Here is a 71,686-nt window from a genome sequence, read left to right as displayed (position 1 = left end):
GTTGGTGAAGGTTGCTGAGCGTAGAGGCGCTTCAAAGTACACCGTGGCTGCGACATGAAATATCACATCCACCTGGATATAATACGCATGATGAATAAAAAACTAATTAGACATTAGAGTAGATACCCTTAAATAATGGACACGTATTTTTTATTTTATCTCAGAAACTAATAACAAGGATAAAAATGGAAATTATGAAAAAGATCTAACTAAGTCTTTGTGCCTCCTGAATATTTTGAGCAGTGAAAAATTTCACAACTACCGGATTTCATGAAATTCAATTCCAATGGGTCGATTTACCTAAGTCAATTATTGCTCATGGTAATCTGGCCCGCACATTTAGTCCAGTTTTCCCAACTGTTATTATACCGTTTATTCCGGGCCACGGCCCAGGGGCGAGTTTTCCCATAACCCAGAAAAAACACGTAAAGAACTTTCTTGGCGTTTACAATAAAATATTTTAGTGTAGTGTGTGTAGATATGAAATAGTAATTTTTGGACTTGTAGGCATACCTCTTTGATTAACTTCTCCCAGTCGTTTTTGCTAAATGCCAAGTCCTTTTCAGATAGCTCGCCAATAATAGGAACTATTTTATCAATGAAATCAGGCTGTTCTTCCCAAAGACTGTCATATAGCTGAAAAATGTTAAATTCTTTAGTAGAACTACAGTGAAGTATGAGTCAAGTCATGATCTGCCTCTGCTCTTCCTATCTATGTTGGGGTCAACTTCCAGTCTAGGTAGAGACAGCTGAGTATAAGTGTTTAACATGAAGCGACTGCCTATCAGACATCCTCAACCCAGTTACCCAAGAGGTTTACATACAATGCTTCTATGTCATAGTCTTTACGTTGACATACTTACAGGGTCTTTAAAAATTTCAGCAAACCGCTCTTCGACTGATTTGCCCTTTTTTGCCCTCATCAGAACGTATGCTCTCTTCAATTTACAGGTTCTGAAATGCAAAAACCTCTTCTTAGTTTACGCTGACTTTGCCATGCTAACTTTTTTTAATACCAGACAAAAAGAAAGGTGACTGCACGGCCTAGTCTCCACGGCCTGACAAATATCCCTCACCTAAAGAGTTTCTCTACGAGCTGCTTGCCGAGGAAGCCGGAGTCGCCTGTCACGAACACGGTGGTGCCGCAGTAAAACTGCTGCACGGCCGAGTCTCCATGGCCTGACAAATGTCCCTCACCTGAAGAGTTTCTCTACGAGCTGCTTGCCGAGGAAGCCGGAGCCGCCTGTCACGAACACGGTGGCGCCGTGGTAGAACTGCTGCACGGCCGAGTCTCCACGAGCGATGATCTCTTTCGTTCCTTTCTGACATTCTACAGCTTTGAAGATGACTTCCTGTGCTGCATCCATTTTGTCCATGTGAGGTAGATTTTCTCAATTCAAAGATCTTTTGGATATGGCTGGAAATAATCTTATTTGTGAGATGACGTCAGATGGAAGAAGACATATTATGCCGACCTCAGATAAAATCGGGATAAGGGCTGAAGGATGATGAAATTCCGAAAAGAACTGGTTAAGTAACGTAGTCTAAAATCACCAACCCACATTGAGCAAGCGTGGTGGATCCTTCTCCGTGTGAGACAAGGACAGGGCCCGGCAATGGGACCTCAAAAAACAAAATGGCTGATGATGATGAAGTACCTTACCTTTTTAGCTTTTAAAGTATCCTTAACTTTCTTCATCACATACTTAACATTTTCGACCCTTTGAATTTGTAATTCAGTATGGTAAAAAAATCTTTATTTTTCAAAAACGTTAAACTTACTTCAGTATATTTCACGTGTGTATTTTTTGGCTTTATTTTTTGATGATATGTAGCTTTATTCTGATTCTAGTAAAAACTAAAAGCGCAATAAACAGTTATTTTTTTTACAGTATTTTTTATACCGTAGCATTTCAATTCTTCTGCAATCTATTTAATATTTATTGAACTTCACCTTTGAATGCTATTAATGCACTTTTTATATCTACTAAAGAATAATTGGCATAAATTAGTGTTAGCTTGGTTTTTCTATACCTATAAAAATCTATGTACCTACCTATCCTATAAAGCTGAAGAGTTTGTTTTTTTAATCCCAGGAATGAATGGTCCGATTTGAAAATAACTAAAACTAATAATAATTTAAAATTAATAATTTTAACTAAACTAATAATTTTTCAGAGCAAAGAACAATGTCAGGTTTCGGCCCACCCAATCAACTTTTAAAACTAAATTCTCGCGGACACAAAGTTCTTTAATACAACAATTTAAATATAAAATACTAACTTCTTATAACATATTTAATTGTTATCTAGAACTTTTCCAAAAAAAATATCATTTGAATAAGTAATTATTTTGTTTATCGAGTTCAGGTTTTTCGTTTTAATAATTTGAAATAATTTGGTTTAGAGAAGTTCAATGCAAAAGTGGCAAACATAGAAAAGCTTCTGACATTAAACTACACAAAAAACTGTAAGAATTTTCACTGTACATGAAATATTTTTATTGAGCCTAAGTTACTATGGACGTCTGACATTGTTCTTAGCCCCCACCGGACACTGACAACGAGACCGGGTGAGACAGTCTTACTTACAACTACTAGACCAACGGAAAAATAAATACATTATGAATGTTAATTTCAATAGGAAACTAGGAAAAAGTATTGGGAAACCATATTAATATACACATGATTCATTAATCATTATTTATTTATCAATGGTATAACTAAAAACACTTTGAATTTTAAATCATTCATACAAATACACATAAATGTCAATCCTTACATTTACGAGTATTATATAGTGCGTCTAGAGTGGCCGTATTCCCGCAGTTTCACTCACGTCTCTTGACTGCCTTGTTGGTCTAGCTGTCGCAAGCGTGACTGCTGCACGAGGTTCGATTCTAGGGACAACCGAAATAGCTTCGTGGGCTTATGAAAATTTCACAAAACCAGCCCGGAGTCTGGAAGTTGGTGTTGCATCCCCATGCCTGGGAGGGCACGTGGCGCCGGCGTCCCCAAATGCTACTCAGTAGCAGTCGTTACAATTCCACGTCAGAGGCCGTCAGTGATTAAACCTTCAGCTCACTCGATAAGAAGAAGAAGACCCGCGTCCCGTGGGAACTTCTTCACGTACGGAATAAAACTCGGGTTAAAAAAGTTAAACAGGCGTTCGTTGCGTGTTTAAGAAAAGTTTGTATGGAGAATTTCCCTTAAACACGTGACGAACGCCTGTTTAACTGTTTTAAATTTAAAAAAAAAAAATGATTTTTTTTTTTTTTTTTTAAATCATTGGCAATATAACGTTAATTTCATAACACTACTTATTTTCAAACTGTTTGAAGAGAAACGGAAGTTTATTTTGTCGGTGTAAAATATTTATTTTAAGGGAAATCATCAAATCACTCCTCTTGCTGTATGTTAGCAGCATGAGGAAGTGTCGACTACAACTCATCATGTGCCTTCATAGGCCTTTTATGTAAAGGGGCCGCGGTAACTCTTTCGAACAATCCCGCAGCCCCGCCAGGCCTTGGCCTTAGTGGGCCTTGCTGGGGTTTGCTGACTCGTATAATATGAGCTTGAGAGAGTTTATGTACATTTTACTGTAGCCGCACCACATTCATATGGTATCTATGAGGGTTCAACGCCATCTATCAGTGTTCTTCAACACTGTTAAGACTCCATATCAACTTTATTCACATTTTTTAGCAAACTACGTGTAAACAATGCATTGACCCTACCCTGCACAAATTCTTTAAACGACAAAAGAGGGCGCTGTTCGGCTTATGGCCAATGTCAATAATTTATCCATCTATTGTTCTATTAACTAGGGATAGAACTTTGTACATTGTATTTAAACATCTTTGGCAGTCGTTACGGGTAGTCAGAAGGAGCATCTGACAACCAGTCTTACCAAGGGGTATCGGGTTGTTCAATGAAGAATTCAGGTAGGCAGTCACTCCATGTGGCACATGGTACTCAGCTGCAGCCCGTTAGACCGGAAGCCGACTCCAACATAGCTTTGAAAAGGCTAGGCAGATTAGTAGAACTCTTTAAACCTTGAAGTGTCAAGTCTAAAAATAGAATCATCATCCTCCGAGCCTTTTTCCCAACTATGTTGGGGTCGGCTTCCAGTCTAATCAGAAGCAGCTGAGTACCAGTGCTTTACAAGGTGCGACTGCCCTATCTGACCTCCTCAACCCAGTTGCCCGGGCAACTCAATACCCCTTGGTTAGATTGGTGTCAGACTTACTGGCTTCTGACTATCCGTAACGACTGAAAAGGATGTTCAATGTCAGTCGGGACCTACAGTTTAACATGCCATCCGAAACACAGTCATTGGTGTCTCAGTATACTTAAACGTTAAAGTCTCGAGTATAAAAATAGAAAATTACCTCTTACATAAAGTCTAGACCATAGTGAATCAGCAACTAATATACAAGTTCAAATGGTACGTCAGTATGTACGTCACAAGTCGGAATGATAAGTAATACATTATGCAATTGTATGATAATTCTATTAACAATAAACTTTTACACACGCATCACGCGGAACAGATATAATACGGACTTGGCTCTGTGGATTTTTAGAAACTTTCACAAAACAGCCCGGAGCCTGGAAGTTGGTGATTGATACACCCTTGCATCGGAGAGCATATTAATGTCGTTCCGGCGCCTGATCTCTCTCCGGTCGTGTCGGATTGCCGTCCCATCGGAATATGAGAGTGAAGGAATAGTGAGTGCACCTGTGTCCAAGCAAATGTGCGTGCACTATAATATGTCCCGCGCAGCTGGCTGATCTCTTGTATGAGAACAGCCCCGCCGTAGTCGAAATCGGCCTTGGACCCCATTATTATTATTATTAGGCGGACTTAGAAAAATATCGATTTCCCACTAAATAATTAACTTCTAAAAACTGGCCAAGTGCAAGTCGAACTCGCGCACGAAGGGTTCCGTACCATTATTTATAAATCGGACAAAAAAAACACGTTTGTTGTATGGGAGCCACCCAAAATATGTATTTAATTCTATGTAATTTTCAGTATTTGTTGTTATAGCGGCAACAGAAATACATCATCTGTGAAAATTTCAGCTCTCTCTAATGGTGTCTACACACCAAAGCCGCTGATGCCGGCGGCACAGCCCGGCGGCCCAAGCCGCCGGCCGTATTTTGTTCAATCATGCCGCATGATTGTACAAAATACGGCCGGCGGGTTGGGCCGCCGGGCTGTGCCGCCGGCATCTGCGGCTTTGGTGTGTAGACACCTTAACTATCACGGTTCATGAGATACAGCCTGGGACGGACAGAGGTCAAACAATAGGGTTCCATTTTACCCTTTGGGTACGGAACCCTAAAAACGTTAAAATGATTTTATACTTAAACCGACTTAACCAAGAAAACATAAAGATAACATAAAGAACACTCAAAGCATGTAGGCTGAAAATCATCATTTTTTGAAGGCCAATTCTAGAAAAGACTACCCCAAAACGCCCATCCTTCACCACTTCCTATGTGTTTTTGCTAGGTAGAAAAAAAGCAAAAAAAAAAAAACTAATTTTAGGTGCATCGGCCTAGAAGTCGGTGTCTAATGGATGTTACTAAGTTAATTTTGCCACCGACTTCTAGGCCGATGCACCTAAAATTAGTTTTTTTTTGCTTTTTAGTGTTTTGGGAAGTCGGTTTAATTTTTTATAAGTGGGAAATTCTCATCAATACAAAGAATATAAGTCCAAATACGAGGTATTTTACATATTCAGTTGTCGAGTTCCCTCGACTTTCTCTGGTCTCCATCATCAGGTCAGCTCCAAACCTTCACTGTTGCAAAGGTCTTGTCAATACAAATAATTTAAATCCAAACACGAGGTATTTTACATATTCAGCTGTCGAGTTCCCTCGGCCCTCTCTGGTCTCCATCATCAGGTCAGCTCCAAATCTTCACTGTTGAATAGTGCTTTTAGGCGTACACCTGAGTGTCAAGTTTTTACCCTAAGTATGCCTACAGCTTTCGAAGGTTGCCCTCGATTTCTCAGGGTTTCCATCATCAGATCCTGACCTGATGACTATGGGACCAACTGGCAGCTATTCCGCGTCGAACAAAAAAAGAATCACGTAAATCGGTCTATAAACCTCGGAGTAATCGATGTACATACATAGAAAAATAAACATACCGGCCGAATTGAGAACCTCCTCCTTTTTGGGAAGTCGGTTAAAAAATGGATGTAGCACAAATATCATAAAAGAACAATGGATTAAAAATATATAATACTAGCCGTTTTCCCGCGGTTTCACCCGCGTCCCGTGGTAACTACTGCCCGTACCGGGATAAAATATAGCCTATGTTACTCGTGGATAATGTAGCTTTCGAATGGTGAAAGAATGTTTAAAAACGGTCCAGTAGTTTTTGAGCCTATTCATTACAACCAAACAAACAAACAAACAAAGTTTTCCTCTTCATAATTGAGTATAGACATATAACATAATCATAATCTGCCGAGCCTTTACACAACTATTTTGGTGTCGGCTTCCAGTCTAACCGGATGCAACTGATTGCAGCTGAGATGCAGCAGATTTCAATGCAGACAAGGTCGATAATAATTAAATTTGAAATTAAGACAATGCTCTGCACTGCTTCGGTCCGTCAAATATGCACCAGCAGTTGAGGGAAAACCCAATAAAGATTATTGTTGTTGTTTTGTACGGTAACAGATCTGTAAAGGGTAAATGAACTTTTATATGAACACTTTTTTAACTAAGTAAAAAAAGTTAAAGCTGTGTTCAATTCAAACCGAACTGAATGTCACACATTTTCAATTTTTTGTTCACATCTTACCGACTAAATATGTATGACGCTGACATTCGGCGTCTAACAGTCAGTTTGGTTTGAGCGCAGCCTGAGGGTCCGTTCAGACAGACCGCCTCGGAGAGCATTGGTGCGTATTTTTCTTTTCACACAGACCGGAATCGGCTTCGATCGGCTCCGTTCGATTGAAAGAGCATGCAATCGGAGCCAAATGTCTGCAAGATCGAGAAAAAGTACGCGATCGGAGCCGGTCGGCTCCTCTTATTATTTCACACCGCCTTCGAGCATTCCTGATGACAAAACCAGTGCACACACACACATGCAAAAATAAATCTTACTACAAATACTGGGTACTCGATTTTCATCGTATTAGGATTTGCTCTCCTCTCCGATCCGGTCTGTCTGAACGGACCCTAAGAGTGGGTATACGCAGACTGCAAACTTTTAGTCGGTCGATAGTTTGTTCGGCCTAATAGTGATAGAGGTAACTATTAAAGTAATCGGGAGTGATAGTTTGTAGGGATAAATCAGAATGAAGATGAATGGTACTGTACTGACCAACTGAAAACTGATTAGAATTCAGGAAAGGAAGGAATAAGGAAACTTGGACTTTAAAGTCTGAAATCACTCCTCCTTCGGTGCGTCCGCACCGGTCCGAATAGCGCATGACCGTTTTTTGTGTGTTTAAATTAGCGTAGCATAAAATCAGACTAATATACCTACCTACCTCTAATTAATAAATGTTAATTCTAATAAGGATAATTCACAGTTTTTATTTCGGTTGTCTTCACACGGAACAATTCATTTGTTTTGAAAAATAAACTTAGTGGATCCCGGCTGCCATTTGAACATCTTTGGCAGTCACTACGGGTAGTCAGACGCCAGTAAGTCTGCCAACCAATCTTTACCTAGGGATATCGTGGGGCCCGGGTAACTGGGTTGAGGAGATCAGATAGGCAGTCGCTCCTTGTAAAGCACTGGTACTCAGCTGCATCTGGTTATACTGAGTTGGGAAAAGGCTAGGCAAATGATAATGACATTGGCTGTAAATAACTTGAAATTCGATAGCTTTGCATACAATTTTGTTGACATAAGTAAAAAAAACATAATTAAGTATTTGTTAAATACTAATTTATATGGCTTGTGTTTAAACACCACCCAAAAAAGTACCTATTTTACTACCAAAAAAATTCTAAACGGTTACCAAAATGGATAAATGGTCACCAAATAACGTTTCCAAAAATATTATTGGGTAAAACCATTTTTTCGTATTATTGACTACTAAAAAAATATATGGACGCCTTTAAAATACACTTTAGACCAAATATTATATATTGTCACTACTTAGATGTTACCAATTATGTAACACCATGACTCCTTATTTGGTCATTTTTGTTAGACTAAAAAAGCTAACGATCGCTAGAATATTTCCCAAATACCAATTAATATACTGGGGTTCCCAAACGTACGTCGCTTATTTATTGTTATATGAATTTGTGTGTAACTCAGTAGTAAAATGTAAGCACGAAACATGCAGCAAGCATGGCTTCTGTCACGGCTCCGGCACTGCGGGGCTCCGGCGGTCCCATGCGAGCTTATCATCGCAGATGGTTTTCACGCTCACCACCGCAGCTTCGGCTTGCTGGCCGGCTCTGCCGGCCAGCCTCAGCCGCGGCGGCGAGCCTTAAAAACTACCTGCGCCTCTGCTCGCAGGCCGCCTCGCCCCTCTGCGCCTACGCGGTTTTGAATTGCACTCTAGGGGTAGGGCAGACAAGACTACGTGGAGTCGGTTTTGCAGCGATTCGTTTTCGTCACTAACTTTGATTTTGGTAGTAATATTAATCTTTTAGTTGGATAGAATTTGGTGACCATTAATCCATTTTGGGAACCAAAAATAATATTTGTGCGAGATTTGCGATTTTTCTGATGTTATTTTATTTTTTTGGATCATAATATTATATACTTTAGTGCCCTTTTAATAAAGTCAATTTATTTTTTTTGGAGTTGTTTATTTTATTTAGTGCCTCAGCTTAGAGTCTTAAAAATATTTTTGGTGATCGCCTAAATTATACCCATTTATATTATAGTTCGGCCATTCAGAGAATGCGTTCCTGACACGTCGCGATTGAACTGACGACGTAACTTTGCAATGGCGTTGCAGTTACGATAAAAATATTTTTGCTGGTTGTTTACCGTTTTAACAATTGAGGAGCATTAAAACAACATTATTATATCAATAATCAATGAATGTTATTACGTCGTCAGTTCAATCGCGACGTGTCAGGAACGCATTCTCTGAATGGCCGAACTATAATCACATTAATTTATATAATGAATGTTTATAATAAAGAGGATTTTTTTTTCTTTGTTTTTTTGTATGTTTGTTTGTATCGAATAGGCTCTGGAAGTACTGAAACGATTTTAATGATTCTTTTACTGAAAGGAAGCTACACTCTCTGCGCCGAACATGGACTATATTTTACCCGGGTACGGGAGGAAGTTTCCCGCGGCGGGAGTGATTATTCAAAAATCAACTTACTGAATGCGTCCGAACCAACGGGCTGCATAACAGAACATATAATGATGTCCTCCTATTCGATTATCGGCCACGGCGGCTGTTCTCATATAAGGAAATCAGCCGGCTGCGCAGGACATAACATAGTGACACAGATTCACTCACTATTCCTTCACTCTCATAGCCCGATGGGACGACAACCCGACACTACCGGAGAGAGATCACAAACGGGACCGACGTTTACGTTCTCTCCGATGCACCGGTATATCAATCTCTTTCCAGGCTCCGGGTTGCTTTGCAAAAGTTTCTAAATACTATAAAACGATTTCGGCTGACTTGGGATTCGACCTCGGACCTCGTGCTCAGCAGCCGTGCTTGCGACGGCTAGACCAACGAGTTATAGAGCATACCAATACTCAAGTTTCTTCTTCTCAACGTTTGCTTACCATATACCAGGACAGCATAAAACATTTGAAGTAAATCCCTCGTGGTATGAAACCGCGTGGAACAGATAGTATAAAATATTAATTGTGTACAGGCAAAAGAAACAATGTAACGTATTTAATTCTATGTTACAAGGTAAATGTATCATATACATACACTAATATTAGGTATAAAGCTGACAAGTCGGTTTGTTTGAAAAGTGGTAATCTCTAAAACGAACAGTCGCATTTGAAAGAATCTTAGCATTTTGACAGCTGATTTCTTGAGGAAAACTCGTGGGGGCCTAGTGGGTAAAGAACCCACCTCTCAAGTATGAGGGCGCGGGTTCGATTCCAGCTCAGGCAAGTACCAATGCAATTTTTCTAAGTTTGTATGTACTTTCTAAGTATATCTTAGACACCAATGACTGTGTTTCGGATGGCACGTTAAACTGTAGGTCCCGGCTGTCATTGAACATCCTTGACAGTCGTTACGGGCAGTCATAAGCCATTAAGTCTAACCAAGGGGCATTGGGTTGCCCAGGTAACTGGATTGGAGAGGTCAGATAGGCAGTCGCTTCTTGTAAAGCACTGGTACTCAGCTGAATCCGGCTAGATTGGAAGCCGGACTGGAAAAAAGGCTTGGTAGATGATGAGTCTCTGGAGCATGGAGTACACAATGACTAGTGGAGATGTCATAACGCAATATCTTCAAAGAAAGTCTGTTCGGGGGATGAGGAACGTTACTAGTTCCGCCCTTACACGCCTTCATCTAATGAAGCCCGCCCATTATTTTCAAAATAAAGTCACCATGTTTGGCATATTGGTTTTGATTTGACTAGGAACCCGAACGCCTAGTTAGTGCTAGTAGCGCATCACGCTTGCATGACCTACAAGAAGGCGCCTGACCTACCTTCCTTATGGCATCTCCGCTATCTTTCCTTCCTCCATGGTCTAAACTAATAATAATAATGGCGTCCACGGCCGATTTCGGCCACGGCGGCTGTTCTCATTTAAGGAGATCAGCCAGCTGCGCAGGACATATTATACCTAGTGCACGAGCATTTGCGCAGGTGTACTCACTATTCCTTCACTCTCATAACCCGATGGGACGGCAATCCGACACGACCGGAAAGAGATCAGGCGCAGGACCGACATTAACTATTTGTGTATCAAATCAGTTCAGTAGGTAGCTTCTTGTATGGGCGAGTGAATCCGTGATATACAGTAGTTAACACAACTATTCGTTAATACAATGTATTCGTTGATTTGTTCTTTCTTATTTTCAATAGCATTTTGCATCAAATAGTGTGCGGTCAATTTTTTTTCTTTATTCAATTATCTCAATTACAAAGTCGAAGCATTTAAATATAACTAAATTTGTTAATTTTAATCAGTCTCCAATTACCTTTGTTGTGTAATTAACACCAATTTGAGATTGAAAACCGTTAATTTTTAACATTTAGTGGTGATTATTAAAATTGTTATAAGTTTAAATTTAATTTAAGTTAGTTGGCAAGGGATAATACTGTCAGGTGAGCAAATTTTTTTTCTTATGTTGTTCTTAATTAGCCATGTCGACTATCACATAATTCATCCATCGTTTCTCCGGTTGTCCCCTCCTGTATACTCATTACTTTCCACATAATATCACATGCCCGTACCACGACAGCCGATTTCCACATAGCTGGTCTTTTACCGGTGCCACTTTCAAACTTCCTCTTATATATTCATTCCTCACTTTATCCATTCGCGTAACACCACACGTTTCTCTTAACATTTTCATCTCCTTGTGGGTTCCAAAAATTGCATACAGCAACCACAAATATTGTGCAGCAACCCAGAGAGGTTTAGCCAGCTTTTGCAATATAAGCGAAAAAATACGTTACGACATCCCATCAGATATCTATAATATTATTAGTGTTTTCCTACTATATTATGCACGTACTATACACATAAACCTTCCCCCTGAAACACTCTACCCGATAAAAAAACCGCATGAAAATCGATTGCGAAATTTTGAAGATTTAAGCGTACAAAGGGACATAAGGATTTAGGGACAGAAAAAGCGACTTTGTTTTATACTATATATTGATTCAGTAAAACAAAAGAGGAAATATTATCTATTTTAATTTAATCGGTCTCTTTGGTTGGAATTTTGGTATGTATGTGTAAGGGGCCCATTTTTTGGCTCTGGCCAATATAGTCTTAGGGTTCCCTCGTGGAAGCAACACCATCTCTTTCAATTCTTCGCAGTCACCTCTGTGTAGCAGATGCCAACCTGTGGACGATAATATATTAATCCGTGCCTCTGTAATATCGGGTGTGTCGTACCTAATCATGTTAAATGCGTTAATATACTAGTTAATATAATACAAATGTCATGTACAATGTCGATTAACACAAAGAAAAGTACGCAAAAAAAAATATATATATATTTTCGAAAATATAATGAAAATGTGCGAAAATTAGAACACCATATAGGAGTCAGTACGAAAAATGACTCCTGTGGCTCAACCAATAAATGGATCAGGTTTTTTTTTTTTACAATTCGCCAAAGAATATCATAAAGTATATGTGATAGATTTTATGTGATTAGGTACGACACACCAGATATATGGGAAACCTTTTTTTGTTTTTACCCCTAAGGCTCCGAAAGTACCTACTGCACCGATTTGTAAAATTATTTCACTGTAAGAACTTATGTATACGTATATTCTTGAGTAACATAGGTTATATTTTATCCGGGCATGATTAGCAGTTTCCATGGGACGCGTGTGAAACCATGGGAAAACTACTAGTTTGAAAAACAAACTTTTATGATTGCACGTAAAAACCGTGATGTGGTCTAAGATTATTACAAGACTTTTCTTCCAAGTCCAAATACAGCTAAGTATCATACTATGTTCCATCATGAATTACCAATTCCTGTCTTCCGGCTCCATCATCAGATCAGTTGGACGATACCATGAGGGGTGTTTTACACATCAGTCCACTAAGAAAGTGACTAATAAATAATATACTTACTCGGCTCTGTAAATAAAAAACAGTCAATTAATCAAAAAGGAAATATTTTAAGTAATTTTAGCTATCTATCTATAGTAATGTTATAACGAGAAAAGTCGTGGTGGTTGTAGTGGGTAAAGAACCAACTTCTCAAGTATGGTTCAATTTCAGGTCAGGCAAGTGCCAATGAAACTTTTCTAAGTTTGTTTACACTTTCATAGACACCAATGGCTGATAAAAATGTGAAGGAAAACATCTTGAGGAAACCTGGATGTCTGAAATCACCAACCCGCATTGAGCAAGCGTGGTGATTAATGCTCACTCGAACCCACACCCTCATACTCGAGAGGTTGATTCTTTTCCCACTAGGCCACCACGACTTTTTTTGTAAACATACTGTTTTTCAATAACAAAGAACTTACAAACAAGCCTATTTTTTAACCTTTACTAAGGTGCATGTTCGTTACCCTTCATAAAATATGAATATTTATGTAAAACACTAAAGTTAAGGTAACCTTTGAAAACAAATGGTATAATTACGCACTGTATAATATTAGGGCACATGTAAATAATACTACTCAAACTCGAAAACATTTATTCAAATTAGGACATTTTTTCAATCATCAGTTAACTTCTAGCTGAGGAATAAATATGGCGGTTTGACATATTTATTTTCTATTGTTTTCTATATACAAAAGCTGTCAAAACGTCAAACATATTCTTTAGATAAAAAGCTGGCAATTCGGAAATTGGCCCTTGGATTACTAAATCAACACTTTTCGAACGTCAAAAACAAAAGACAGCCCCCAAAACGCCCGCCCTTCACCACTTCCTATGTGTTTTTGCTGGGAGAAGAAGTGGTGGAACAAACTCCCCATGATTGAATAAATGATTTTTAATGTTGAATTAATATAATCATCGGCACGAATCTTGAGCGCTGACCTTCACCTGCGCAGAAGTGATTTATTGGGTCCCTTTTGTGGTATGAAGTGAGACGCGGGGCGGGGTAAAGCGGCGGTGCATCGCGTCATAGCCGTCACTCGGGATTGGTTCTTTGCTAATAAATCAAGATCAAGATTCGTGCCGATGATTATAGTAATTTCTTACTTACGTCTTTTATACGAACGCAACTTACGAGTATTTAAAGTCGTGATTATATGTATTAAAATATAACATTCCTATACTTAAGTAAGTTTTATTGACCATACTTACTGATTTGTGTGTCGTTACAGTTCACGTGATCTAAGTCACAGAGGTTAGTAAAATTCCTATATTCATTTTGCCACTTTTTCGTATTGTAACGATGAGCACAAATTTTCCCGTACCTGATAAAAAAGGGGTAATGTTATCAGTTTTTTCTTCTTAAATAAAATCACTACTAAAACATTGAAAACAGACATAAAACTTTAGGTTAAGGGTGCGTTTACTTGGTACAAGTAGCTTGCGCATGTTGAGGCACATGCGCAGGTTACATGCGTTTTAAAAACGTGCGGGTCCAGGGACTCGCGCATGTACCAAAGGAAAATACCCACCCGCGTGCTCTTGTCACTTGCGCGTGTTAACTTGCTCCAGCTAAAGGGCTTATTACACTTGACTAAATTCAGTAACCTAATTAGGTTTGTCTAATTAGGTTTCTAAATAATTAAATGAAATTTACCTTCCTAAATGCGATTACATTTGTCTGAATTTAGTGACTGAATCATTTAGTCGACTAAATTTAGTCAAGTGTAACAAGCCCTTAAGTGCACCGTGTAGAGACTTTTTAGTCGGCCGACAATATAATCGGGCGCTTGATAAGTACGGAAATGTATGGTATACCTCAGATATTAGATTGACTAAATACTTTCATTGAATTCTCGGTATTCTTAAAAAAATATATCGTATGCAATGTACTAAAAATCGAAGTTGTGGTGGCCTAGAGGGCAAAGAACCAACCTCTCGAGTATGAAGGCGGGGGTTCGATTCCAGGTCAGGCAAGTACCAATGCTACTATTCTAGGTTTGTTGACATGGATCCCTTTGGGAGGCCCTACAAGGCGGCACGCAACAAACTGCGCCCGTACGGTCCCCCAGTTGCCGAGACCCTCGAACCGTCGTTACTGGATGGGGTTGTTCAGTCCCTGTTTCCGCGCAGGGACAACTTCACTCCACCCGTGATGAGCGCCCCGCAAGGTGCGGCTCCATCGGCCGAGGAGGTCCCGCCGGTTACGGAGGACGAGGTGGAGAAGGCAGTCTTCTGCCTCAGGGGGAAAAAGACGGCCCCAGGTCCAGACGGCGTTCCCGCAAAGGTGGTGGCCATCACCGCCTCCCAGATGGGAGATAGGTTTCGGGACCTCTTCAGTGCGTGCCTGACGTGTGAGAGGTTCCCAAAGCCGTGGAAGGAGGGCCAATTGTGCCTTCTTCGGAAGGAAGGGCGGCCGGTGGACTCTCCATCGGCATACCGACCCATCGTTTTACTGGATGAGGTCGGTAAAATGTTCGAGAGGATCCTCGCTGCCCGTATCACCAGGCATCTGAGCACAACTGGCCCAGATCTAGCGGACGCTCAGTTTGGTTTTCGAGCTGAGCGTTCGACAGTTGATGCCCTGTCCCGACTCAAGGGCCAGGTGAGGGAGGCGATGGATGCGGGAGATGGACTGCTGGCTGTGTCATTCGACATAGCCAACGCCTTCAACTCAATTCCTCACTCCACTATACTGGAGGCCCTCCGCTTCCATGGGGTGCCCCCGTATCTGCGGAGACTTTTGGCTGACTACTTAAGGGACCGTACAGTCATCCTTGTGGACAAGTCGGGCCAGCTCCGACGTTACGTCGTCGAGTCCGGTGTCCCGCAGGGTTCTGTTCTAGGGCCACTCCTGTGGAACATCGGATTCGACTGGCTTTTGAGGGGCAACCTCCCCCGTGGCACTTCTGTCATCTGCTATGCAGACGACACCCTTCTGACTGCCCGGGGGAGAAATTTTGGAGAGGCGGCCAGCTTGGCCTCGGCGGGCGGTTCTCAAGTGGTGGACAGAATCTCCCGCCTAGGGCTGACGGTGGCGCTGCACAAGACCGAGGCCGTGTTCTTCCATGGGTCTCGGCAGCACCAACCGCCCGACGCCCATATCCATGTGGAGGGTGTCCGCATTGAGGTGCAGCCCCAGATGAAATATCTGGGCATAGTCCTTGACAGTAAGTGGCGCTTCAGAGCACACTTCAGCGGCTTGTCGACGCGCCTGATGAGGACCGCGGGCGCCCTCTCATGGCTCCTCCCAAACATCGGGAGGCCCGGCGACCAATGCCGGCGTCTATACGCCGGCATACTCAAAAGTATGGCACTGTACGGGGCCCCAATCTGGGCAGACTCATTGTCCAGTCGGGTGAACGCCGCTGCCATCCGCAGGCCACAAAGGGTCATTGCACAGCGGGTGGCGAGGGCGTATCGCACGGTGAGCTTCGCGGCGGCGTGCGTTCTGGCAGGAACCCCTCCCTGGGAGCTCGAGGCATGGGTGCTCGCCAGAGTGTACGACTGGACGGTGGCGCAGAAGGCGCTAAACCGGCGCCCAGACCCGATAGAAAAGGAAGAGGTGCGTGAGGAGGCAAGGGAGGCAATAACACTGCACTGGGCCGAAGACCTTGCCTCGGCAACGTACGGGCGCTGGACGCTGGATGCCGTCGGGCCTGTCCTGAAGGGATGGCTCGATCGGCGGCACGGGTGCCTTTCGATGCGTCTGGTGCAGGTGCTGTCCGGGCATGGCTGCTTCGGATCGTACCTGCACCGGATTGGGAGGGAGGAGAATCCACAGTGTCACCACTGCGAAGCCACGGTGGATACGGCAGAGCACACACTTCAGGTGTGCTCATCGTGGGCTGAACCCCGCCGCGCCCTGATGGCAGTGGTCGGGAACGACCTCTCGCTTCCCAGCGTGATTGCCGCCATGCTGGGAAGTGAGGAGGCATGGGAAGCAGTAGCCTCCTTCTGTGAGGACATCATGTCACAGAAGGAAGCGGCGGAGCGCATGCGGGAGAACGACCCTCTCGCGGTGCCGCTCCGCAGACGAAGAAGGGGCAGAAGACGACAAACACGACGTCCGTCCCCATCCGCCCCGGGGGGCGATCAGCAGGCTACAGGCGCGGGGGCGCCACCGCCTGCATCACAAGGATCAACCCCTGCGCTCCGGCCATTATAAGGACCCTTCTCCACTAGGGGGAGGTATGAGGGGCCTGCCGTAAGGCGGGCAATCGCCGGTGGGGGACTGGACGCCATAGATTCCCAGACCCCCTCCACTCAGGCGAGGTCGGAGTGCCGCTGGGCCTTTTTAGTGGGTATACCGGAAACGATTTTACCGGGGAGTCCCACATACCCCTCTCCCGTCCCCCGACGGGAAGGGGATGCGTAATAGCATTTTTAGCCCAGCGACAACAAAAAAAAAAAAAAAAAAAAAAAAAAAAGGTTTGTATGTACTTTCTAAGTGTATCTTAGACACCAATGACTGTGTTTCGGATGGCACGTTAAACTGTCGGTCCCGGCTGTCATTGAACATCCTTGGCAGTCGTTACGGGTGGTCAGAAGCCAGTAAGTCTGACACAGTCTAACTAAGTGGTATTGGGTTGCTCGGGTAACTGGGTTGAGGGGTTCAGATAGGGCAGTCGCTGCTTGTAAAGCACTCAACATATTTGGGAAGTAGGCTTGAAGGATGATGATGCAATGTACCAAGAATGATGATGACGATGTTACTACTTACTGTTCATAATAATGATTGCAAATCCTATCACATGTTCGACCCATGGGGTTGGTTGTAGTTCCGCGATAATCTGAAACCAAGTTTTTCTTAAATTCTTTCATTGAAGAACTGCAGACTTAGATTAGACTAAGAACCCTACCGCACCTTAAATATATAGCCCTTATTGATCTACTACCTAACACTAAAATATTTAGGCAAATAAACACACAGCAAAATCTTCAGCTTTTTAATATTAGGAATATAAGTGTTGACTTTGGTCTTTGGGTAGAAATTGGGGAGGGTGTTATACGTAGGATCATTTACCAACCTTTACCACTTCTAAATATGTCAACTTTTCGAAAATCAAGGCTTCGTGAAATTGTGAAAACTGGTTATACTCACTCTTAACGGTTGTGGTCGGAAACATCGTCCTGTAATCAAGAGTTCCCTATTAATATTACAGGCCTTTTTTATCGAGGATAATTATTGTTGTCCTGAAAAGCCTATAAGTCTTCATCAGTCTTATCGTCACATAGTACAGTCAACTTCAGGTCAGTGGAAACAGTTTTATAAGGAAATCGTACTTAATACTATTGAGTTAAGGTGCATGAGAGTTACCACTGATGTGCAGTCTACCGTACGACTGCTGGTTCAATTCACGAGTAAGCCTATAATAGCTTTGTGGATTTAAGAAACTTTCATGAAGCAGTCCGGAGTTTGAAAGTTAGCTATTGCATCTACGTGCTCACAGATGCACCCGTGCATCTGAGAGCACGTGGATGATCGTCCTGAGCCTGATCTCTCTCCAGTCGTGTTGGATTGATGTTCCGTGCTATGAGAGTGAGGGAATAGAGAGTGCACCTGTGTCTGCAAAAATGCTCGTCTTGAACTTTAAGTCCTGCTGCGCTGGCTGATCTTCTTTAGGACAACTGTCGTGGCTGACAATCGGCCTTGACGAATGTGTGTACAGTCAACTTTAGGTCAGTGGTAACAGTTTTATAGGAAAATCGTGCTTATTACTATTGAGTTAAGGTGCATGACAGTTACCACTGATGTGCAGTCTACCGTACAACTTACCTCAAGAATACCCAGTCTCCCTGAGGCCAGTAGGGTTCACCAAGACCTAATTCTTTTTCTGGCGCCAACTTTTTCTTAACAGATTTATCTTTCATAGCTTCCACAGCTTTCTTATCTTTGTAGTTTTGACGACGGCTGTTTAGTAAATAATTAATGTAATTAAATCAAACACGTTTATTCAAATTTAACAAAAGACAGCCCCCAAAACGCCCGCCCGTCACCACTTCCTATATGTTTTTGCTGGCAAGAAGAAGTGGCGCAACAAACTCCCCAGTAACACAAGTCTGTCTGTTGGGTTTGAAGAACCAGAATTTACACAGAACAAGTCAAATAGAAATATCATCATTAAATTGTAATTGACAGCTGTGTTGCTGGGAAGTTTGTTCTTCACCGCTTCTTCTTCCCAGCCATAACACTAGGAAGTGGGGAAAGGGGGTTTTGGGGTGCTGTCCTTTTGTATTTAAAAAAGGCTCAAAACAAGCCTGGTTTCAATCAACGTTTTTGATTTTGACTTTGAAAAGGTTTAAGTATTAGTAACTATTTTAGCTATGTTCTAAAGAATTTTGTGTGTCGCAAGCTTTCAGTGCTATCATCAAATGAACCCTCCCGCTGTGTGTGCAGCGTGAGGCAGTGTCAGACTCTTACTGACTAAAACCCATCATGTTCCTTCTAATAGTAGGGGAGGCAAGAGTGCTAAACCGGGAGTGACTCGAGCGTCAATGAGACCTATTAGATTGCGAAGCTTAGATGATAAGAAGAAAAAAATGTCCTGACATACACACACTTTCATCGGTGGGTGGAGCGGCTATAAACTTTCAAAAATGTAAAAAAAACAGTTGCATGGACATACTCGAGCGCGTCAGATATTAATAGCATGCACGTCGTACGTCATTTTTTAAACATACGTATATTAATCTGACTGTTTCCATGGTGGGGGTGGTCGTAGGTAAGGGTTAAAAATGGGAAAAAAAATAATTTTATCGAGCGCGACAGATTTTCAAAAGGGGTGTTAAGTGAACCAAAACGAAGTCTCTTATGCAATAATCTGACGATTTAGACGTGACCTAAACTCGTGGTCATTATTTAAAATTGCAAAAAAAAATCGCCATTTTGAAATACTCGAGCGCGTCAGATTAAGATATATATGGTTCATTTATGTACCCTTAACGTAATCATCTTATAATCTGACGATTATCTGGAGAGACTCGCTTAATCTGACAATGGAAAGTTTTTAAAACTAATAATAATCAATACTGTAACCTAATTTTCTTTGAAAAATTAACACCAATGTCGTTGTTTTTTAATTTTGTTATAATCATTATCTAAGTCGTGGTGGCCTAGTGAGTAAAGAACCAACCTCTCAAGTATGTGGATTCGATTCCAGGTCAGGCAAGTACCAATGCAACTTCTCTAAGTTTGTATTTACTGTCTAAGTTTATCTTGGACACCAATGTCTGCACAGCAAGTACTTAGTACTTACAAGACATACACGTTGTAGCACTTTGGTATTCCTTTAAAACTTGAGATATCAATAGATTATTTAGTTTTAACTTTTACACACTTTTTGATCTATATCCCAGAACGGACAAACATTTCAACAAAGCTGTCATAATAAAGGTTGTTCTAGATAAAAAGGCCTATCCAATGATATGTATGAAATTGCTATTGGCGGAGTGTACCAATCTGCTCATACATTACATACATTTCTATAATAATTACATTGAATTATAATGACATTGATAAATATACATGTGACATAAACAATACAATTGAATCTATAATAACATGGCTTGACGGAAATAATCTACGCGTAAATCTTACAAAAACTAATTTTATTCAATTTAATACATATAAGGCTCATCATCATCTGCCTAGCCTTTTTCCCAACTATGTTGGGGTCGGCTTCCAGTCTAACCGGATGACTAGGCCACCACGACTGTATAAAAAGAAGACTATAAAGAGTAATTATAGAGGACATAAATTACAAGAAGTATACGAAATGGCATTTCTCGGTATCACGATAGACAAGCAATGCAACTGGAAGGAACACGTATTTAACGAAAGTAGCCAATAAAATGAATCGTCTTCGTTAAAAACAGTATATCTGCATACTATGTATGACTTCCTGAGATTAGCGAGTTCAAACAAAAAAACTCTTCAGCTTATAATATTAGTGTAGATTATTTAAGACCCAAAATGTACCAACACTTATTGCAAATGAATTGAATTGAAAAAAGAGAGAGAGGAATAGAAACCTGGGAGGAGAATACCGGCATCACGTAGCTGCACGCTTTAAACTTTATCGATTAATTTTCCTTACTTCGGCTTACGGGAATCGTCAGATTAAAAATTTTCGTGAACGTTGAATTATTCCCTTCAAAATAAAAAAAAATTTGCCGCGCTCGAGAAAGTCAAGATGAAGTTTTTTTTTTACAAGTTTGTAACCTTCCTACTTCTTATCGTCAATCGCAAATTGTCAGATTAGTGGAATATACACTTTTTAGCATATAACTAACTTACCCTATCTTAATCTGACGCGCTGGAGAATGTCAGATGATATTTTTTTTTTACTAATCTGATCCTTTATTCTAGACACGCGGCTACATATACAGGGCTTATATTTGGTGGAGGTGTTAAATGGGGTAATAGGTACCTCCCTATATACTAATCTGCCGCGCTTGAGTAAATCCCAAAATCCCTTCTAGGCCTCCCCTACTATAAGCCTTTTATGTACCAGCGCCGCGGTAACTCTTTCGATATAATCTCCCACAGCCCCAGCAGAGATTGTATATTGTTTTCTGTAATTCTACATGATCTTCGTATGGTATTATCGTATATATCAATACATACAAACTGTCATACCTATTATTTTTAAAAAGAGTCACCATGGAGTTTCTTGCCCGTTCTTCTCCATAGGAAGCTACTTTTGGAATGGGCAACTAGAATCAAACCTATTTATAATTTTTGACGTTCATAAGTGCTTGTAAATGCCTGAATGAAATTCTGACTTTGATTTTGCCTTTGACTTTGATTGTTGTTGCATAATAAATGCTTGATCTACTTACGTATCATTTACAGTTACACCATTAGATTCATTGTTTCTCAAAAGCAATGTATTTGTATATAATATGGTTTCATTGTTAGCTGTCAAATCCAGGGTCGTTACCGTGGCATCAATAACTTCATGAATAATTTTCTCAGGCTGTACTGTATTAAGGTCACTGAAATGTGGATATAATGTAACTAGTTTAATAGTAATATTTTGTGTTTTTTTTTGGCTGAACATTGTTTATATTTGTGTTACTCATCATCTCCCGAGCCTTTTCCCACCTATGTTGGGGTCGGCTTCCAGTCTAACCGGATGCAGCTGAGAAATAGTGCTTTAAAGGAGCGACTACCTATCTGATCTCCTCAACCCAGTCACCTGGGCAACCCAATACCCTTAAACTTAATGATTGACACAAATCTACTGACTATTTAAAGTCCCTTACTCACGCCATCACGCATGAACAGCTGATCCGTTTAAGTTGAAAATTAGAGGGAAGGTAGCTTAGACCCGGGAGAGGGACATATAGGACAGTTTTTGTCACCATCTGGTTACGGGAAGCAGTTATCACGTGACGCGGGTGCAATCGAGGGTAAAAACTAATTGGTATATGTAATTCGTTCTTTCCCTTCCGTGACTTATAACAATGCTTATGTATTTACAGCATTAAAAAAAAATAGCAATTGAACTAATATTTTTCATCAAATTTATATTTCCTACCTATTGTCGACTGCCTTGATATTTGAAAAAAACATATGTTGGAATTGCCTAAGAGGTCATAAGGCTGGCCCTTAATTTATATGCTTAGTATATACCTACTTATGAACAACTTGTTACCAACTGCAGAGGTAACGGGAAGTGACCGCTGTTTTGAAAGAAAAAAAAATACATGACACATAGACAAAACAAAAATTATAGTAAAAACACCAACAAGAAAACGACCTCAACAAGAAAACACAAAGCGAGTAGGAAGAGAATACATAATATGCGTCACACCCGCGTGAACGTTTTCTTCCATTCCTTTTTCTCAGCAGTCATCCACTCTCTTCTTATTCATGACATCTTTCAGGCAATCCATCCATCTTTCCTCGGTCTACCCCTGCCTTTATATCTTTCCACATTGATACTTAACAGTCTCTTTGTAGCATGCGTTTCACAACTTCTCATCACGTGTCCATAAGTCTTTTCACTTCTAAATGCGATTGTTTGTTTCTCATCATCTGCCTAGTCTTTTCCCAACGATGTATGTTGAAGTCGGCTTCCAATCTTATTGATGTAGCTGAGTACCAGTGTTTTACAAGGAGCGACCGCCTATCTGACGAGCCTATCTATCGAGCTACCCAGTAACCATTAATAAGACTGGTTATCAGACTTGCTGACTTCTGATTACCCGTAACGACTGTCGAAGATGTTCAAATGATAGCGATTGTTTGTTTCTATACTTACAATATTGTGAAAGATTGAGATATCGCACTCTCAGGGGTGTTTTGGTTAGTATTCTGGCTTTCATCATGTGTGAGCACGTTATTTACTGTAATTAAAACGTAAATAATTAACACTTCACATAAACTATGAATCATCTAAAATACTCCTTGGCACCGCTTTACGTTATCCTTCTTATCGAGTGAGCTGCAGGTTTAATCACCTAACAAGCCCTAGTGTCAGAGTTTTCTCAAATCCGCCTGACGGCCTCTGACGTGTAATTGTAACAACGACTGCTACTGAGCAGCATTCGGTGACGCCGGCGTCACGTGCCCTCTTAAAGGCTGTTTTTATTTCATCTACTAAAATAACTTTTTACCTAAGTTAAAAACACTCACATAAAAAAATAAAAAACGATAAAAATATAGAAAAACTTTTCATATTGACATTTTGATTGTATCAGAATTTCGTTTTGATTGAAAACTTGGAATTGCACGGTCATTTGTTTTTTGTAATTAATTGAACTGAAAATCATAAAATTCATCTTGTATAGAGTACCGACATACTGCAGACTAAAATGTCGTCATTTGTTTGGTTGATTCATGTATACTTTCATGATTATCATCTGCCTAAACTTTCTCTTTCTCTTTATCTCCCAACTATTTTGTAACTGAGTACCAGTTTTTTACAATGACCGACTGCCTATTAACCTGCTCAACCAAGTTACCCGAGCAGTCCAATAAGACTGGTAGGACTGGTTGGTCAGTCTTACTGGCTTTGAGTTTGAGTTGATAATGAGAATATCAGAATGACTTGACAGAAAGAAAATCAAAGCTGTAACAACTTGCGCATTTCACATTATGTCATCTACAAGTACAACAAAAGCTAATAAATTAACATTACTCTTCATATTGTCATCACCCTTGAACCCCTTTGATTCTAACAGAACGTGCGACAGTTCATTAGAATTTACAATTAATCTTACTCATTAATAAATCATGCGTCCTCAATTTGTACCGTATACTTTTAATTTACAATATTAAGTAAAAAAATAAATAAGTAATTGCATCCAGACCAATTGTCGACGATGGCGGCTGTTTTTTCTAAAATCAGCCAGCTGCGCAGGACATGTTATAGTGCACGCACATTTGCTTGGACACAGGTGCACATTCTATTCCTTCACTCTCATAGCGCGATGGGACGGCAATCCGACACCACCGGACCAGAGATCAGGCAGACCGACACTTACGTGCTCTCCGATTCACGGGTGTATCAATCACCGACTTCCAGACTCTGGACTGTTTTGTTTTTTTTTTTCAAATGAATGCATTGATGTATCTACTATGCAATAGCATAATTAATTATATACGTAGATACATTCAAAGTATGTTGACTACGAATCGAACTTCCTTGTCAAATTGAAATCAACAAGCAAGTTTTCAAAATAAACATTAATGATGACGCAGAATGACAAAAGAGTGCGTCAAAGGAGTCATTATGGCAAGATTCACTAAAATTCTCAATTCTCTTCACATATATTTTCTTTTATTTATTCGCGAACAAATTGTGTCCACTTCAATTGAGTCCACTGCTAGCATAATGTTCGCGTACAAAGGTTGCAATTTCGCGGACATTTTAGAAATGTTCGCACGCAATGTGTTACTGTTTGCTTTAACGAGTAGATCACGAGATACATTTGTGTGCGTCACAGTGCCGCACACCGGTGAATTGTGCTTTTACCTACTAATCGGCATACGGTATCGTAGATGTTACGATTTAAATACAATTGCGAACATTGCATATATAAGTAATTAAGTCTAATTTAATTAGAATACCGCTTAATTTAATTAGGGATACACAAGAAAAATGATTATGTATGGGTATGGGTATAATTTAGGCGGTCACCAAAAATCTTTTTAAGACTCTAAGCTGAGGCACCAAATAAAATAAACAACTCCAAAAAAAATAAATTGACTTTATTAAAAGGGCACTAAAGTATATAATATTATGATCCAAAAAAAAAATAATATAATATCAGAAAAATCGCAAATCTCGCACAAATATTATTTTTGGTTCCCAAAATTGATTAATGGTCACCAAATTCTATCCAAGTCAAAGATTAATATTAATACCAAAAATCAAAGTTAGTGACGAAAACGAATCGCTGCAAAACCGACTCCACGTAATTTTGTCTGCCCTACCCCTAGATTGCAATTCAAAACCGCGTAGGCGCGAAGGGGCGAGGCGGCCTGCGAAGCTGCGGTGGTGAGCGTGAAAACCATCTGCGACGATAAGCTCGCATGGGACCGCCGGAGCCCCGCAGCGCCGGAGCCGTGACAGAAGCCATGTTGCTGCATGTTGCGTGCTTACATTTTAAACGTACTGAGTTACACCCAAATTCATATAACAATAAATAAGCGACGTACGTTTGGGAACCCCAGTATATTAATTGGTATTTGGGAAATATTCTAGCGATCGTTAGCTTTTTTAGTCTAACAAAAATGACCAAATTAGAAGTCATGGTGTTACATAATTGGTAACATCTAAGCAGTGACAATATATAATATTTGGTCTAAAGTGTATTTTAAAGGCGTCCATATATTTTTTTAGTAGTTATTAATATGAAAAAATGGTTTTACTTAATAATATTTTAGGAAACGTTATTTGGTGACCATTTATCCATTTTGGTAACCGTTTAGAATTTTTTTGGTAGTAAAATAGGTACTTTTTTGAGTGGTGTTTAAACACAAGCCATTATGTATCTTTAAGAATCTAATTTTTCATTGATTTTTATTAAAACAATTGAAATTCTGTTGCCCACAGCCATGGACCACGCCAGAGAGATAGAACTGAAGCTTTTGGAGCAGCTGAAACCCATAAACGAGTTAACAGACCGTGGAAACTCGGCCGTGCAGCAGTTCTACTGCGGCGCCACCGTGTTCGTGACAGGCGGCTCCGGCTTCCTCGGCAAGCACCTCATAGAGAAACTCTTCAGGTGAAGAATATTTGATTATCAACAGAACTAGAAGATACGAATTTCATTACCCGACAAGGATTGTAAGGTTTCTCAATTGTGTAGGGATCGGCTTTCCGTCTAAACGGATGCCAGCTTACCTGAACTCCTCAACCAAGTTACCTAGACAAGAACAATATCTATTGATACTCGTAACAACTGCCGAACTTGCTTTGCAATATACTTTAAATCTCATCATCATCATCTCCCGAGCCTTTTCCCAACTATGTCAGGATCGGCTTCCAGTCTAACCGGAATCAGCTGAGTACCAGTGCTTTACAAGCACTTACTTATACTTACTTAAATATACTTTAAATCAAATCTAAATAATATTTATGAAATGTTTCAGATCATGTGAAATCAAGAAGATATACTTATTACTTCGGCCGAAGCGAGGGAAAACTATACAGGAAAGAATGACTTATATATTCAAAGATCCGGTAAGGGAACAATCCAATTATTAAAAGCGAAAGCTCTTGTTTGCGAACGTCCAAATCTCAGGAACTGATGCACTAATTCCTGCGAAGATAAGATAAGAGTCACTAAACGCTTGTTACAAAAATATCTCACTTTTCGATAGCTCATTATTTGTCAGGAAAGCCTATGAAGGTTGACTATAGACGACCTTTTATTCGGGTACGAGAAGTTTCTACAAGATGCGCTTGAAACCGTGAGAAACAGCTAGGATAACATATTATTATTCTTTGTTGTACTCAAAACATATTTTAATACAAACACAATACACAGAAAAGTTATGTACAAAGGCGAGCTTAACCCAGAGTTGGGTTCTCTGACAGCAAGCTTTAGAGCGATAGAGAGATGTGATAGGGAAGAGTAAGTTAAAAAGCGTAAAGAGTAAGTTAAGCATCAGAACAATTATAGTTAATCATTTATTTCTTTTCAGTTATATGACACTGTACGCAGCAAGAAACCAGACTTCGTCGACAGAATAGTTCCGGTAGAAGGCGACGTAGCAGAGCTTGGACTTGGCATCGATGAAAAGGTGTACTCGGAAATGACTGAAGAGGTAAATTTAATCATTTGACCAGCCTTTTCCCTACTGACCACTGCTAATCCTTATGATCATCCCGTTTGGCTGTTATTTAATGACGACTAGGCTCTGCAGTGAGACGATAAAAAAGCTGATGATGATTACAGACATAACTTTAACCGCTTGTATACTTTTAATTATAAAACAATAGAAAATTGATAGTTTTTGTTGTATTTTCTTGACTCCAGGTGAACGTGATATTCCACATGGCTGCAACGGTGAACTTCGATGAGCCACTTCAAAATGCAGGCATCATCAACGTGAGAGGAACAAGGGAGGTCATAGAATTGGGCAAGCGTTGTAAGAACCTCAAGTAAGTTTGTACTTTGTTTGCTTGCTTTGAAGGCTTCTTTTTCAATGGCTAAGTCAGCTTTCGAATGGGCTTTACCCATTCCCCATAGGATTTGCTGGGCGTACCAGTCTAAAATTAGCCTATAATATTCCCCGATTTTGCTGTCAAACATTGATATAAAAGCTCTTCTGTTTCATTAAAGTTATAGAAAAGATCAGCAAATTGAAGATTATTTTCAAAATGAACAACAGAGCAACATTTGCATTTGCAATATATTTGTATTTCTTGTCGGAACATTTTGTTGATAGAATCATATCGTTATGGAAAAGAAGCGACTCTGATCAAAAAAGTAATCTGTGTCATATATTAAGGTGAATTTCTATATCCCTTGGTAGCTTAGACCCTTTTCTAAGGATATAAGATTTTGTACCCATCCGGCTACGGGAAGCAGGCTTCCCGGGTCGCTGGTGAAACCGCGGGCAAAAGCTAGTTGAATTGGATATAAATTGTTTCTATTGTCACTTACAGGCTCTTGAACCACGTGTCTACAGCATTCGCTCATGCAACAGCGAGTAGGATTGAAACCGATGTGGAAGAGAAGTTCTATCCCAGCCCAGTAGCCCCGGACATCTTTCTCAATATGATCGAGAGTATGGACGTGGACAGAATTAATGATATTACTCCGGCGTAAGTAGTTTTATGTTTTTTAGCCATCTAGTAAAAAGAGGATTGTTATAAGTTCTGCGGGATTGTACGAAAGAGTTACCGCGGCCCTGGTACTTAAAAGGCCTAAGAAGGAACATGATGAGGTTTAGTCAATACGAGTCTGACACTCCCTCGCGCTGCTAACCCGCAGAGGGAAATGACCCCTTCATTTGATGATTTCCCATCACAAGTTTGGTCGCTTGTGACAACGTAACTCTTGAATGGTTAATCCGATTTGGATGAAGTATTTTGCTTACTTACCTTAGCAAAATACTGATCATATTCTTATCTGACATCATCTCACAAGTAACATTGTTGCCAACCATATTTTCTTTGACAGTCAATACATCCATGATTTCTTTGGTCGTGATTTTCTTCTACATACATCAATTTGCTCTTTACTGACTTACCATTTGACATACTGGCTACCCACATCAGGCTTTTGTAGGACGGATTATCTAGCCGATTTCTTGTAGGATGATCTGACTAGAATTTTCGGACCGACTTTTCGTAGGACCATAATTGCTATCAGCGTGTTATATTTATCTCCTACAAAAGGTCTGTCACCTTTTAGACGACGTGGTACGGTGGGTAGCCTTAAAAAAGATTTTAGCAGACTTCCCAAAAAGGGGGTCCTCAATTTGGACGTTTTTTTTTTGTTACAGCCTAGTGAAGGACTGGCCAAACACCTACACGTTTACCAAGGCTATTGCTGAGGAGCTGGTCAGATCATATGGTGGAGACCTTCCCGTATGTGTAGTCAAACCTCCCGTAGGTAAGGATGAAAATTATTTGGAAGTAGGCTAAAGGTGGATTTCTATAACCTGTCAATCCTTTGGTTTATGATTAGAGGATAGATCATTGAAATACTTTTTCAAGTTGGACCGGCGGGCGTTGGTAATTCTTGAGATTAGTGCGTACAAACTCTTCAGTTTTATAATATTACCCGTTTTATACGGTTTTATCCGCGTCCCGTAGGAATTACTGCCCGTACCGGGATAAAATATGGCCCATGTTGCTCACAGATAGGGCTGCCATCCGTCCGGGTTTCCCCGGATTTGTCCTCGTTTGGAGGCCGTCAGGGCGGGGTTTCATGTAAGGATGCTCCTCGCTGAATTTAAGTATATGTTAATAGTAAATGGATTACAAATTAGGTATTATGTTGTTTAAAAAAAATCGTACTCTTTGGGGAAAAAAATGCGATTTACGCCAAATGTCCGGTTTTTTTTAATGTTTGTCCGGGTTTGGCGAAATTCGAGATGGCAGACCTACTCACAGATAATGTAACTTTCTAATGGTGAAAGTTTTTTTTTAATCGGTTCAGTAGTTATTACGGGAGGTTATTCGATTCAAATAAACTATAAGTCTGACCACATAGTAAACCATAAGCAAAGGTGTAAATAGTTTGATCAAAAATGAGTTACTTCTTTCAGTATGCAGTTCTTACTTAGAGCCGTCTCCGGGTTGGATAGACAACCAGACTGTCATGTCGAATCCAGTAGGGGTACGTATACATTTATTATAAACGCGAATTTGTTTGTATGTAGAAACCGTCAATCATTGGCCACAGAGCATCTTGGTCAGTGGTGTGATTCTGTAAGACTTCATTATTAACTTTGCATCTGAATCCGCCGTGAGTTTCGTGATTGGCATTCTCAAACTACACTAGCGCTACTCTTGCGAGCGTGTTTGCGAGTTGAACTAAATTTATCACACTCGAGATTTTGACAGATAAAGTATGAGATAACTTTTAGAACGTTTTGAACCGAATGCGAAGTGAGAGTGAATAGCGAAGTGAAATGCGAGTTGTTGTCTGAATTTTATAGAATCGACGTACTGATGATTGTGGCAGTGCTTGTCTATGCGATTATTAGTGCCGCAAGCACTTTCTTTTATGGCTAAATAAGCCAATAGCTGCAAGTATCAATTTTCTTTGTAACAATAAGGAAATTGATACTCGTAGAAACAGTACCTGTGTCTTGTTCTTTCGTGTCGATGACATGTCTTATAGTGAGACTGCAGTATGTCAGCCCAATATGCCGCCACAGCGAGAGCACGGCCGGATGCGCTCATTAAGTCTTGCCGCGAGCAAGTTTAGCTATGAAAGTTCTTATAGAGTTTTTATAAGCTTCTGCCCGCAGTTTCATCCACATCCCAATTTTTTAATACAATATACAGTATTTATTGCGTGAAAGAAACATTCATATATCCACAAAATATACAAGAAGATATATTCTTGATATAGTCTTGTGGTCACCTAATATTTACCACCCACAAACTTTCCTTTGTATAATTTTATATAATATTGCTGAAAAGTTTTATCTAAAACCACATATTCATGACCACAAGACCAGAAGATATGCTACATAATATACAAACTTACCCCTACATAATATTAAGTACCTACGATAATACTAATAACCATTCTTCATCCCCAGTTCCTCCTAGGAATAGGTCTAGGAGTAATCCACGTTATGCTAGTGGACAGAGAGAGAAACCTCTCATACGCACCAATAGACTACGTGAACAATGCCATCATTGCAGCAGGGTGGGATTCCGTACAGAACCGGCAAATGTGGCGAGGAGATGTGCCCATATATACTGTCTCCACTTCGCAATATGGATTCAGTTGGAGTAAGTATTATCTGCCTAGCTATGGAGAACAAAATGACGACGTCAAAAATCATCAAATGACCCCTCCCGCTGTGGGTTAGCAGCGGTGAGGGAGTGTCAGACTCTTACTGACTAAAAACCGTCGTGTTCTGTCGTAGGCCTTTTATATGTACCAGGGCTGCGGTAACTCTTTTGAACAATCCCGCAGCCCCGGCAGGCCTTGGCCCTGCTAGGCCCCGCTGGGGTTGCTGACATCTCTTTGAGGAGCCGACATGGGTCCGTTGTCTATTAACTAGACATGAGCGATGAGCCACCCGAACTCACCGCCCACAGACCCACGCCTACGGTGGCCGGGAGTAATCTCGCGACACCCGGCGCCCGTGGTGTCTACCTGACGGGAAATTATCTAAGAAAGAGTCACGAAGGGTTCCGTACCATTATTTATAGAACGGACAAAAAAATCATGTTTGTTGAATGGGATCCCCCCAAAACATTTATTCTATTCTAGTTTTCAGTATTTTTTGTTATAGCGGCAACAGAAATACATTATCTGTGAAAATTTCAACTCTCTAACTATCACGGTACATGAGATACAGCCTGGTGACAGACGCACGTTCGGACAGAGGAGCGAAAACAGTAGGGTCCCATTTTACTCTTTAGGTACGGTAGTTTCATACAAAACTGTTTATCATTTCCAGAACAAATGGGTGACATCATTCGTACTGATGAGTTCCACCGCATCTCAACTCCTCGTCTTCTCTGGTATGCTTATCTTCTGGAGACAAATAATCGTCTGCTGTACTGGATCTTAACATGGCTTCTGCATTACCTGCCAGGATACTTCCTGGATACTATTGTTGATCTTCTAGGAGTCAGGCCTAAAGGGGCTCCGGAGTAAGTTAGCATTTTTTTAAACTAGCTTCTGCTCGCGGCTTAGCCAGCGTACAGTTCGGTTATATCGCGTTTCCAAGAGAATTCTTCAAAAGTACGGGATAAAAACTATTCTAAGTTCGTTCTCAAGGTCAACTCTATCACTGTACCAAATTTTATTAAAATCAGTTCAGTGGTTTAGATGTGAAAGATGTAACAAACAAACAGAATTACTTTCGCATTCATAATTATTAATTTAATTATTTCGCATTTATAATATTAGTTTTAAAATTTGGACACGCGTCTGAAGGGTTCCGTATCACCCCTACTAATCCCCTGTGAGTTTTTTGATGCCATTTTATAATTGTTTTTAGTTGTACCTATTATAAATAAGTTTATTTTTAAGTCATGTAAATAAGTAGGACAGTAGGATTACTTCTTCTTCCTAACAAAAGCACATAGGAAGTGGTGAAGGGCGGGCGTTTTGGGGGCTGTCTTTTGTAAACTTGACCTTCAAAAAGTGCTGATTTTCAGCCTACTTTGAAAAATAACTTCTAATATTTTTCAACTTCATATTTTCAGACTAGTCAAAGTATACTCAAGAGCATACAAGCTGACCAAAGTATACAGATACTTTTTATCGAACGAATGGAACTTTAGAGACGACAATTTAATGGCCATGGTCAAGAGAATGTCTCCAGAAGACAAGATCATATATAATTGTAACATGGAGACAGTAAAACTTAAAGAATTTATACAAGCCATGTGTCTTGGACTGAGAAGGTGGGTATCATACATCATCATCATCATCTAGTTGTCTGTGCATGAGGTCTCGGGTTCAGTTCCCGGGTCGAAATTGCTTTGTGGGTTTTAGAAACCTTCACAAAGCAGCCTGGAGTCTGGAGTCAGATTGATACACCCGTGCATCGAAGAGCACGTAAATGTCGGTCCTGCGCTTGATCTCTCTCCTGTGGTGTCGGATTGCTGTCCCGTCGTGCTATGAGAGTGAAGGAATAGTGAGTGCACTTGTGTCCAAGCAAATTCTTGTGCACTATAATATGTCCTGTGCAGCTGGCTGATCTCTTTATAAGAGAAAAGCCACTGTGGTCGACAATTGGCTAGGACACCATTATTATTATTTAGAACTAGCCGATTTCCCGTGGTTTCAAATATAGCATATGTTACTCGGGAAGAGTGTAGCTTCCCAACAGGGAAAGAATTTTTCAAATTGGCTCATTAGTTTCGGAGCATAAGAAACAACAGTGTTTCCTCTTTATTATTTCAATATGGGTTAGTTAAAATAAAAGATATTTTTTTTACAGGTTCATAATAAAGGATGGATTGAAAAATACAACGTTAGGTTATAGGAAACAAAAGATGTTCTATTACGCTAACATTATATTCATTGGTCTATATATGTACTTGATTTGGAAAGTTCTATACTTTGTCTACTCTACAGTTGCTATGATGATACCTTTGTAGATTAATTTTTAATTAAATATTTCTTAAGTCCGTCTATTTGTTTTATTTTTTTAATAGCTGTTTACCCGTACCCGGAAAAAATATAGCCTAGTTTACTCGAAAAGAGTGCACCTTTCCAACAGCGAAATACTTTTCAAATTGGTTCAGTAGTTTCGGAGTCCTAAAGATTCAAACAAACGAAACTTTCCTCTATATTATATTATTAGTTTAAATAAACAAAACAAAATTAACATTCAAAAATTTGAAATTTTATTGGTTACAATTATTTACACAAATCTTATTTACAAAAAAAACTTTACTCGCTTACAAGTTAGCGAAAACATACTTTAAAATAAACCAACAGTAGCAGAAAAGACAGTATAAAGTATAGAAATATAAGGTTAGAAACACGTAGTTAGCTATTCCAAAGTAAATCTGTTTTCGGTAAGCTTTCCTAACATTTCTTAAACCATCTTTTATAATATATTTCCTTACGCCAAGGCACCAGATTTTGACGAACAGATTTTTGTCATAGGATCTCAAGTCACAGTTGAAAATGGCTTTGTCCGCATCGCTCATTTTGCTCCTAAGACTCTTCAGATTATCATCCTTGAAATCAAATTCGTATGTTAGGAAATAACCGTGGGTTTTCAGTAGCTTGTCATATTTCTGGTAGATCTTTGTAAATCTGAAAGTGAAAGGGTAATTTGTTTAAATACTTAAATCAACGATTTGAGAGGCGAAAATTTATTCATAATTCAAAGTTATAGTCAAATGTTTTTTATGGGATATTATAAATTGCATATCAAATAAATAATCGCCTATCAATAAATACTCATCATTTATATTATTTTTTACATCAAATAACTTACTTCACTACAAATAAACTAAATGTTTAACAAAACTCAAACTGCAGATAATTCGAAATTATACATCAATATGACATTGCTTTTTTCCTTATAATGCAATACAGTTAAATTTATTCTTGTACAAAAATACTACATACAAGCATTAAATACTGACTGCATAGCAAATTTTCCATATTTCATAGCAAAATAACTACCCCAGTCGCATATTAACCAGTAAGTACAACAAAACCTGTTCATCATATTTGTCTTAATTTTCAAGAAGCCATGCTCGGCAAATTTAATGATTATTATAACAAAAAAATCCTGTTACATTGCATTATTTCTAAAAGCAGAACAAATTAACTGAAATTTCATTTAGCGTACTGTGAAGATGGTAGAATTTTATTTGTATTCAATTTATTTTGCAAATTGCCATTTATAACCTTCAATTAAAAAACATTGTTTTAAAAATTGAAGCTAGTAACTAAAACGAATCGCTGCAAAACCGACTCCACGTAGTCTTGTCTGCCCTACCCCTAGAGTGCAATTCAAAACCGCGTAGGCGCGGAGGGGCGAGGCGGCCTGCGAGCTGAGGCGCAGGTAGGTTTAACGCTCGCCGACGCGGTTGAGGCTGGCCGGCTCAGCCGGCCAGTAAGCCGAAACTGCGGTGGTGAGCGTGAAAACCATCTGCGACGATAAGCTCGCATGGGACCGCCGGAGCCACGAAGCGCCGGAGCCGTGACAGAAGCCATGCTTGCTGCATGTTGCATGCTTACTTCCATGTTGCATGCCTGCTTACATGCTGCATGCTTCTTACAGGAAAATAAAAATTCCAAAACTATGCCAAAAGATGATTCTGACTATAAACATTCTGAAATATGATAGTTCTGCCTTTAATGACTACTTATATTATGAAATGTATGCCAAAAGGAAGTACTGACAATGACTAAAAATGCACCTGCCCCATTTTTTTTAAGAACTATATGTGCAAGCGTATCATCGGACTTGCGATCCGACTCAAGTACGTGGCACCACCTGTAGAAGCTAAAAATGTGCCTATTGGGCAAAAAATGTAATAAATTACTGGCTTTAATAATTCAATAAATTACAATTTTGTATTTAATTTTATATTTTTTTGCTGATCTCATTATGTGGTAATTAATAAATAATAAGATGACTGTGACTAAAATGCTGTTTTATTCAGAAAAACTGCTGTAAATAATATAAAAATAGAAGCTATATTTAAAAGAAAAAGAGTTAACATGTATAATGTGCATTAAGATTATTAGCTGTGCATTGATGAAAAAGCTTTTGCTTTAGGAAAAATCGCTGTACGCTGCGAAAATAAATTGTAGTGTGTTTAGTGATATTTTGAGTTGAATATTTTGCTGTGCAATCAGTAATTTTGATGGGAATTCGGAATCTTATTGCATAGAAAAAGGATATTTTTTGATTTGCGTTTAAATACTACCCGTTTTTTATTTCAAATAGGCCTTTCCTATGAAAAGTCACACAAGTTGCACGGTTTCAAAAAGTTGGTATCATGGAGAAGAGCCGGCAAGAAACTCCATAGACTCTCTTTTTTTTATCGTCCCACTGCTGTTCTGCGGCCTCCTCTCACACAGAGAAGGATTGAGCGTTAATCACCACGTGCGCGAGATGCGGGTTCAATCCGATTTTGATGAAACATGTCGCATGACCTGCTTATATACTTTTTACACAAAAATAAATCCAACTTCAATAACATTTCTGAAACCTTCTCCTAAATTTGAAAAATACGATGCTGAAAACCACATCAAAACTGGTTAATTCAAATGTGAGATAATCGTCCTAGTCTAGCACTTTCTCAACTATGTTGGGGTCGGCTTCCAGTCTAACCGGATACAGCTGAGTACCAGTTTTGGCAAAGAGCGACTGCTTATCTGCCATAGCAAATATAGGGCCAGATAAAACTGAAATCCTCTATTTTGAAGTATGTTAAAAATCAACTTACGAAACAGGATTTCCTTGCAACTTCAGGCCGGCTAGCCCTGCAATAATATCAATGAAGAAAGCCGGGATATAATGCAGAAGCAAGGCCACTATGTTGTAGAGAAACCGGTTCTTCACTTCAGTTAGGCCGCAGTACCAGATAGCTTTATTAGCTGAGAACTTCACGCATTCCTTCCTCATTATTTTGGCAGTATAATCTGTAATATGAATATACAAGCTGTTGATATACATCCGTGCAATATTCAAGGACGTAAATATGCTAATGATTCTCAACACAAATCAACAATAAAATTGGTACGATTTTTTTTTGGAATTCCGTCAATGTCACCTGGCCGTATTTAATAAACTCTATAAAATGTGTAACTAACACGACTTTCTTTTATAAAAATAGATAGATGTATTAGTATATGATTAAATTTTATAATATTTACGTATAGTAGAATACCAATTTTTATGTTAAAGATGAATCAGTCGGTTGATGCATCCTAGTCAATTCAGCCTTTTAAGAGCTACAGTGCCATAGACAGACATACATATAGACAGTCACAACTACCCTATTTTTGCGTAGGTGGTTAAAAACCATCGAGCTTAGAATATTAAAAACTAAAAGAGAGCAAGACGCTGGCAAAACTGCTGCGTTGTACCACAATGTTAATTATTAGCCTAGAGAAAAATAAGCAGTTGGTTCAACATCTCGAGCGGTGGGCCATTTCAAATCAGTAGCGTCATGGATTTTGAAGAGGAAGCACAGGGGCCCGATTCTGCTAAGTTAATAATGTCAAAATTGAAAAGAAATTGAATCGCATTAGCAGTTATAACATGTGTTTACATGTAACAGACCCTAAAAGACTTGACTGTCAAACATAGAACCCTACGAAATTGTAGACCACAGATACTGCGAACATTTTACGTAAAAATGTGACGCTTTGTCATCGGTCGGGTTATTCCCGCCATCTTGAAAAAGTTCATTCTTTGTTTACATTTTGGCTCACGGCTCGGTGAATAGGGTATAGTGTGTGCGTAATTAATCGAATTAATCTTACCAAACGTCACTGTCTGTTCACTGGTAGCCAACGCGTATATTTTGACTTCGTTTTTATCATCCCTTTCTTTCGCTTGCCATCCAGCGGCCAAAATAGTGTTGTTGACCATATCCACGGGGGCTACGTTAAGAGCCACGTGTTTGTCAACGTTAGCCACGTGAATTAGGCCCATGCCCACCCCTAATATTATCTGGAAATAAATTATGGTATAAATTATAATAATTGAAATATTTATCAATTTTAAATCAAACTTATATATACAACTTAAAACTAATAAATTGCATCAAAAAATTGCTCCTCATCGCTGTCACTGGGTAATGTACCTGAAAGACTGGCAGCATTGCCACGTTGGATGGCAATGCTCAACCTCTGTGCGAAATAAAAGCCAGCTTTTGGGTCCCGGGAAGTGTCAAACGGCGCTGGGGAATATCCTTGGCAAGCAGGCGGGCGCTCGGAACCCACGGCCCAAGAGTTCCAACCCATAACGGCTCAAACATGTACCTATAAGGCATATTTTCGCCTCTTTTACTTCAACCGGCCCAATCATGGTTAAAGTGAATCCTTATTTTATACACTATTATCAGTTCTTGTCAAATAACTTTGCCGCTCTCGTTTCACACAAAAGACGTCGACTGCTAGACATAAGCTTTGCCCAAATAGACTAACTGCAAATGACAAAATCTGACAAATAATAAATAACATACCCCACTTGTAGAGTAGACACAGCTCATATCCATCCAACCAGGGCTTGGTTCGTAGTAACTGCCGATCACTGAAAATATAAGTAGGTATTAAATTGGATTTTAGCATAACTCCACAAAGTCGTGGTGGTGGCCTAGTGGGTCAACCAACCAAATTCCAAGTACCAATGCAACTTTTCTAAGTTTGTATGCACTTTTTAAGTATATCTTAGACACCAATGACTGTGTTTTGGATGGCATGTTAAACTGTAGGTCCCGGCTGTCATTGAACATCCTTGGCAGGCGTTACGGTTATTTAAATAGAGTTATAATTACGTATCGAGTGCGAGCGCTCAAAAAACCAGGAATCGGCACTATGGAATCGAATCCGTACCCTCATACCTGAGGAGCACAGGCCAGCATTACTTTTCTTTCGACAGTATTTTATGTAAAGTCATGAACAATGAAAAAACAGTCGTGGTCGCCTAGTGCATAAAGCACCAACCTCTCATGTATGAGTGTGTGGATTCGATTCCAGGTCTAAGTATACCTTAGACACCAATGGCTGATAAAAAGGTGAAGGAAAATATCTAAAGGAAACCTGGACTGTATAGTCTGAAATCACAAACCCGCATTGAGCAAGCGTGGTGATTAACGCTCAATCCTTCTCCGTGTGAGAGGAGGCCGCAGCCCAGCAGTGGGACGATAAAAAGGCTGTAACATGAAGTCTTCATGGATCTTACCAGCAGGTGGTCTGACGATGGTGACAGGTAGATCTCCGGCGTCGGTCCTCACCATCTCCTCAGCTACAGCCTTCGTGAAGGTGTAGGTGTTCGGCCAGCCTTTTGTCAACCTGGAAGTAAAAACATCAAAGTCAAAGTCAAATCATTTATTTCATTTAGGCCTTTACAAGCACTTATGAATGTCAAAAATTATAAATGGGTTTTATTCTAGTTGTCAATTCCAAAAGTACCTTCCTATTTAGAAGAACGGGTAAGAAACTTCATGGTTACTCTTTTTTTAAAATAATAGGTACTTATTTTAGTTTGTATGTATTGAAACATACGATAATAACATGCAAAGATCATGTAGAATCACATACAACTAAAAAAAATAGAATAAAAATTCAAAATTAAAATGCTACATGGTATTCACGTATACAAATCAGCTTACATTATCGTACATTTGGTAGCCACTATTGTAGTATTTAAGGAGCTCCTAAGAACTTTAAGGCCAGGTTTCACTACTTACCGATCGTGTTACCGATAAAGTGCCAGTTAGTTATCTAATAGTTAATGCTATCAGCTATTAGACAAAGGCTGGTTATAATTTCTACCAGATCTTGCTATCGGTGACCCGTGAAAAGTTATAGATTACCTGTCAGAAAAGTTCCTGATAGGGTATCAGATACTTTATCAGTAACCGGTGAAACTGACCATAAGTTTTCTAAGTAGCAATGAAAATGTTATATTCTAGATACCTATGGTAAAGGACATTGTTCAATTTTGGCCTAAGAACCGATGTGAATATAAATTATACTATAATTTTCATTTATTTTTATATTGTTTGAAACATATTTTAGTATTCCACGGACACTTCAAATAAATAAATTACAAATAAAAAGTTGGGTCACAATTATTGATGCCTTATAAAATGTTTTCGTCAGCTAGTGCTGCCAGTTTCGGAAGTTTAGAAGTTTAGTCTAGAAGAGAACATATAGAGCTGTACATAGTATTGTTGATATTTTGTATAGTGTAGTTTGATAATACTACTCTGATATTTCACGCAAGCTTGGTTATTTTTTATTTATAACCTCAAAATATTAACTTTTTTCGTAATTATTTTAGTTTCCTGAAGTGTCCGTTCGTGAAAACTTATTTCATAGGATTCCATATAATTTTAAGAGTTTATAGAGGTCACTTTCCATTCGAACGGTTCTTAGGCAGAACATGTATGGAGCCGGAACAATGTCCTTTAACTACCCGGAAGTAGAATTAGGAAAATTCAGTCCTATGCCAAGGCTTTAAAGTTCAAAATCACTTACGCAGGCGTAATACCGTCCAGTCTTTCACTGTCCATTTCTTGAGCCATCTTGATCAGGATATGAGGAGACACGGGGGGTTTATAGAATTCCTCCCTTATTTCCTTCCCAATACGTTCGAAAGTCGCGTGGCTGAATGCCGTGGACACATGTACGAAACATCTGAAAATTAGGGAAGCATTTGATGTAATAATAATAATACGTACAAGGCCGATTTCGGCTACGGCACCTGTTCTCATTAAGGAGATCAGCCAGCTGCGCAGGACTTATTATAGTGCTCAAGCATTTGTGCAGACACAAGGGCACTCACTATCCCTTCACTCTAATAACCCGATGGGACAGCAATCCGACACCACCGGAGAAAGATCAGGCGCAGAACCGACATTAACGTGATCTCCCATGCACAGGTGTATCAATCACCAATTTACAGACTACGGGCTGCCTTGTTAAAGTTTTATAAAACCCACAAAGCGATTTCTGCCCGACCCGGGAACCGAATCCGAGACCTCAGTCATAGAAGACGCGATTGCCACCACTGGACCAACGAGGTATTCAGTATTTTATGTATTTCAGTATTTTATGTATCTTGTGTGTAAAGTACCAGCCTATTAAGTATGAGTGAGCGGGTTCACTTCCAGGTCAATAAAATAGCAAAGTAACTTTTAGAATTTACATATAATAGTCATGATGACGAGGTTAAAAACATAGTGATTCTAATTAGTCCGCAATATAAATTGGCAAAAGATTTGACACGTATTTTTCATTTTAACGAAACATTCAATATTTTCTTAGTAATGTGTAAATGTCATCATCTTCCTGTCCTGTTCCCAAGTCATTTGGGGTCGGCGCAACATGTCTTTTTCTTCCATTCCTCTCTGTCAGACGTCATACTTACATCCACTCCCTTCTGCTTCATGTCCTCTTTCAGGCAATCAATCCATCTTTTCCTCGGTCTACTTCTGCGTCTCCATCCTTCCACATTCATACTTAGCACACTCTTTGTAGCACAAACGCTTACCTCTCATTTTTTCAGTCACTGGCGCTACTTTCAGGCTTCCTCTGATATACTCATTCCTCACTTTGTCCATTCTGGTAACCCCACACATCCATCTCAACATTCTCATCTCTGCTACATGCACTCTTTTCTCATCCTTCTTTTTCACTGCCCAACACTCTGATCCATACAGGACGACAGGTCTTATTACGGATTTGTAAATTTTGCCCTTTAGTTTGAGGGGCATCCGCGGGTCACAAATAGTACTGGTTACCTGTCGCCACTTCATCCATCCAGAATTGATCCGATGCGTAACGTCCCTGTCCACCTCACCGTCACTTTGGACGAGTGAACCAAGGTACCGGAAGTCGGAGCAGACTGGTAGGGGTATGCCGGCTAGGGTTATGGGCATGGGTCTTGATATACCGCCGAAATCGCAATGTAGGTACTCTGTTTTGCTCTTGCTGACCTTTAACCCTACCGTCTCCAGTCTTAGCCGCCATGCCTCCAATCTGCTCTGGACCTCTGGCCCACTCTCCCCCACCAGAACAATATCATCGGCGAAAAGCATACACCAGGGAACCTCCTCCTGTATGTCCGCTGTAAGGGCGTCCATTAACAACAGGAAGAGGTAAGGACTGAGCGCCGACCCCTGATGTAAGCCAACGCCTACACTGAAACTGGCGGTAGTGCCGGCTGTAGACCGGACTTGTGTACTGCATCTGCCGTACATCGCTCGGATCAACTGCACATACTTCCCTGGCATACCTTTCTCCTTAAGGGCCCACCACAAAACCTCACGAGGTACCCGGTCATATGCCTTTTCAAGGTCAACGAACACCATGTGTAAGTTTTTGTGTGTGCCTCTGTACTTTTCGCACAATTGGCGAATACAAAATATGGCGTCCGTTGTACCCCGACCAGGCATAAAACCAAATTGGTTTCGTGAGATATCACTCTCTTCTCTCAGCCTTCTTTCAATAATTTTCTCCCGAACTTTCATACTATGTGACATTAACTTTATTCCCCTATAGTTATTGCAGTCCGACACATCGCCCTTGTTCTTAAAAATGGGCACCAGGAAACTATTGCACCATTCGTCCGGTATTGTTTCCTCTTGCAACAACTTATTGAAGAATAAAGCTAACCACTTCCATCCATCCTCAATAGTTTCCATACTTCCACTGGTATTTTATCCGGTCCTAATGCTTTGCCATTCTTCATTCCATTCAGTGCTTTTCTCACCTCATCCATACTAAATGTTTCTGACTAGGCAAATGAATAAAATTGAAACCCTGTCACGCCTAAAAAAAAATACTAAGATCTTCGTTGTTATTTATTTGTGAGAGAAAAGAAAGAACACGTGTCCATTATTTTAGGCAGGCCCGCCGTAAGCGGGCGTGCAGCGCGTGCACAGCACGCGGGCGGCACGTCCTAGGGGGCGGCAAATCTAGCGAGTTATCACGTAATATTTAAAAAATACAATATCTTTTTACTAATGATTTGATTTCAATATTTCCGAACACAGCAATAGCGGTAAGAATATTATTATACTTACACTGCCGGTTTCAGTTAGGTACATCTGTTGAAAGGACATTTTCAAAATTAAAGATTCTTAAAAACGATTTAAGATCAACCAGTGGCGTAGCGTGGGGAAAATGCTATTTAGGGGGCGGCAAAATTAAACCAATAAAATTTCAGAAAAAGCCGCCCTAGCTTTGGTCGTCTCCTATCAATTTTGACTGTTTCACCCTTTGCATCCCCAAAAAAATTCGCGCTCGCTGCGCTCGCGGCTCCATGTCAGATGTCGCATTTTGTCTTTGTTTAATTGTTGAGGCATTCAATTCCGAAAAAACATTTTTCGCGCACGTCCGTTATGGCTTTTTATGATAATATGTTTACTTCATGAAAACTCTAAGGAAAAAATCGCGCTCGCTTCGCTCGCGGCTTTTGCACTTCACTTCTGTGCATATCTTACTTTTTGACTTTGCTTTGTTAATTTACAGTGGTTTTTATTTGTTTTGTGTCCTTGATTAAAAAATTTTCGCGCTCGCTCCGCTCGCGCTTCCTTACATATGACATGTGCCTTATAAGTTTTCAACGGGAAACCCACCAAATAACATATTTTACTGACTTTAAACATTGTTATAGATATTTAAGTGCGTTACTTTAGGTTAATCACAATCTTTCAATACATAGGGGTAATACACTTGGGTAATGATTGCACTGCATTGATGCCCTAAGCAATTGCTTAGTTTGCTTATGGGCTAACCCAGGACTGCTTAGGTTACTCTGAACATTTCAAGTAAATAAAAAGTTATGTGTAATGTATGTTATGTATTGCAATAGTTATTTATCCAAAAGTAGGTGGGTTTTCTGCAATCAGAGCGGTGCATGTTCATATTTTTTTCTGTTGGACAAGTAAGATGGATATGAATTGGCGGGGGGGGGGTCCGGACCCCCTGGACCCGCTCCCCCCCCCCCTTATATATTTTTTGTCAAAACGTATGTAGTCGTAGGGCGGCATAATCAGTTTTGCACGCGGGCGAACAAACAGCTAGCGGCGGGCCTGATTTTAGGTTTATCTAAAAGATGGACTAATTACTTTTTCATCCCACCATCTCGGAAAGAGTAGTTTAACCCTTTGATATCTGAGCGCAAAAGCCGTTTTTATCCTCTAGAGCGGCAAAGTGATTTGAATTTAGAACATCGTGTGCAATACTCCATTTGTGACAATCTTGATAAGACTTTTCAAACAAATATGTACATATTAACCCACCCAAAACAAAAATGTGAAAGGCTGCCAAGTTCGATAATATGGAAATCCTTCGCCTATAAAAGAAGTGAGATCTGAATAAGTACCAAGTTCCATACACATACCTCAGATAAAAATAGTTACTTTTTAATGATGTTACTTGGCAAGTTTTTACACACCTTGTTATAAACCTACTAACCGCAATGAATCAAGTATTTAATTTTCTATTAAAACTTGCCAAGTAACAATAGGTATATTAATGAAATTTTGTATTTTAGATAAGTGAGGGGGTCTCAACAGATACTAGAAATTTGATATGCGTAAATAAAATAGATTTTGAGTTATAGGGGGGTCGAATTTGGCCCGAAATGGTTCGTGTAATATAACCCACGGCCGGTGTGTCGCTTTTTTTGCTCGAACTTGGCGGACACACTGCCGTGTGTCTAGATAAAGAAATAAAATACTGCTTAAAATAATTATTCAATTAGTTAAGTAATTTTTATTATTGTTTTTACATAGATTTTTAACCTCGTTTCATTTTTAAACTGAGTTTTCAAAAAAATAAACTTTTATAGGTACTTCTTTTTAATTTGATATAGATAGATATATAGATATAGATTTAGTAATTTCCTCGATGAAGTGGGATGAAATTATTATTTTTTATTGTTTTGAGGTCGATTTTAAATCTCATTACATTAAATTTTTGAACCGAGTTTTTGCATGAATAAATTTTAATAGGTACATCTTTTTAATTTGCCATGTGTGCCGTGCGTGCCATTTTCTTTTTTTGAGTTTATTAATTTCCTCGATGAGGTGGGATGAAAAGTTACGTGTTGCACTCGAGTGCAAAGATTTTTCACCTTGTGCTCTTTTGATTTCCTCGCTATCGCTCAGGATTCTAATCCTTCGCTTGCTCGGTCATCAAAATTGAGCCCGCGGTTAAAAAGCAACTTTGCACTCTTGTATAACAAATAACTATTTTTCACTCGCCATGACTATTCAATGAAAGGAAACTGGTATGTTTTGGCCCTAAAAGGTTCTGAAAATGACTAAAGGTAGGTAATGTGTACTATCTTGCCTGTTCTTCTTAGAACCTTGCATTTAGTTTGGAATTGATTTAAAAGCGGTGGGTTAAAAAACTTTTTCAACTTACTTAAGTTTTGGACAGGCTTTGCCAAGTGCCAAAGCCTCTCTGGTTCCTCTGATGTTAATAAATGTAGCCTTGGCGAGGGGCTCGTCAAACCTCACAGTGGCAGCCACATGGAAAATTGTATCCACCTGCAAACATAATCATCAGTCTTACCAAGGTGTATTGGGTTGCCCGGGTAACTGGGTTGAGGAGATCAGATAGGCAGTCGCTCCTTGTAAAGCACTGGTACTCAGCTGCAGCCGGTTGGACTGGAAGCCGACCCCAACATAGTTGGGAAAAGGCTCGGGAGATGATGATGATCATCGAAATAAGGCGATCGTGGTTAAGTAACAGCCGCAATGGTCGATCTATCATTTAAGCAATGTTTGGCGCTTAGGGTAACCACCATGTCATGACAACTTCCTCCATGTTTCGGAAGACACGTCAATTGAGCTCTGGCTATCTTTTCAACATCTTCGGCCATGGGATAGAGTGCTGATCAGATTGAAATATTTTTTTCTTTATGAATGATTATTAGCAAAGTTTTTCAGCGTGCTTAAAACCTAGACTTTCCCTGAGTAGCATAGGCTATATTTTGTTAAGCCTACACTATCCCTTAGAAGCATAGGCTATATTTTGTTAAGCCTAGACTATCCCTGAGTAGCATAGGCTATATTTTGTTACACCAAGGCTATCCCTGAGTAGCATAGGTTATATTTTGTTAAGCCTAGACTATTCCTGAGTATAATAGGTTATAGTGTGTTAAACCTAGACTTTCCCTGAGTAGCATAGGCTATAATTTGTTACACCTAGACTATTCCTGAATAGCATAGGCTATAATTTGTTACAACTAGACTATCCCTGTATAGCATAGGCTATATTTTGTTAAGCCTAGACTATCCCTGAGTAACATAAGGCTACATTTTGTTCGAGAACAGTCCCCCAGAACGCGGGTTACAAAGTCGGAAAACCGTCGGTGTATAATAAATCATCATCCAATTTTATTTGTGGTCGGCGCAGCATGTTTTCTCCTTCCATACTCTTCTATCTGCCGTCATCTCACAAGTAACATTCTTTCTTACCATATCTACTTTCACACAATCCATCTATCGTTTCTTTGGTCTTCCTCTTCCACTATATCCGTCCACATTCATACTCATCATCTTCCTCACAACATGATTCTCATTCCTCCGCATCACATGCCCATACCGTGACAGTCGGTGTATAATAAATATGCTTTACATAATGTTTCTGCCTATTGCAAATTCTTCGGAAGTAAGTTATGTATATATTACATATCATTATAATGATAATATAATTAGTTGTTGACTGTGGAAAGTTTCCTAATAATGACGTGACCATGATATTGCTTTTTATTATTTACATTAACTAATCGGAATATTTATAACTTTTTTTTTAGATAATTAAGTCACTCGTTGATTTAATGCAATAGTTATTGTTTGCACTGCTAAATAATTACCAGTTTTTTGAAAACGCCCGTATTCGGGACACGTTAACCGATTTAATTTTTAATAGTCATGAAGTCCAAGGCCGGTTTTTACCACGGTGCGGTGGCTGTTCTTATACAAGGAGAGCCAGCTCCGCAGGATATATTATAGTGCACAAGCATTTGCTTTGGACACAGCTGCACTCACTATTCCTTCACTCTCACACCGGCAATCCGACACCACCGGAGAGAGATCAGGCGCAGGACCGACATTAACGTGCTCTCCGATGCACGGGTGAATCAATCACCAACTTCCAGACTACGGGCTGCTTTGTAAAAGCTAGTTGAGTACCATCGTTTTATATGGAGCATTGTGGTATACTCAGTAAGGGGTTAAGCGTGATTTTTTATGATGGAGAGCCTCTTTAGAATATTTAGCAGTATATCTTACCTCACTAATGAGAGTACACCAGTCACTGTCACTGATACCAAGCCTGAGATCTGCCACTTCACCTTCCACTGGTATTATCCTCTCAGCGAATTTAGGCTGCTTCTCTTTTAGCGTATCATATACCTAGACAAAAAAAAAACATAAATGAAATCAACATCATCATCTCAGCCATAGGACGTCCACTGCTGAACATAGGCCTCCCCCTAAGATCTCCACAGATACCTGTTGGAGGCGACATAAATGATATAGTTATGATAAATTATGTTATTAACGCTCACACTTCATTTGTGTGAAAAGCTTCAGCCTTTTTTGGGAAATCATCAAATGACACCTCCCGCCGTGGGTTAGAAGCGTGAGGGGGTGTCAGACTCTTACTGACTAAAACCCATCAGGTTCCTCCTCAGACCTTTTATGTACCAGAGCCGCGGTAACTCTTTCGAACAATCCCGCAGCCCCGGGAGGCCGTAACCTTCACGTAGGACGATAAAAAGGCTGATGTATTATGTATGCAACTTCAATTATGTATGCAGGGTGCAAGTTCATGGTTGCAATTATTGCCTACAAAGTATTCTGTTTCCGCGTGTGTGCATATGCAAGAGAGCTGAAGAGTGGTAGCTATAATGCATTTACATTTGCATGATATTATATCATGCATCCAAGCATGGTTTTTTCTCTCGGAATTGAACTGATTTACGGATCAAGATATTGATATTATTTTTAAAATTGACATCCGCTATGATGGTGTTTATAATACTTTGAGAGTTTAAAATGTTCTTTGCTATATTTAAACCATAATTTAAACCAAGCATAATATAAAGGAAAGTTTAACCACCAATAACTATGTTAGTGAAGTAACTCTAATGATAGAATGAACTGGTTTACTTACGGGATCTTTAAGTATTTCTTCCAATCGATCTTTGATATTCTTCCCCTTCTTTTGTCTTAACAACATGTATATTTTGTTTATTTTACATGCCCTAAAAAAGAAAAACGTTACATGTGAATAAAAAGTGGCCTATATTGCAATACCATAGAAAAGAGTAGTGGCTTGAGGCATCAAGGTTCTAAGACAACGCCTCGCGTGGTAGATATGTAGATGGGTAATGATCTGTGTCATTATCTGTTTCTTCCATGTTTCAGAAGACGAGTTGAATTTTAAGGTCCCGGCAATCCTTTGAAGAACTGCTGCACGGCCGAGTCTCCACGGCCTGACAATTATCCCTCACCTGAAGAGTTTCTCTACGAGCTGCTTGCCGAGGAAGCCGGAGCCGCCTGTCACGAACACGGTGGCGCCGCAGTAGAACTGCTGCACGGCGGAGTCTCCACGGTCTATTACATCGTTCATGGGTTTCTGCAGCGCTAAGGCTGCCTGTTCTACTATTTCTGCTGCATTCAGCGTCATTTTGGCCTTTGGTTCTTGATCCTTTAATAAAAAGTAATAGAATTAGACTTGTTGTTTGCGAAATAATATACTTTTAAATAAAGCTGTTGCTGTATGTTAGGAAACATGACTAACAACTTTCATGAGGCCTCCGAGTACCTACAGTAGGTAGCGAGATATTTTTGCCATTATGACCTTTATAACCCTTACTGGATGATCTGACCTCGTGGCGTGGCGTGGCGGACAAAAGCCACCAGAACGCTAAGTGACATAGTGTAATATTGACTTGATACTATTACTAATCATGAACCATGAATTTAGACCATAATTCATGGTTCATGACTAAAATCTACCACTGAAAACGGACCATGTTTTACAAATCGAGCAAGTTTCTACAATCACTTGATTTAACGAATATACAACAATGATCACGTCCAAAGTCAGGTCTTCCGTGGTTTCACCCGCGTCCCATGGTAACTATACTTCTCGTGACTTCCCAACACGGAAATAAGATTTCAAACGTCTAGGAGGGCACAAATTACAATATTAATATAGAAAAAACATTTACCAGTATCCTAAATGGTTAACTCCAAATAGAACCAACCTACTTAGACCACTTCTAATGATAAACTATAGTTAGAAATTGATTTTTAAACGTTGCTTTTGTTTTCTGTATTTATTTACATATTGTTAATAATAATCAACTGATTATTTTAACAGTTTGTACAGTACCCGTATACTGTCGACTACATTTTCAGTCGACAGTCGGCGCGATCGATGGTTCAAAAAAATATTAAATCGTGAATTCATCATCATCAAAATACTGACATGATGTCCTCTGATTATATTGTCTGCTACGGCGGCTGTTCTCATATAAGGAGATCAGCCAACTGCGCAGGACATATTATAGTGCACGAGCATTTGCGAAGACACAGGTGCACTCCCTATTCCTTCACTCTCATAGCGATGGGACGGCAATCCGACACGACCGGAGAGAGATCAGGCGCAGGACCGACATTTATGTGCTCTCCGATGCACGGGTGTATCAATCACCTACTTTCGGGCTCTGGTCTGCTTTGTGAAAGTTCCTTAAAGACACAAATCGAACCCGATACCTCGTGCTCAGAAGCCGAGCTTCACTAGACCAACGAGGCAATTATACTGATCTTTGTAATGCGCGTACTACCATTCATCTTCATACAGATTTATGAGCCCAAACAAACTATCGGCTAACTTAAAGTTTGCAGTGTGCGGGTACTCTTACTTTGTAATAAATTGTTTTTCCGTTCGTCTGTTTCGTTATGCATTTTAAATAGACGTTAAAATATTCATCAATTTTAACTAAAAGTTTAGCGATTTATACTTGAATTTAAAGAATTCATTATAATTAAGCATTTTATATTGATGAATAATTTAATGCTTACATGCAAATAATTAACATGACTAAAAAACAGGTCACGTTGGTATTTTTTTAATCAGTAAGAGTCTGACCGCCCCGCAGAAGTAGGGATCATTTTACGATTTCTCATAAAAAAATGGGTATTTGGCGATTTGAGAGAGCTCGTGGCTAAATAGCAGTCGCATGAGTCGATCAGTTATAAAATAAGTATTAGGTTGCCCAGGTAACTAGGCTGAGGATGTCAGATAGGCAGTCTCTTTATGTAAAACACTGGTACCCAGCTGCATCCCGTAAGACTGAAACGGACCTAAGGGTAATTGATCTTTGTAAAATTGATAAATTTCTAGTAATTTCTATGCCTTCAAAAGCACGTCGAATTGTGGTTCCATATCGCTATAAGAGTGAAAGAATAGTGAGTGCACCTGTGTCCAAACAAATGCTTGTGCACTATAATATGTCCTGCGCAGCTGGCTGATCTTCTTATATGAGGACAGCCACCGTGTGTCATGTTTAATTTTACATGCTTATTTAAAAACAGAGTCGTATGTCAAACCTAGTTGAAATAATTATATGATCGATTTATGTAAGTATCTATGGGAATAATAGGTAATATATGGAGTATGTATCTAAAAATGCCTACGATAGAACATAAATATAGGTACTTCGCATTTCACGTGAATTTAATTGTGGCTATTTATAAAGTACAGTCAAAAGAGAAAACCGATACAAATCAAAGAAAATACATACTTATTAATTTTGGTCTTCAATTTTTTAAACGACTTCATTAAACTAACCAGAAACATGAAACATAAATATAAAAGGTCATTTATTCAAAGAAGGCTGAAAATCAGCACTTTGTGAAGGTCAAATTTAAAAAGGACAGCCCCCAAAACGCCCGTCCTTCACCACTTCCTACGTGTTTTTGCTGGGAAGAAGAAGTGGCGCAACAAACTCCCCAGCAACACATGTCTGTCAGTATTCTATCCATATTCGGTTCCTCCTCCTAGCCTTTTTCTCAACTATGTTGGGGTCGGCTTCCAGTCTAACTAGATGCAGCTGAGTACCAGTGCTTTACAAGGAGCGACTGCCCTAACTGACCCCCTCAACCCAGTTACCCGGGCAACCCAATACCCCTTGGTTAGACTGGTGACAGACTTACTGGCTGCTGACTACCCGTAACGACTGCCAAAGATGTTCAATGACAGCCCGGACATCTGTAACACAGTCATTGGTGTCTAAGATATATGTATTTAGAAAGTACCTACCTATATTTAGAATATCACTAACTGTACTAAAATGACGACATTAATCCCTGCCCTTTGAAAAACAATAGTTAAAACCAGTTAATTTATTTATTGACTTTCAACTATCAATGACGTACACACACTACCGGTAGAATATTCTATGTAAGAAAGAGATGGAGTATGCACGATTTAAATGAGAGCGAAAAGGATAGCAGATACTTTTGAATATATTATAAATAGGGGTTTTCAATGACCTGACACTAAAAATAAATTTGATGTGGAAAAGGGATGGCGCTATGTTGTTTATAGTGCTGTCTCGCTCTTATTTTGCAACAATTGACAAAAGTATTTCCTAGTAGTATGAGTAGATATGGTCCTAGTAAAACCTAGTTCCTTCTACTTAGTACTAATCTGAAGAGGACCCTAAAGGCTTCGAAACTATAGAAACGATTTGAAAAATTCTTTCACTATTGGAAATCTACACTCTTCCCGAGTAACATAGGCTATATTTTCTGCGGGTACGGGCAGTAGTTCCCACGGCTGGTTATAAATGTAGGAATCTCTAGACTAAGGATTTCGTGGACTATGTAACAGCCGCACGGATGATTGAACATAAAGTCAAGTAACGCCTGGCTGCGGGTTGTTCGAAAGAGATACCGCGGCCCTGGCACATAAAAGGCCTACGACGGAACACGACGGTTTTTAGTCAGCAAGAGTCTGACACTCCCTCACCGCTGCTAACCCACATCGGGAGGGGTCATTTGATGATTTTTGACGTCGTTAAAAAAAAAAGTCAAGTAACGCCTGGGGTCAGTCCGTGGATGGGTGGCCATGTGACTATCTTGTCATAACGAGTCCCTCGTCCAGGCTTCCACGAGATGTTTTCCTTAACCTTTAACAAGTCTTTGGTGCTCAAGAAACAACATACTTAGAGGTACAATACAAACTTAGAAAACTTGCCTGACCTTGAATCGAACTCATTTACTCATAGGCTCTTGAGACGTTGGTGCTTTTACCTACTAAGCCACCATGGCTTATTCATACTTTTACACCTATATAATAAAATAATAAAGATTTGTTTGTTTGTAAAGGCTCCGAAACTTATGAACCAATTTGAAAAATTATTTCACTGTTTGAAAGCTACACTACCCGAGTAACATAGGCTATATTTTATCCCGGTACGGGCAGTAGTTCCCACGGGACGCGGGTCAAACCGCAGGAAAAAAGCTAGGTAGTTAAATAAATTATTTTTAATAAAGCCTGTGAGTAATATTGAGAAAAAGGCTTTTAAGTAGCTTACGATGTCAAGGTACATGCATTTCGGTTGTAGGCTGCATCCAGTGCACTCGCTTATCAAAATAGTTGATTTTATAAGAAATAGTAATTATTTTGTCTTAAAATAATTAATTGGTAATTAGTTAAAAAGTGTAGATAAGTGCGGGTTCTATTATTGGTTGATGAGTTCAGGAAGAGAATTGTAAGGTAAGTAAATATAGTTTTTGATTAATTTACTATCAGATTTCTCGCGGTTTCACCTGCATCTAGCTAAACTTTTACCGTAAAGCAACTAACCCGATTAAGGTAAAGTTTCATATAGGTACAGATAGGAGATGAAATATTCTGGGAAGTAAGTTGATGGGATCCGGGTGAAACCGCCGGCAGAAGCTAGTTTATGATATACCCTTTAGTTTCCTAAAGGTATTATTTATTCATGACACTTTCTAAATTAACAGACGGACAAAATGGGCGGCTTTAATTATAATTAGGTATTTAACTAGCAGTTCCCCGTGGTCTTACCCGCGTCCCAAGGAAATTATTTTTGGCATATGGAAAAAAAACTATGTCGCCTATGTCCTAGGCTATCTGTGTGATTATATCATACAAGTCGTTTGGCATAAACGCTGAACAGACTGGACCGACATACAGAGCCTTTACTTTACTTTTTCATAATTCCTATGTAATAATTAAGTAAGAACATGAATCTTCACCCACTTAAGACAAACTGAGCCGGTTTCCATAATTTTCGGACTTTTAAGCCCTGACCTTAAGCAGGCCTTTTAAAGTAATCGGCCATGTACGACTATGTGAGTGACCTAAACTTGACCGATTTTATTTTAATTTGGTCGCAGAAGCAACGCTTGCCGCAGTTGGTGCTGGATGGGTGACCATCTTGTCATGACGAGTTGGGAAAGCACGTTAAATTAGTGGGTCCCAGCTGTCATTTGAACATGTTTGGCAGTCGTTACGGGTAGTAACGCTGGAAAGTCTGATTTCTTTTGGGGGTTACCCGGATAAATGGAATGAGGAGGTCAGATAGGCAGTCGCCCCATTTTCACTTTACAATTGAAACGTTTATAGGTCATGGCGACATGAGATACGCAGTTTTCTAGTTATAATAATATTATCGTGTAAGTATTACCGAAATAGATAAAAGTTACACAGTCGAAAGTATGTAAGTAACTCTGTTTTTAACATGCCTCACTTTTACGCAATCGCTGAGCCAATCAAGTTTATAAATAAGTAGACGACTTTTTACACGGTTGCGGGTAAAACTTAATCCGGGACGCCAATTGAACCGCGGTATGTAGTGATTTTACTACATAGCAACACAAATAACTTAAATAAACTATTTATCGTATTTTTAGGGTACCGTACCCAAAGGGTAAAACGGGACCCTATTGTTTTCGCTCCTCTGTCCGTCCGTCTGTCACCAGGCTGTATCTCATAAACCGTGATAATTAGAGAGTTGATATTTTCACAGATGATGTATTTTTGTTGCCGCTATAACAAACAAATATTGAAAACTAGAATAAAATAAATATTTTGGGGGGCTCCCATACAACAAACGTAAATAATGATACGAAACCCTTCGTGCGCGATTCCGACTCGCACTTGGCCGGTTTTTCTACAACAACTTTGTATAGAAATACCTTAATGTGAACTCGAAATTCTCTCCAAAATCATTCGTGATATATCTTCTAACTGCAAAATGATATGAAAAACGTGCAATGTACAAAATCACACGTGATGCCTACAAACATACCGCTGACACGTATATAAGATAATTATTATATAAATACAACTAATAATTTGCTGTATTGCACTTTCTGGTATTCAGAGAAAATGTAACTGGTAAAGAATTCTCATGGATGAATTAATGAATGAAGTTTTAACTTAAGAACGCGTACGACTATCGAAAACAGGCTGTTTCGCTGTGTTTTCACCCACATCCCTTGGAAACTATTTTCGGGGCCCGGATAAAATACTGTTTAAGTTGAAGTTTCGGAGCCTTTTAGTTAAAGGTTCATTTCATTTTTTACCTAAATAAGTGCATAAGGCAGTATTTTCTTTAATGTACAAAGATGCATTTAAAACTACCGTAAACACCCAGTTTGCACAACATACATATGTAAACAGCCTCAAAACGTCTAACAAATAAATAATATTTTCTGCCCACTTTTTCATTAACTACACGGCAAAGTTTACAACAAAATAACTCGAACGTTATACACTCCATTTGTATGTGAATCTGTGTTTTTCGCATCAGCATCATTAATCATGACTGAATGTCTTCATTGGTTGTTTTATACAAGTTGTGTCTTAGTGATCGCACGTGATATCTTAATGTGTGTTGTTAAATTACGCATTTTTGCATAAAATAGTGAAAATAATGTAAGTAGATTATTTATCTCTATGTGCTTCGACATTTAGTATCTTATATCTTTCTATATACATGTAGGAGATGAATGCAGAAACTCGGGAATTGGTCGTCGGATCAGACAACATTATTCCTTGATAGGTTACAATAAGAAGAAGCCTTTTTCCGTATTAATTGTAAAACCGCAAAAAACAAAGTCAACTTCGCATTTCTAGTAAAACTAGGATTATCTATGGGGTGTGAAGTAACAATGACTTCCTGCCACTTTGATTAGTCACCAAGACACATAAACTCTCGTTAATGATGTCACAGGAAACTCTGGAAGACCAGCACAGACATGGATCCAGCACTGGCTGTGGAGCTGGAAGCTCTCTCCCGACAGAAGGCGATGAATGAAGCCACAGAACGTGGAGACTCGGCCGTGCAGCAGTTCTACTGCGGCGCCACCGTGTTCGTGACAGGCGGCTCCGGCTTCCTCGGCAAGCAGCTCGTAGAGAAACTCTTCAGGTGAGGGATATTTGTCAGGCCGTGGAGACTCGGCCGTGCAGCAGTTCTACTGCGGCGCCACCGTGTTCGTGACAGGCGGCTCCGGCTTCCTCGGCAAGCAGCTCGTAGAGAAACTCTTCAGGTGAGGGATATTTGTCAGGCCGTGGAGACTCGGCCGTGCACCAGTTCTACTGCGGCGCCACCGTGTTCGTGACAGGCGGCTTCGGCTTTCTCAGCAAGCAGCTCGTAGAGAAACTCTTCAGGTGAGGGATATTTGTCAGGCCGTGGAGACTCGGCCGTGCAGCAGTTCTACTGCGGCGCCACCGTGTTCGTGACAGGCAGCTCCGGCTTCCTTGGCAAGCAGCTCGTAGAGAAACTCTTCAGGTGAGGGATATTTGTCAGGCCGTGGAGACTCAGCCGTGCAGCAGTTCTACTGCGGCGCCCCGTGTTCGTGACAGGCGGCTCCGGCTTCCTCGGCAAGCAGCTCGTAGAGAAACTCTTCAGGTGAGCGATATTTGTCAGGCCGTGGAGACTCGGCCGTGCAGCAGTTCTACTGCGGCGCCACCGTGTTCGTGACAGGCGGCTCCGGCTTCCTCGGCAAGCAGCTCGTAGAGAAACTCTTCAGGTGAGGGATATTTGTCAGGCCGTGGAGACTCGGCCGTGCATCAGTTCTACTGCGGCGCCACCATGTTCGTGACAGGCGGCTCCGGCTTCCTCGGCAAGCAGCTCGTAGAGAAACTCTTCAGGTGAGGGATATTTGTCGGGCCGTGGAGACACAGCCAGAAGTATGAAGAAGCCGATTTTAGATTTTAATTTTCTAGTTGTTGAGTCTTTAGGATAATATCATTTTTAACACAAATTTTTTTTTTTCAGGGCGTGCAACGTCGCCAAAGTGTACTTGCTGATGCGGCCTAAGAAAGGAGTGCCTATTGAGGAGAGGCTTGAAGAAATGCTGAAAGATCCGGTAAGCAACTTGAAGAATGCCTAATATACTTCTGTTTTGACTGGCTGCTTCTTGGGGTTTCAAACATGTCTCACGGATAACTAGTTGCCTTGATCTCTCGGATACTCTGCTATATGTTATAAAATCGGTTCCGTGGATCCAGAGATTCCACTCTACTACCCGAAACTCAAACTTGAAACTTGACTTCTTTATAATCTTTACTAATATTTTAAACACGAAAGTTACTCCGGCTGCCTGTTGCCTGTCCCGGATAAAAGTACTAAAACCAATTGCAATGAGGTCCATAGATAGTCATCAGGCCAAGATAGGTCTTAAGCTACTTTTTATCTAGCTGCGAGAAATTGTTCCTTCGGGATGCGGTTAACAGCAGCATATTGAAAACTTGCTATTGAATTTATTAATTAAATAATGATTATTATTACCCAGGTATATAACATGGTGAGGAAGAAGAAGTCCAACTTCGCGGAGAAGATAATCCCCGTGGCCGGCAACGTGGCTGATATCAGACTCGGCATGAGTGATCAGGACTGGGCTATCGTTACGAAGGAGGTAATACATAGGCGATCGTACTGCATTGCAATGAATCAATGAATTTTACCGTGCAAAATAGAAAAAAACTTGCCTCCTAAACAGCACTTTTTGAACGTCAACATTTACAAAAGAAGACCTAAGAAAAGATGGATGGATTGCCTGAAAGATGACAAGAATAGGAAGGGACTGAGTATCAGTATGATAGGGGAAAATTGAAGATAATGACTTATTGCGCCGACCCCAAGTAAAATTGGGAACAGGGCAGGAGGAAGAAGAAGATTTACAAAAGAAAGCTCCCCAAAACGCCCACGATCCTTCACCACTTCTTTTATTTCTTCCGGTTTCCAATATTTTCATTATAATATTGTCAGCAGTTTCATCAGCTGCTCGTGAAAACTAGTTTATCCACACAGATCAAAAGGGGCCTATAGTGGCTTCCTCGTCAAATAAGATTTGTAACTCTAAAAAAGATTTCAAATCGGATCAGTAGTTCCTGAAATTAGCGCTTTTAAGCAAACTTCAGCATTTTATTATTAGTATATTGTCTAGTATGCCTATAATGCTAATTAGAACTACATTTCAGGTAAACGTGATATTCCACATGGCTGCAACCACTAGATTCGATGAGGCTCTGAAGATAGCTACCATGATCAATGTCAGAGGTACCAGAGAGGCTGTCCTGCTTGGCAAGGCTTGTCAGAAGCTCAAGTAAGTATTATCAACTGCCTTATATTTTCCTGAGTATATTGGGGTTAGAAGTGTCACGCAGCCATTGGCTTATTCTGCCATAAAAGCTTGCGGCAATAATAACTGCATAGACAAGCACTGCCACAATCATCTGACCAAGATGCTCTGTGGCCAATGATAGAATGATGTTGGGGTGGGCTTCCAGTGTAACCAAATGCAGCTGAGTACCAGTGTGCCACATGGCGCGACTCTCTATCTTGTCTCGTCAACCAAGCACACTGATAGGTACCACTTAGACTGGATGACATACTTTCTTTGAAATGGTAGCCGGGACCCACAAACCTGCCTGTCGAAACACAGGGGCACTAGTTATAATATCTATGGCTGGTCATACCCGGAGCGGCTGCACCAATAATTATAATTGATAGACTCTTGTTGGCTATCAGTAACTTATAGACTTCCTCGATAAATGTGCTATTTAATACTGAATTTTTTTTTCAAATCGGACCAGGTTGCACAGGTAAGGTCACAGGCACTTCAACAAACAAACAAATCTACTAATTCATCAGCCTTTATCCCAATCATGTCGGGGTCGGCTTCCAATCTAACCGGATGTAGCTGAGTACCAGTGCTTTACAAGGAGCGACTGCCCATCTGACCTCCTCAACCCAGTTACCCGGGCACCAAATCTACTAATTCTTACACCAAAATTGCGAACATTCCAGATCATTTGTCTACGTGTCGACAACATACGCCAACGCAACTGATAACTTTGTGGAGAAGGAGGTACTAGAGACATTCTACCCGCCCCCCGTGCCTCCTGAGCTGATGATCAGCATGGCGGAGACTATTGACGAGGATAGACTTCAGGGGATAGAGCATGAGTAAGTCTTGTGTATGGGGAGAAAGAAGAGAAAATAAAATTTATTGACACAACAATAGATCCATGTAATTGGGAATAGAAAATCGTCATCATCCTCCGAGCCTTTTTCCCAACTATGTTGGGGTCGGCTTCCAGACTAACCGGATTCAGCTGAGTACCAGTGTTTTACAAGGAGCGACTGCCTATCTGACCTCCTCAACCCAGTTACCCGGGCAACCCGATACCCCTTGGTTAGACTGGCGTCAGATTTAGTGGCTTCTGACTATCCGTAACGACTGCCAAGGATGTTTAATGACACAACAATAGATCAATATAATGGGGAACGGAAAATCAAAACCATATAAAATATATATTGTGCCAGTGACATCTAACAATGAGCATGACTAAAAATAAGTTTGCAACCAGTCTGTTTTTTAAATGACCCTAAAATAAAAGACTTTTTTTCTTTTCTCCCACAAACAAAAAAAAATGAAGATACAACACGTTTGGATTCTATATTACATCACTCTTAAATACTTACTTTAATCGAACATGATGTCACAAGTCCCCACTTCCAAACTTGAATGCATTATATCTTCTTAGACAATTTTTATATACTTCTTCTTAGTTCGTATCCCGTCTTGTGACGGGGTCCGCTTTCCGTATCGTCTCTTCCACTTTGCTCTATCCAGGATTTCTTCCTCTTCAAATATACTATTGTTAAAATAAAACAAACTCCTTCATAGTAATCCAGTAAGAAATTCTACATGTTTTCCAGTCTCATCAAGGGCTACCCCAATACATACACGTTCGCGAAGGCCATTGCTGAGGAAGTGGTGAGGAGTAGAGCTGGTAACATGCCCATCAGCATCGTGAGACCTGCTGTAGGTAAGGGATACACATACATACCTACCTACATACGTTTGCATATAATCATCGGCACGAATCTTGAGCGCTGACCTTCACCTGCGCAGAAGTAATTTATTGGGTCCCTTTTGTGGTATGAAGTGAGGCGCGGAGGCGTGCTAAAGCAGTGATTGGCCCGCAGTGCATCGCGTCATAGCCGTCACTCGGGATTGGTTCTTTGCTAATAAATCACTTCTGAGCAGATGAGAGTCAGCGCTCAAGATTCGCGCCGATAACTATACATGCCTGTAATGATTGTCGTGTTTCTAAGTATATCTTGGACACAAATAAATGATTAAAAGGTTAAGGTAAGCATCTCAAGGAATTGTGGATTATAAAGTCATCACCAACCCACATTGAGCAACCGTGAAGATTAAAATTCAATCCTTCTCTGTGTGAGAGAGAGGAGGCCTGTGCACAGCAGTGGGACGATAAAAAGGATCTAGAAATGAGAGCTGCAAGCATCTATTTAGAGATATGAATAAACTGTCCAGGATATGGTCAAGCATCATCTGCGTATCTGTTATGGTGATATAACTGAATCTGTATATTTTTCAGTGATATCATCGTACCGGGAACCGATGCCTGGATGGGCTGATACTAGCTGCGCTTACGGTGCTAGCGGGGTAAGTGTGATGAAATATTGCACACAGTTCGTGCCAAATAATTTTGCAGTTCTGAAGTCAGCCCTTTCACTCTTTGCGCATCTGTTCTTTAGTTAAGAAGCTTGGACTGTCTGAGGTTGTATATGTATACATTAGCATGTTAACATAACAACCACGCATACATGAGGCTCCAAACGGCTAATTTCTGAATTGTAAACTTATATTACGAGAACTGTAATCTTTTTGGGGATCTTACAAATTGCATCATCATTCTTTCTTCTTCCCTTTTTTAACACGGGTAAATTTTACAAAAGTACAAACAACCCCCAGAAGGCATGACAAGATAACTTTTTCTTAGGTAACAACACCACTTTTATTCAAGCATTTATTGAAACCAGGATAGTAAAATTATCTCATTTTCACACCAATAACATCACGCACCACCCCAAAAACCACCGCCAAAATGCTAATACCCCCCTTTTCCCAACCCAGCTGATCCTAGGTCCAGCAACAGGCCTGATCCATGCGACCTACGCCGGAGACAACACGAGATACAGCCTGGTACCAGTGGACTACGTGAACAATGCTATCCTGGCTGCCGGCTGGAAGACCAGCTCAATGCCTGGTGATGTCAAGATATATTCTGTGTCGAGCGCTAGGAATTTGTTTCATTGGCGTAAGTTTTATTATAAAAAATCGTTTAAATCCGACCTATAATGTATCTTATAATGATGTTCTCCTAGCCGATTATCGGCTACGGCAGCTGTTTTCATCTAAGGAGATTAGCCAACTGCGCAGGACATATTATAGTGCACAAGCAATCGCGCAGACACAGGTGCACTCACTATTCCTTCACTCTCATAGCCCGATGCGACGACAATCCGATACGACCGGAAAGAGATCAGGCGCAGGACCGACACTTACGTGCTCTCCGATGCACGGGTGAATCAATCACCAACTTCCAGACTACGGGCTGCTTTGTGAAAGACCACCCACACAGAAAACCCACAAAGCGATTTCGGCCCGACTCGGGAATCGAACCCGAGACCTTGAGCACAGCAGCCGCGCTTGCGACCTCTAGACCAACGAGGCAGTATTATTTATCATACATCTTTGTTACTCTCACTCAAAAACGACTTGACCGATTTTGTTGAAACCTTACAGTAGTAGTCTAATCATTAGACACTACCGACAGACTACTTTTATCCAGGTGCTGCAGTACCCTCTTTACAATCACAAAATTGTGACAAATAAACATTATTTCCAACTTTCAGAGCCAGTTTCCACGAAAATCCGCGAAATAGGCCGAGTCCTGCCAACCCCATTAGCAGTGTGGTACATGTTCATAATAAATACTGCCAACAAACCACTGTTTGTGCTGCTAACGTGGTTACTGCATTATATACCGGGGTATATATTAGACGGAGGCTGTGTGCTGCTCGGAAAACCACCTATGTAAGTATTAATAATTGGGAAATTATAAGTCTAGCCACAAAATTATTTATTAGACACATGATTAAACTTCTAATTTTATAACTAAGCAACGGGGAAATGACATAGCCTCTAATAAACTAATTCGTCTTTTTTACAACGCCAACCACTAGAGAGCTTCAATAAAAGATCATCAATTATTGTAACTTGTCCTTCTTATTTATACATTGTCATCTAATTTACTAACTCGGCCTCATTTTTCCAAAAACGAGCCAAGAAAAACGAGATCAACGTTTTTCTTGGCTCGTTTTTTTTTGATGGTAGAATTTAATTTGGATTCATTTTATTTAGCATATTGCCATTTATAACTGTCAATTAAAAGACATTGTATTAAAAATTGAAGTTAGTGACGAAAACGAATCGCTGCAAAACCGACTCCACGTAGTCTTGTCTGCCCTACCCCTAGAGTGCAATTCAAAACCGCGTAGGCGCGGAGGGGCGAGGCGGCCTGCGAGCTGAGGCGCAGGTAGTTTTAACGCACGCCGACGCTCAGAGCGGGGGCACACGATGCGTTGCGGCGGCGGTGCGGCGCCGGAGCGGTGTCGCTGCGTCGTCTTACATAGAAATATCTACGGCATGTCATACGATGCGCTCCGGCGCCGCACCGGACTTGCAACCACCAAGACGAGGCGGGGAGGGGTGAATGCGTTGCGACGTCGGAGCGGCACCGCTCAGTTGTTTTGCGTCACGAGGAAGGACAACAGACTGTCCAACGCAACGGCGCCGCTGCGACATAACAACGTTACGGCGCCGCACCGCTTGTGTGCCCACTGACAAGGTGGTCTTTGCGGTGCGGCGCCGCAACGCATCGTGTGCCCCCGCTCTCAGCCGGCCAGCAAGCCGAAGCTGCGGTGGTGTGCGTGAAAACCATTTGCGACGATAAGCTCGCATGGGACCGCCGGAGCCCCGCAGCGCCGGGGCCGTGACAGAAGCCATGCTTGCTGCATGTTGCATGCTTACTTCCATGCTGGGTCAATTAATATGGGATGTATTATATTTTAAACAAAAAAACTCCGTACGAGTTAAAAAAATAGAAGCTTAATAAATATTTTTATGATGTCACTTAATAGTATTTAAGAAGTTTACTGTTAGAATGCATGCTGCAAATTTAGATGCAAAAAATTAACCACCATGCTGAGTTGTATTTAGAGTGGAAGATAACTCGTGGCTAAGATAGTATTATTTAGATGCTCGACGCTTTATTAATTGTGGCTGACTTAGTAATTTAGAAGGCAACATAGGTACATTTTCGGGGGCGAATAATGATATTAAAAAGAAGCCTGTTTAATTAGCACCCTTAATAATTTATTTATTATACATACTTTTTGCACAATGCACATCGGCAGAATAACGCGTAATGCTTTCTCTATTAGTCTGCCTTAGGGTGGTGGTGAAATAAAAGTGGTAGGTGCAAAGGTGTTTCAAATTTAGAGCAAGAAAAAAATATAATTCTAATGGAAAAAAGAAAGGGTTTTAAGACATCCACCAAGAAAAATGCAATTAAAAGTTTTTTCCAAATATAATAGCGCCTGACAAAATATTTATAGCATTCTCTTGCTCTCTGCTATATGCTAAAGGGGGCTAGGTCCGTATTATAAGAGTTCCGGCACACTTTCGTATTCACGATTTTCTTTAAATAAAAGCAACCATCGGGCCAACTGTTGGTTAACTGTTTAGTCTGCAGTATGCGGGTACTCAAGTCTTAGGATATAAACACGAACTTTTCCCAAATATTATAATAGCTCCTGACAAAAGATTTATAGCCAACCACAGGACGCTAGCATTTTGCTTTCAACCTTTAAAAGGCGCTGAGTTGAAAGTAGTTTATATCCTGTACAATAAATACTTTTACGATGGTTTCTCATTCCACTATTAGGTTCTAGGTTTACAAATTATTCAGTTACTATGGTTTTATTTTTACATTCATTTAGAATCACCACATTCTTATTTCTCACTTGGGTTTTTAAATTAGCAGATTCAGTCCAAGTGCAAACCGATATTATTAGCCATTAACAAAATAATAAACTCAAATAAACCCTAAAATAATGGAACCCTTACTTTTTGCCCAAAAAAACATAAAAACTGGTAGGAATTTGGCACAATTAGATATTCAACCAGAATTTTATTTCCTCGTCCCTTTACCCTAATTTTTATAACTGACTACCCAAAAATCTGGTTCTCAATTTCAATTTTATTATTCTTCTAACCTTCCCTTTTATTTCCAGGTTCATAAAATTATACAACCGCGTATACCGGGCGTCACTCGCCCTCTCCTACTTCACCACACATAGCTGGCTTTTCCGCGACGACAATACGGACAAACTGTTTCAAGATTTATCTACCGAAGACAAGTTAATATTCAACTTCGATACTACAAATATTAACATAATGGAATACGTAACTTTGTGGTGTGTTGGTCTAAGAAAATACTTAATGAAAGATGGTATAAGAAATACTGAATATGCGATCAAAAAGCAGTTTTGGTTGCAAAAGTTGCACTATATAGTTGCAGCTCTCTACGTTTATGTGTTGTATAAAATATGTTCGTATGTTTTGTTTGTCGTTTTGCTCCTTTTTGGATGGGTTTAGTATTAATTTTTTTTATGTAATTTTATAGTTTATTGTATTTATTAAATCATTTGTACCTTATCATTGTGGCTTTTATTATAGTTATCGGCACGAATCTTGAGCTCTGACCTTCACCTGCGCAGTAGTAATTTATTGGGTCTCTTTTGTGGTATGAAGTGAGGCGCGGGGGCGGGCTAAAGCGATGATTGGCCCGCAGTGCATCGCGTCATAGCCGTCACTCGGGATTGGTTTTTTGCTAATAAATCACTTCTGCGCAGATGTAGGTCAGAGCTCAAGATTCGTGCCGGTAACTATACCTACTATAAATTACCCGTTGTTTTACCAACGTTCTGAGCCTACTAGTTCCGCGGAGATACCTCCTGCACCTCGAAAAAATAAATCTACGTCTTTATCAGGCTTTTGACTATATGTGTATTTAATTTCATTGAAACTGGTTCAGTAGTTTTGTAAAGAGTTTGGTCCAGATCCTGATCTCTTTCCGGTAGTGCCGTCCCATCGGATTATGAGAGTGAAGAAATAGTGAGTGCACCCGTGTCTGCGCAAATGCTTGTGCACTATAATATCTCCAGCGCAGCTGTCTGATCTCCTTAAATGAAAACAGCCGCCGTGGCCGAAATCGGCCGTGGACGCCATAAAAAATTAAGAGTTTGGTATAGAGACTAAAAGATTTTTAAATAGCGAAATTCTTCCGTACCTCTCTGCGTTGATACAATCTGGATCTCAAGTGGACCTTTGAATAAACATAACCCAGGTACGCCTAACCGTAGAAAGGCGTTTTATTAGTTTTTTTGGGACCCTCAAAGAGGTGAACAAACCTTTTACAATGACTTTATTTTATTCTTATTGGAATAGAGGTCAATGAACTTACAAGTATACTTGTAACTTGACTTACTTTGTCATGCGGTTTGGTTCGTATTTGTTTATGAAAAAAAAGTTACTTCAACTTGAGTGCCACAGCTTAAACACACAATCTTGTTATTATATAGGCTGATGATGAAGAAAAAGCAAGGCAGAAAGTAAAATTCAGTCAAGTCTACGTCATATTCCTGCCCTGTTCCCAAGTCATTTCGGGTCGGCGCAACATGTCTTTTTCTTCCATTCGTCTCTGTCAGACGTCGTACCAGTCGTACTTACATCCACTCCCTTCTGCTTCATGTCCTCTTTCAGGCAATCAATCCATCTTTTCATCAGTCAAGTCTACGTATTTACAAAAAAAAATCTGCAGCAGCGTCTATGTCCATACGCGATACACTCTAAAACTACTGATCGGATCTTCTTGCAATTTTCACGAATAGATAGTAGGGTTACGAAAAAGTTAGTACATAATTGACTAGCTCCTGCAAGCGATTTCACCATCTAACTATACCTACATGAGATACATAATATTGTAGCCTATCCTAACACTGAATTTTAGGTCATTCAAACAAAGAAACCAACTCTTTCTTTTCATAATAATTCCTTCCCTTCATCCCTTCATAAGGATATCAGTTCAGATGAAGAGGATAGGTAGGTAACCATGCTAACGCCAGGTTGATAACTAAGGTTTGCTCATCTTTCCTTCCTCAGTGTGTTTGGTGCGATTTTATAGACGAAGATAATTATATATCAAATTAAAATTACTTAGATAAAACATTACAAACGATGCACCTCATCGTTGTGCAAGAATAATCTAGAATCTAGTTATGCACTAGATATTACAAGATACCTTAAATCTTAGTAATATTATAAACACGAAAGTTTGTGTGTATGTTCTTATGTATGTTTGTTCCTCTTTTACGCAGAAACTACTCGATGGATTTTGATGAAACTTAGCAATAATATAGCTTATATCTCAGAATAATATATATGCTACTTTTTATCACTGTGAGAGAAGTAGTTTCTTAAAGGAAGCGGGTGAAACCGCGAGCAGAACTCAGTTCATAAATGGATGATTGATGTTTGTTCCTCTTTCACGCAAAAATTCCTTCATAGATTTTGACGAAACTTGACAGTAATATAGTTCATATATCAAAATAATATATAAAGTACTTTTTATCCTTGTGAGGGAAGTCGTTTTCTAGTGACGCGGGTATAACCGTATGCGGAACCCAGTTAATAAAACCACAAAATTGCTTATGAATTATCAGTTTTAAACGCCGACGTAAACAATATTTAAAAGTAATTAAAAACTAATTTACCTACCGCAAATTATAGTGTGACCAAATAAACCTTATTACCAAATATTTCACACTAGCCGTTTTTCCGCGGTTTCACCCGCGTCCCGTGAGAACTTCTGCCCGTACCAGGATAAAATATAGCCTATGTTACTCAGAAAGAGTGTAGCTTTCCAACTGTGAAAGAATTTTTCAAACCGGTCCAGTAGTTTCGGCGCCTTTAGGGTACAAACAAACAGACAAATGTTTCCTCTTTATTATATTTGTATAGACAAATTATTCTAGAAATGTGTGGATGTAGGAAAATTATTATGACGGCAAATAACTGGTTGTGATATGCATTTGCATTTGAAATAATCATAAGTTTTATATTTCAATTTTATGCTGCTTATCTGATTTACAGTATTCTGAAGAATTTTCAATTTATTTGGGTTCCCTATGGAATTTCATATAATTATTATAGTAGGTCTATACCTATCTGCCTAGCTTTATAAAGGTATCTACCTAGCCTTTTCCTAACTGTGTTGGGGTTGGCTTCCAGTATAATCGGATGCCACTGAGTACCTCAGTGTTTTACATGGAGCGGGATGCCTACCTGATCTCTTCATCCTAGTAAGTTATCCAGGCAACCCGGTAACTACCCTTTGGTAAGTCTTTTTTTCAGATATTCTAGAAACTACCCGTAATGACTGCCAAATATGATTTTATTTAATGACAGCCGGGACCCACCAATTTAACGTGCCTTCCGAAACACAGAGGAACTCGTCATGACAAGATGGTCTCCCATCCACGGACCGATTTTATTTATTTATTTTTCTTAGTCTTGAAAAACAGATTTATTATTTTTTTACTTTAGTTTTATAGAATAGAATAATGCTTAACAAAAGGGTATGTTTAAGTTAATAATTGTTATTATTGTTAGATAATAATACGTCACCGGATAGCCTTTTGTCATGAGCGGTCAATTTTCTCCAGTATATAAAGTTACTCTGTAGAACATTTTAATACATTTTACACTTAATTTTGCAAAAAAATATGAAGATTTTGGGTGCAATAGTAGCTGTTGTGGCTATTTTATTCGCTGCTGTGGTAAGTAATTTAAGCATAACTTGCTTTTTATTACGTATTTTTGGTCTCAGGTTCGATTCAGTCAGGATTCGGTTCAGGGGTCAGGCTGAAATCGCCTTGTGCGTTTGAAGTAATTTTCATAAAGCAGCCCGGAATCTGAAAATTAGTGATTGATACACCCGTGTTTTGGAGAGCACGTTAATGTCGGTCCTGCGCCTGATCTTTCTCCGGTCGTGTCGGATTGTCGTCCTATGTGTGTATTTATTTCTTTAATCTTTTGCATTCAGGCAACAATTTCCCATAGTGAGGGAATAGTGAGTGCACCTGTGTCTGTGCAAACGCTGTGCACAGATCAGCCAGCGACACAGAACATATCAAAGTGTACAAGCATTTGCGCAGACACAGGTGCACTTACTATTCCTTCACTCTCATAGCCCGACGACGGGGTGATCACAAGAAGTGCAAATAAATTAAGTAAATCCCATAGATTTCAATTGTTGTCATAGCAATATTCAAACTCAAACTCAAACTCAAACTCAAACTCAAATTTTTTTATTTCAAATAGGCCTATTAAAGCTCTTTCGAAACGTCAAAGTTAGGTGCACGGTTCCAAAGAGTTGGTCTCATGGAGAAGAACCGGCAAGAAACTCCATGGACACTCTTTTTAAAAGAAATAAAAATAATTACAAACATACAGTTTTCTATCTAGTCCTGAGAATGTTATACAATACAAATTGAGCTAAAAATGTACTAATAAATTATACAAAATAAATTTAGTGCAATTTTTACTAGAAAAATAATTTATACAATTCCAAGAAAAGATATGTATACTAGGTAAACAAGTTTTCAAACAGATACTTCAATTAGTGGTCCTTTTGGCTGGTCAGGGCGGCGGCAGTCCCGTGCCCGTGGTCGCCGGGGAAGCCACATGTGCAGAGAAAAAGAAAAAACAATATTAATTTAACGCCAGGCATCACTGTCATTAATGTAATCCTGGATTTTATAATACGCCTTTTTAATCAAAATGTTTTTAACTACATTCTTAAACTTTTTATCAGTGAGATCAAGGATACATTTAGGTAGCTTGTTATAAAAACGTACACAATTCCCTAAGAACGACTTATTTGTTTTTGTTAGCCTAAACTTGGGAACCACTAATTTATGTTTGTTACGTGTATTTATCTGGTGAATGTCGCTTTTAACTGTGAAATTATGGAGGTTTTTACGAACAAACATAATATTTTCAAAAATATACAAGGAAGGTAATGTGAGAATATTAATTTCCTTAAAGAATTCTCTTAGAGATTCGCGAGAGCCCATGCCGTAGATCGCTCGGATTGCCCTTTTTTGCAGAACAAAAATTGATTGGACATCAGCCGCTGCCCCCCATAGCAATATGCCATATGACATCACGCAATGGAAATAGGCGAAGTATACAAGCCTGGCCGTAGCTACATCGGTCAGTTGTCTTATTTTTCTGACTGCAAAGGCAGCAGAACCAAGTCGCCCTGATAGGGAGGATATATGGGGACCCCATTGCAATTTACTGTCAATGGTAATGCCCAGAAATACTGTACTGTTAATTAAGTCTAATTTGCTCTTTTCGAGCATTATATTAGTTTCAACCGCGGTGACGTTAGGCAAACAGAACTTAAGACATTTAGTCTTGGAAGCGTTTAATAATAAATTGTTGGCTGCGAACCATTTGGAGAGAATTTCTAGGCTTTCATTAATGTGACTAACATTGGGGTTCTTACGCTTAACTTTAAAAACAAGGGAAGTGTCATCCGCAAACAAAATAACATCCGAAATATCAGACAACACAAATGGAAGGTCATTTATATAAGCTAGGAACAGAAATGGACCCAGTATAGAGCCTTGAGGCACGCCCATTTTTACAACTGTCCCCGAAGATGTTGAGCCGCAGACATCCACTTTTTGCTGTCTGTTGGATAAATAAGACCGGACAAGTTCAAGAGATTTTCCACGAATACCGTAGTGTCTCAGCTTAGAAATGAGTGTATCGTGGTGCACACAATCAAACGCCTTGGAGGGATCACAGAATATACCGACGGCATCCTGCGAACTCTCCCAGGCTTCCAAAATTTGAGTAACTAACCGCGCACTTGCGTCCGTAGTGGACCTACCCTTTGTAAAGCCGAATTGACGGTCGTGCAGTATATCATTTAAGTTGAAATGGTTTAACATCTGATCAAGCATGATCCTTTCGAATATTTTACTTAGAGCCGGGAGAATAGAAATGGGTCTGTAGTTTGACGGATTTTTCTTACAACCTGACTTAAATATTGGAGTGACCTTACTGTGTTTCATCAAATCAGGAAAGGTGCCTTCATCTATACATGAGTTAAAGATTTGACTGAGTATTGGTGCAATATTGTCAATCACGGAGCTCAGGGCTTTAACAGAGATGCCCCATAAGTCTTCCGTTTTTTTTAAATTTAGGTTTTTGAAAGCTTTTTTTACTGTATTAAAAGTTATGTGTTGGAATCCGAAATCCGGTACTTCTTTAGTAAAATTTTGTTTTAGTAATGACTCTGCAAGTGTAGAGGACGAGTTAAGTGATTTAGTAACCTCTACTGGTACATTAGAAAAAGAATTGTCAAACGCGTTAGCAACCTGCACATTATCCGACACAGTTGTGTCATTAATCGTTAACGATAGTTCAGTATCCCGGACTTTAATTTGACCCGTTTCCGCATTTATTATTTTCCAAACGGTTTTTATTTTATTCTCCGATTTAGTTATTCTGTTACTGATTGATTTAGACTTTGCAAGAATTATTCCTAAGTATTTCCTCCATATTTGTAAGAAATAATGAAAAGTTACTTGCTGGTGGTCTATATACACATAAGAATAAATGACTTCCTATTTCTGCACATGCTACCTCGCACAGGCGATCAACAGAGCTCGAAGTAATGTCGCTTCTATCCTTAAATTTTAAATTATTTTTACACAATATCAATGTACCCCCACCCTCTGCAGTTACCCTATTAAATACACTAGCAACCTTGAAATTATTAATATTAAATAACATTTTCTCAGGCTTGAGCCATGTCTCACAAAGACATAATATATCTATAGAAAACTTATCAGTTAAAAGTTCAATATCTAATATTTTGCCAGAAAAACGGTTTACATTCTGATGAAATAGGATGAGGTTGTCGCTACGCTTTTCTATTGTCTTAGAATCTAGTTTTCTTCTTCTAGAGTGGGCAAGGTCCGCCGGGTCCCCCGAATGGACATCATCCAGGCGGCCCAAGTGGCCCAAGTACTCCAGTAAGTACTCCAGTAACTTTCTATAATGGAGTTTCTTGCCCGTTATTCTTTTGGAATGACAACTCAAATAATATCTTCTTATAAGTTTATTTCTCAAAGGTGGTCTTCTTTCTTTCATCCAACCAATGTTTCTTCTGGTCTACTCGATTTAGCACTAACAACACTTTTTGTGCACTTTTGTGTGACAAATAACTATTTTTCGCAAACAATCACCGTCGTACCACAAAAACTTTTAAACGTCTGTTGAACGCTTGTCTAAAAAATGAAAAATTATTACGTTGAAATAAGGTCCGTTTTGCTGCCACATTTTTTAAGACAGGAGTGTTTAACAGATGTTTAAGATTTTTAGTTGGGCTGTCATTGTTGAAAAAGATTTTAAATTCATAATAAAATTAATGATTAACTTCTCTTTTCAGATTCCACAAACTAAATAGATGAAGACAGGAAACATCTACGCATTTTGGGCAAAAATATCTAAATTAAAGTGGTTTATCAAAAATACTAGCGTTTCTTTCAATCCTTCTTTAACCCAACTCTTTTGCAAAAAGTCTTCATCTGCCTATCCTTTGCCTAGACTCAAATTCCAGTCTAAACTGATGCAGCTTGGTTCCAATGTTTAACAAGACGTGACTGCCTATCTGCAAGGCTATTAGGAACAATATCACTCCCCACTACATAGAAAAATTATAAAGGCTTTGTTGAAAGTTTCAGTAAAAAATAAAATATAACATCAAAACGTGTGAAGTATGTCGATTCACTAATAAACTATAATCAGGAGAGCGAATTTCAAAGTATCAATAATAAGCGACTTGTGAATCTAGAGTGAAAAAGTCGTGGCGGCCCAGTGGGTTAAGGACCAACCTCTCAAGTACGAGGGCGCGGGTTTGATCCCAGGTCTGGGAAGTACCAATGCAACTTTTCTAAGTTTGTATGTACTTTCTAAGTATATCTTAGACACCAATTACTGTGTTTCGGATGGCACGTTAAACTGTAGATCCGTGCTGTCATTGAACATCCTTGACAGTTACGGGTATTCAGAAGCCAGTAAGTCTGACACCAGTCTAACCAAGGGGTATTTCGTTGCCCGGGTAACTGGGTTGAGGAGGTTAGATAGGCAATCGCTCCTTGTAAAGCACTGGTACTCAGCTACATCCGGTTAGACTGGAAGCCGACCCCAACATAGTTGGGAAAAGACTCGGAGAATTATGAAAATGAGATTCTATTACATACAGGTCGACCTAATAAAAACGTGTTAAAAAAGCTAGGCAAATGACGATAACCAAGTGTCTACTTTTTCTTCTCTTCTCTCATGGTTTAATCGCCTATCAAGCCCTGGTATCAGAATTTACGCAAATCCACCTAACGGCGTCTGACGTAGAATAGTGTCTACTGTCGTCATATTAAATGATCTTCCCGTTAAAGCATACGTTATATATTTTTCCAAAATTTTGCTATGACTCAGCTCCCAGCTGTGATAGGTAGGTAAAAACGTCAGCATCTTCGTCATATGCATAGCCTGTTTTATATATTTTTGTACGGTAATATCTAACACTATTTTAATAATATCTTGTAATTTATTCACAAAAACAAACCAGTTATCGTCATCTGCGTAGCTTTTTAGACCTTAGTTCTAGTATAAAGCGTCATGATTCAGGTTTTCAAGTTACCTGATCTACGTCAAATCTATAGTAATAGATATAATAAAGAACTTTACAAAGAAGAATTTCCCGAGTAACATGGGTTATATTTTATCCAGTCTATATTTCACCCGACTCCTATGGGAACTACTGCCCTTACCGGGATAAAATGTAGCCTATGTTACTCGGGAAGAGTGCTCGGGATGTAGCTTTCAACAATGGAAAAAATTACTGCCATTTTAAAATCAGTTTAGTCGTTTCGGAGCCTTTTGGAGTTTGTACCCAAACAATAAAATGTTTCCTCTTTGTTATATGATATAGATAAAGTATAATCATAATGCGTCAGAGCTTGTTTTGGT

The 71,686-nt window shown here is 39.7% G+C and overlaps 5 protein-coding genes across 5 annotated transcripts in view; 2 read left to right on the top strand and 3 right to left on the bottom strand.

Annotated features, from left to right (window-relative positions):
- Positions 1–1,367, bottom strand: part of LOC124643631 (fatty acyl-CoA reductase 1-like) — a 13,515-nt gene extending 12,148 nt beyond the window's left edge. The window contains exons 1-4 of the mRNA XM_047182647.1: positions 1,198–1,367; positions 864–954; positions 514–636; positions 1–72 (exon numbers count right to left, since the gene is read on the bottom strand). The exon at positions 1–72 is cut by the window's left edge and continues 53 nt beyond it. Coding sequence (XP_047038603.1) covers positions 1–72; positions 514–636; positions 864–954; positions 1,198–1,367 — 456 coding nt within the window. The remainder of the gene's footprint in view (positions 73–513; positions 637–863; positions 955–1,197) is intronic.
- A 10,487-nt stretch (positions 1,368–11,854) lies between these two features.
- Positions 11,855–18,611, bottom strand: LOC124643824. The gene is made up of 6 exons (XM_047182931.1): positions 18,517–18,611; positions 17,842–17,870; positions 17,461–17,530; positions 13,950–14,062; positions 12,759–12,764; positions 11,855–12,012 (listed from the first exon to the last, which is right to left on the bottom strand). The coding sequence occupies exons 1-6, from the start codon at positions 18,609–18,611 to the stop codon at positions 11,855–11,857; spliced, it is 471 nt and encodes a 156-aa protein (XP_047038887.1).
- A 7,198-nt stretch (positions 18,612–25,809) lies between these two features.
- Positions 25,810–33,036, top strand: LOC124643819 (fatty acyl-CoA reductase wat-like). The gene is made up of 11 exons (XM_047182924.1): positions 25,810–25,979; positions 26,347–26,437; positions 26,902–27,024; positions 27,237–27,361; positions 27,869–28,027; positions 28,711–28,820; positions 29,479–29,549; positions 30,484–30,679; positions 31,357–31,552; positions 32,111–32,311; positions 32,851–33,036. Exons 1-11 carry the CDS (start codon positions 25,810–25,812, stop codon positions 33,008–33,010), a joined length of 1,602 nt encoding a protein of 533 aa, XP_047038880.1. The 3' UTR covers positions 33,011–33,036.
- Positions 32,861–48,378, bottom strand: LOC124643820 (fatty acyl-CoA reductase wat-like). Its single transcript, XM_047182925.1, has 11 exons — positions 48,319–48,378; positions 47,596–47,792; positions 47,256–47,346; positions 46,370–46,492; positions 44,496–44,620; positions 39,597–39,755; positions 38,296–38,405; positions 37,577–37,644; positions 36,873–37,062; positions 35,831–36,026; positions 32,861–33,677 (listed from the first exon to the last, which is right to left on the bottom strand). Exons 2-11 carry the CDS (start codon positions 47,769–47,771, stop codon positions 33,314–33,316), a joined length of 1,602 nt encoding a protein of 533 aa, XP_047038881.1. The 5' UTR covers positions 47,772–47,792; positions 48,319–48,378; the 3' UTR covers positions 32,861–33,313.
- Positions 48,379–55,183: 6,805 nt separating this feature from the next.
- Positions 55,184–63,182, top strand: LOC124643821 (fatty acyl-CoA reductase wat-like). Its single transcript, XM_047182926.1, has 10 exons — positions 55,184–55,283; positions 55,411–55,501; positions 55,928–56,050; positions 56,616–56,740; positions 57,445–57,603; positions 58,360–58,469; positions 59,046–59,113; positions 59,585–59,768; positions 60,367–60,547; positions 62,809–63,182. The coding sequence occupies exons 1-10, from the start codon at positions 55,225–55,227 to the stop codon at positions 63,170–63,172; spliced, it is 1,464 nt and encodes a 487-aa protein (XP_047038882.1). The 5' UTR covers positions 55,184–55,224; the 3' UTR covers positions 63,173–63,182.
- Positions 63,183–71,686: the final 8,504 nt, after the last annotated feature.

Source organism: Helicoverpa zea, chromosome 28 (assembly GCF_022581195.2).
Source record: "Helicoverpa zea isolate HzStark_Cry1AcR chromosome 28, ilHelZeax1.1, whole genome shotgun sequence".
NCBI lineage: Eukaryota > Metazoa > Arthropoda > Insecta > Lepidoptera > Noctuidae > Helicoverpa > Helicoverpa zea.
Note: the sequence above shows the minus strand (reverse complement) of the source record. Positions and strands in the feature narration are given on the sequence as shown.

Excerpts from the sequence above, each read along its gene's own strand:
- LOC124643821 (XM_047182926.1), top strand. The coding sequence starts at position 55,225 with ATGTTCGTGACAGGCGGCTCCGGCTTCCTCGGCAAGCAGCTCGTAGAG. Across the intron at positions 58,470-59,045 it reads CATCGTGAGACCTGCTGTAG|TGATATCATCGTACCGGGAA; the intron begins GTAAGGGATACA and ends TATATTTTTCAG. Across the intron at positions 59,114-59,584 it reads GCGCTTACGGTGCTAGCGGG|CTGATCCTAGGTCCAGCAAC; the intron begins GTAAGTGTGATG and ends TTCCCAACCCAG.
- LOC124643824 (XM_047182931.1), bottom strand. The coding sequence starts at position 18,611 with ATGAAAGATAAATCTGTTAAGAAAAAGTTGGCGCCAGAAAAAGAATTA. Across the intron at positions 17,871-18,516 it reads GGAGACTGGGTATTCTTGAG|GACGATGTTTCCGACCACAA; the intron begins GTAAGTTGTACG and ends TCTTGATTACAG. Across the intron at positions 17,531-17,841 it reads TCCGACCACAACCGTTAAGA|ATTATCGCGGAACTACAACC; the intron begins GTGAGTATAACC and ends ACTTGGTTTCAG.
- LOC124643819 (XM_047182924.1), top strand. The coding sequence starts at position 25,810 with ATGGACCACGCCAGAGAGATAGAACTGAAGCTTTTGGAGCAGCTGAAA. Across the intron at positions 27,362-27,868 it reads AAGCGTTGTAAGAACCTCAA|GCTCTTGAACCACGTGTCTA; the intron begins GTAAGTTTGTAC and ends TGTCACTTACAG. Across the intron at positions 29,550-30,483 it reads TCATGTCGAATCCAGTAGGG|TTCCTCCTAGGAATAGGTCT; the intron begins GTACGTATACAT and ends CTTCATCCCCAG.
- LOC124643820 (XM_047182925.1), bottom strand. The coding sequence starts at position 47,771 with ATGACGCTGAATGCAGCAGAAATAGTAGAACAGGCAGCCTTAGCGCTG. Across the intron at positions 44,621-46,369 it reads GGTGTACTCTCATTAGTGAG|GTGGATACAATTTTCCATGT; the intron begins GTAAGATATACT and ends TTATGTTTGCAG. Across the intron at positions 37,063-37,576 it reads GTGTCTACTCTACAAGTGGG|ATAATATTAGGGGTGGGCAT; the intron begins GTATGTTATTTA and ends ATTTATTTCCAG.